A 72,089-nucleotide genomic window follows, 5' to 3' on the forward strand; every position below is an offset into this window, starting at 1 on the left:
TAATAATATTAATAATATTTAATAATATTAATAATATTTAATAATATTAAAAATATTTAATAGAATATTTAATAATATTAATAATATTAATAATATTTAATAGAATATTTAATAATATTTAATAAAATATTTAATAATATTAAAAATATTTAATAATATTGAAAATATTTAATAATATTAAAAATATTTAATAATATTAAAAATATTTAATAATATTAAAAATATTTAATAAAATATTTAATAATATTAAAAATATTTAATAGAATATTTAATAATATTAATAATATTAATAATATTTAATAATATTAAAAATATTAAAAATATTTAATAAAATATTTAATAATATTAAAAATATTTAATAGAATATTTAATAATATTAATAATATTAATAATATTTAATAATATTAAAAATATTAAAAATATTTAATAAAATATTTAATAATATTAAAAATATTTAATAATATCTGAGATATAGAAGCCCACAAATATAGTTACATCAACCCACCATGAGCTCACACTCTCAAAAAAGGACATGCACCGCACTACTAAACAGGATCTTTGCAAGCAAACAAAGGTGCCAAACCAAGTGCCAAAACTCAACACACCTAACCTCTGACATCTTCGACACCTTCCAAGCGCAGCCCAGACCACACACCTTAATCCAACCTTGCCAGATAAGCGAACCCGATGAAACCTGCACAAAACACACCTCTACTACTGGGCAAAATCTTTAGTTAAATAATGCAAAAATAATCAGTCTTTCTAATATCTCATACAACAGTGAGGTTCCAAACACCGATCTGAGTAGGAAAAATTGGCCAATTTTTCTTTTACTGTGACCCAAGACCAAGTCTTCCTTTGTACCACACCTCCACTAAGTCTACCCGCCCATTCTCAAACACAACCATATTCCTGTGATTCCAGATTTCACTAACAATACCTACCCAAATGTCCCCCAGCACCTGATAAATGCGTGATTCAAACCTATAGGATTGAACATCCTAAAATACATTTGTGCATCACGATGTAGGACCGAAGACAATCTCAACCACTCGAGACACATACCCCAAATTCTCCAAAAGATCATACATTCAAAAAGTAAATGTCTTACCGACTCTTCTTCCACACCACACAAAGACACCAATCACTTATCAAAAGTAAATCACGTCACGAAAGAGCATGTGACACAGTGTGTTATCTACACATAGTTATCGAATAAATAATCAATGATTTTTTGTATGTATATGTATGTGTCACAGTGTTGGCTTAAAAAAAACATTATAGAAAGATGAATTCATAGAAGAACAATTATTATTATTTAATAGCGACCATAATTGAGGGATGTAAAAGACAGAAAGCCACAGAGAACACGTATGAATTAATTCATTATGATACTTGAAAGTCAAAACAAAAAAATATTAATTAAAATGTTGTTGCAATTTAAAAATCACAACTAATTAATCATCGATCCAACACATAAATTGAGTGGTATAAATTTGACTAGTACAGTTGAAAGTAAGAGAGTATAAGTTTTGGTGGTTCCATTCCATGGCCATGAGTTGAACAACAAATTAAACTATCCACTTTTATAGACGATGGAGTTCTTATAAGCAAATTAAAACACGCAACAACTTCATCAATTCTGTGTGAATGGAATTTCAATTTCTTAAAGCCAAAATACTTAGTTTCTTTTTATGAAACACCACAGAAAGATTCTTTTAAACTCTCATAAAGACACTATATTATCAATTATTTACTAATAAAAACAATACCATGTACAAAATTATTTCTACATACTATTCATTAAACACGAAAAAACGTCTTGCGTATAAATGAAATTTCAATTTTTTAAACTGAACTACAATTATTTGTATAGAATATTTTACAATTTTTTTTAAGTCCGTCCAACAGTTTGTATAAATTAATCAATAAAAAATTATTATATATTAAAATAACTATTATGCATAATAACAACAAGTTGATAGAACATTATTTATAAGATTTTAAGATGGTTGTGTTATTTTTTAAATAATAATTTAGTCTTTTTCATTAAGTTGACTAAACGTTTCCAGTAATAAGTACATATTTGTTTAAGTATCACCTGATTTGCATAATATATGATGTAGTTAAAGAAAATTTAAAAAATAATAAATTTTTTAGGATTAAAAGGTATTTTAATTTAGTGTGAAGAAAGAGTATTATATAGTATAAAATAGTGTGTGAAAAAAAAAAAGAGAGAATGCAGAGTGATCCAAGGGCTTCGGAGAAGGAACGGTGTTAAAAGGCATAAGAGGGGTTGACTTGACTGGGCGGAAAAGGAGGGGTATATGCGAGTGGAATATTTGGTTTAGAAACTGTATTATGTTTGTTTTATGTCATGTTTTCTTAGCTTCTCTTCCTATAAATTCTTCCCACTCCCTTCATACATTTCCCCACTTCACATCTTTCTCTTCTCTCTACAACTTTTTCCGCTACAGGTAATTCATTTTATAATATTATTATTGCAATTATATTTTCTTTTGGCATTGCCAAAGTCTTTCTAATGTGTCACCCCATGCATGCATCACGGGACCATCACTCAACTACCCCGAGTTCTTAGTTTTTTTCAGATTCATTTCATGTGTTTTCCTTTAATGTACGTACATTCCAGATACTGATTTCATCTTAACCTGTTTCTGCTATTTCTAGTCACTTCTTGTGGACGCATCTTGTGCATGTATGGTTTCATTCGATATTATCTGGGAGTCTAATTATTGTTTGTTATGATAATTTCAAAATTAACCAGTTTTCTTTTCCGGTATTGTTTCAGTTTTGAGAACATTGACTTTTGCGTAAATTTTGCTTTCTAGAGATATTATAGGATCTTCAATCTGTAACCTCTTTTTAAAATAAATAAATGCATAACTGTTTCTTAAAATTTGTTTGCATCTGGGGCGCATTTGAAACTGTTTCTCGCTTCGTATATTTCTGCTCACCCATAGCTTTGTTTCTGTTTCTTTTGTCTTTAGAAACAATTTAAAAACAATAATTTTCGAAGAAATTTACTGGCAAGTTAGTTTACGAGTTCCTTCCAGCTTGACAACTTTTCTAGAGGCTAATTTCTGTACGTGTATTGGTTGATTTCATTTGATAACTTGTTCAAATTGATCAGCTATTATTGAATTCTTAGTTTTTTTTTTGTTTAATCAAAGATCTCACAATTGATAAGTCTGACTCTCGTTTCCACTTCTGCAGAGAAGGGGAGTTTTTGATAAAGAGATACAGACATAGCCTTGTAATTTTGGCTTGAAAAGCCATGGCAAAGGAGCAAATTCAGGTGCTAAATGCGCTTGATGTGGCAAAAACACAATGGTACCATTTCACTGCAATCATCATTGCTGGAATGGGCTTCTTCACCGATGCATATGATCTATTCTGCATATCACTTGTTACAAAGTTGCTCGGCCGCATATACTACCATGTTGATGGTGCACCAAAGCCCGGTACATTGCCTCCCAATGTCGCAGCTGCTGTAAATGGTGTGGCTTTCTGTGGAACACTTTCAGGTCAGCTTTTCTTTGGTTGGCTTGGTGATAAGATGGGAAGGAAAAGAGTCTACGGCATGACTCTGATGATGATGGTATTATGTTCCGTTGCTTCCGGCCTTTCATTCGGTCATAGTGCAAAATCTGTTATGTCAACTCTTTGCTTCTTTCGCTTTTGGCTTGGATTTGGTATTGGTGGAGACTATCCACTTTCTGCTACCATAATGTCTGAGTACTCTAACAAGAAGACTCGCGGTGCCTTCATTGCTGCAGTGTTTGCCATGCAGGGGTTTGGCATTTTGGCAGGTGGTATATTTGCAATTATAATGTCAGCTGCATTCAATAAGTGGTTTGAAGCTCCAGCATATGAGGTTGATCCAGCTGCCTCAACAGTTTTACAAGCAGACTATGTTTGGAGGATAATTGTGATGGTGGGAGCACTCCCAGCAGCACTGACTTACTACTGGCGGATGAAGATGCCGGAAACTGCCCGTTATACTGCTCTAGTAGCCAAGAACACGAAGCAGGCGGCAGCAGACATGTCTAAGGTTCTGCAGGTTGAGATTCAAGCTGAACCACAGATTGAAGAACCACAAGCTAAGCCATATGGCTTGTTCTCAAAGGAGTTCTTAACTCGCCATGGACTGCATCTCCTTGGTACATCAAGCACATGGTTCTTGCTTGATATTGCATTTTATAGTCAAAATCTTTTCCAGAAGGATATCTTCAGTGCAATTGGTTGGATACCTCCGGCCAAAACCATGAATGCTATTGAGGAGGTTTACAAAATTGCAAGGGCTCAAACACTCATTGCTCTGTGCAGTACAGTTCCTGGCTACTGGTTCACGGTGGCTTTCATTGACAAGATAGGAAGATTTGCTATCCAATTGATGGGGTTCTTCTTTATGACTGTCTTCATGTTTGCTCTTGCCATCCCTTATGACCACTGGACTCATAGGGATAACCGGATAGGATTTGTGGTGATGTATTCATTGACCTTTTTCTTTGCAAATTTTGGGCCTAATGCCACCACATTTGTGGTGCCAGCAGAGATTTTCCCTGCTAGATTCCGAAGTACTTGTCATGGAATTTCATCAGCATCTGGGAAGCTTGGAGCTATAGTTGGTTCTTTTGGGTTCTTGTACTTGGCACAAAACAAGGACAAAAGCAAAGCTGATGCAGGGTACCCTGCAGGTATTGGTGTAAAAAATGCACTTATCGTCTTAGGTGTAGTTAACATTTTAGGCTTCTTCTTTACTTTCTTGGTTCCTGAGGCAAAGGGAAGATCGTTGGAGGAGATGTCAGGTGAGAATGAGGAGGATGTTGGGACCGAGGGAGAGTTAGAGAAGTCACATTCTATCAACAACAATAACAACAAAACTGTTCCATATGTTTAGGATATATTCATCTATAATGTTGTTGCTATAATAAAGCAGAGTGGCTTCAATTAGACTTGGAAAGCACAAAAGCTTTCCTTGCCCCTCGCCAATATTTCTGTTAAACTTTGCCTGGACATCATGTAGCAGGACTAGGAACTAGGGCTATTTCTTTTTCTAATATTGGTAAATTTGAGTTACAGTTGATGTATAATCACTATTGGTGTATAGAACTTTTAATAACTAGTTTCACAGACCGGCTCTGTTCTGCATGCTATCTTTATTTTCTTTTTCTCTTTTGACTTAGTTGTTTCAATATTTCAATTTTCTTAAGTCTAAGGAAACTGATGGCATTACACTAGTCATGTGTGTAATTGAAATCTTAAGATAAAAAAGACTACAGTTGAATAAGTTTCCGTGATGGAACAGTACGAATATAAATAGTATAAGAATCTTATCGTCTGAAATTTCTGAACTGTGCCCCTTTTCCTAGGTGCTTACGTGAAAACAGATGAAGATTATTTACTTTTCAATGTGAGTATAGACGTGAAATATGACCATAATTCTAGCAGTTGCAGTTCCAGTCTGTCCACGGCACAAATATTTGACTTGTACACTTCAAATACGTTTGCTAATTGAAATTTGAAAGCAAAAGTTGTAGTGGGGAGTTGCACTGACGTTTTCAGTCTCATTATTAACTTACTATATTCAATTCAATTGTCTACCTCTCGCATCACTTTATGGTCCACACAGATCAAGTTATTCTTCGATGGAAACTGCTTTCAACCAATGATCAATAGACTTTTCTTTGGACATGAGCTACAGGTAACTTTTACATAATTTATTCTTATTTTATATCTCACAAATTCATACTTCACCACAACATCTCACTTTTCACACTTATATTATATTCTCAGTTGAAAACTCCATGCCGGTATAACGACTTCAGTGATGGCATGGATGATAATTATATAATCAATGGGACCCCAAAACTGAATAATTTGATATTTTAGCAGGTATTAGATTAATCACGTAATCATATTTCTATTTCACGAACTGTGCTGGAATTTTGGGTCCTTTTGCTTTGTTAAATTATTCGGTGATGTACTACTAAATGATGAGTACAGTGAGAATACTATTTCCTCTGCAAAAGTTGAAACAGTTTGGGGTCATGTATTTGAATCGAAGCTCGCATATGAAGACTCACTCTGAAAGTCTTAAAAACAAGTTAAAATTAGGAATGTGAGGCTATGGTATTTTGGAATTTGACTAGAAATAAACGCAGCAATTCCAGAACTGATTTCCTTCAGTGATAATCTCCTTCAATATATGTGCTGAGGCCTCTTTCAACCCCCTAAGTTATAAGGGGCTATTACTCCCGACAGCATATGAATATGAATTGTAATCTGCACCCAGTCACGATAAGGAAAAGACGAAATTACCTTCCAGGATTTTAAAATTACAAATACATTTTGGCTTTCCTTCTTCTACATTCATGTGCACTGCTCCTGTGGCTGAGGTTCTCATCTTTTTCTTCCGTCTTGTATTTTTTTCTGGACTCACTGTGTTATTGATTATTTACACTTGTGTGAGATGATTTACGATATTTTTGGTGATTTTTAACACCTATTTCAGACGCATTCTGTAGTTGTAGAAAAATATTTTTTTTTTGAACTTTTTGTATTTAAGAGTTATTATCAAAATATACTTTTTAGATTGAACATCAATTCGTTCGGGAAAAGTTATTCTAAAATTTGTGTTCTCAAATGATTTTTTTTATAACGAATTGATGTCATTTATAATCCCCAGGACACGAATTCATATTCATTTTAAAAGTATAAAATTATTGTACTTAAACCCATCTTGTAATTTAAATTTCAGTAATATATCCCAATATCCTAAATCCAGCCGTTTAAAAAAAATCTTACCTTTTTGCAAGAACCCATCAAATTTCAGTAATACATCCAGAATTTCAAAAAGAGGATGTTACTTTTTTTGCAACAACGACAGTATAGAACGACAAAATACGTCTTAAATGAGTGTAAAAATACCACCAAAAATCACTGTAAACAAATGCAAATAACCAACGAAATTCAGTGGATCTAGAAAACATACCCAAGACAGAAGCAAAAATGAGAACCCCAAACCACAAAGCCAAAATCTATTTTTAATTTTGAAACCTAGAGGGTAATTTTGTCTTTTTCTTACCATGATTGAGTGCAAACCCAATTAATTCGTATGATACAAGAAGCAATAGTCGTTATAAGGTTATCCAAATGGCTCCAAGATCCATTAGCCCATTACTCTGATCACACTACTGATAAAGAACTCTTGAAGTATACAATCTTTGATGTAATAAATTTAAAATTAAATATATACATATATATATATATATAATAAAAAATAAATTTGTAATCAAATTATATAAAAAATATTAAAATAATAATATTAGGTGTTGTAATATGGTTATATAAAAAATAAAGTTATCAATGTATCATTATCATATACTACTTCTTTCAAATAGTCAAAGTTCTAAGGCCCGAAATAACGTGTAAATAATGAGAAATAGTACAATGATTTCTACCTTTTAAAAAACTATTTCTCCTTCTCTTCCATCCCAAAAAATATCACACATTATTTCTTACCTCCGCTTCTTCAAAACCAAAAACAAGCACAAATACAAGGTTAATTTTAAAGCAGGTTGTGAAATTTTCTAGATATTCTTTGCTAACTCTACGAACATATACTTTTATACCCACCACATTTATCTGGATCCATAAAGTCACGCTCTATAACACAGGTTTAGCAAATTGGGATTTACATCAATAACAACTCAGCTTCAAAACCCATCGCCCTTCAGATTCATATTATTGGAAGCATAATTATGTGGCAAGATGGGCTCTGCAGATGATAAAGCATGAAGTAGGTAATTCATTGAAAGTAAAATCCTAGTAGATTCTGAAAAGAAAATGAATTTCAAGTACATAAACATTTCAATGTGCACGATCTCTCAGCACTTCAAGATCCATTTCAGTGGGGTCAGTAGCCTGGATTTCATAATGAACACCATCTAGCTCACGCCTAAACCTCTCTTTTGTTGTGGCGTAGAGCATCTTCGCACGGATCCGAGACGTTGAAGGGGACCTAATCCACATCATGCAATGAAACAACTAAGAATGATACTTCTGGTCAAATCAAATCACATAAAATGTAAATTAAGAAGCATGATGTTGAAGATGGATGTAGGCAGGAATAAAAATAGTCCAATCCAAGTTTGTTCCCCTCAAACAAGAAATGAACAATGATTGATCAGAGACAGAATAGTCTTTCCGTGGACAACCAGCTCCAAAGATGCAATAATTAGAGTGCTAAATCAGCTCAACTAGAAGAGTATTTGATATTTACATTTATACTATTTTTTTCTGAAAAGCTAGGTAAATATGTAAAGGCAGGGTTTGGCATTCTTCTAGCAAATAAAGAAAATAAACCAGTCAACTATACATGATGATGGAAACCTACTCTTGATATGGTTGAAATTAAGCATCAAACATGATAATGTTTGTTATGATAAATTACTTATGTATCATCTTTCGTATAAACATAAGAACTTCTATCCAGTAATGGTCTATCCGCAACTTAAATACTGGTATCTGAGACTGATAATCCAGATTGGAAAAGGAGGGGTTTCAGACATGGACCAAAAATCTCAAAATACCATATTTACTAAGATAGGCTACCTAATCAACAACAAATTCTTATCCCACCAAGGAATGAATCAGACAAGAAATTTAACCCCAAGACAAATAAAACAATGAACATTCAGCTCTATAATATCAGAGAGAACAAGCAAAGAGTGACACTTAGGCAAGGCAATATTAACACGAGCTTACAAGAATAGCATGGCATGGTTATTTAGAAACTGCCAAACATATGATCATAAAAGGTGCGGAATTTACTTTGTTTGCACAAGAAAAACATAACAATTATCATGCCATGGTTAGTGCGACCAAGCTTTTACTTGTGGACAAAATTAGAGATCCTTTTCTTTAACATATAAAACCAAAACATAGAGAGAAACTAAACTAACCATGCAATGAAGAAGATTTTGCTCTTTTGACAGTTCTCAGAAGTGACGAAATCAAAGTCAAAGACAGCATATCTGCAATCATTCTCAGGCAAAGATGCAGCGAAATCATCATAGCTCTCAGCGGGGCCACCGATCTTCTCAACCACAACCTCCCTTTTCTTTTCATCAACCTTAAAGATCACATAGCGATGGACCTTCTTCTGCTTCAGTTCCATGAAGGTGTTTTTGCTGTCATCAGCAACACCCATGCCTGATGAAGCATTTGGCTGGAATTTAAACGCATCTGGGTCAAAAGACTTTCAAACCAAGACGTGATTTTGAAATCAAACACACACACACGAACACTCACATGCCAAAACTTGATGAAACCAATGAAAGAAAAACATGACAGAAAAGAAAAGAGAAGAAAGTGTAAGAGATGTAGATGAGAAGGAAAATGTTACCCTGCTTAGGCCTCTGAAAGACATGATGAGGAGTGGAGTTGAAGAAGGAGAAAGTGAAGTATGGAAGGTTAGGAGTGAAGAGAAATTATTATAAAGAGTTGAAGAAAAGATTGTTGAGTGAATAAAAGAGATCAGAATACGTTATGGTGATAAGGGCGGTGCGTTCTAGCAACGCAAAGTGTAATCGGGAACGTGAATCCGCGAAAAAAACAAGGATTTTCCACCGCACATGGGACCCACTTTTGTTCAATGCTCGCCATATCCCTTCGCCGCGTATATTTTATTTTGGCAACTTCTTCCTGCACCTCTACAAATTTCTTCCTGCACCCCTCATTTTTGAAAAAGACTTTCTTCCCCCTTTAAAAAATGACTCTCCAATTGTTCTTTCCAAAATATTTTCGGAACGTCTTTTCCAGAACATGTTTTACAGATTTATAAATTCAGAAATAAATAAAAAAATGTGTTTCAAAAAGATGTTTTGGAATTATTTTTTTTATGAATTTTCTATTCCGAAAATATCTTTTACTTACGAAACTACTATTTTGAAAACACCTAAAATTATAAAGGATAATTTCGGTATTTTGAAGAATGTAGGGGTGTGGAAGAAACACTTTTTTATTTTACATTTCTTTCACAACCAAAGTGTTACTAAAAGACCTGTTGTTACTTTCTACACCTCTATACCTTCCACTCAACATCATAGTTGACTCAAAAAGTCTATTTTATCTTTTAAAAAAATCATTTTGAATTCTATAATTCATAAATGTAACTTTAAACACTAGCTATATTTTTAGTATTGAATTAATTGAAATGAGTCCTTGAAAGCATATGACATTAATTTTTTTCTGACATAACAAATGGAATTCCAATATAAAATATATTATAATATTATATTGTTTACGTCAATGCTAACTCACTATTCATGTCAGCATGAAATTTTTTATATAATTTTTTTTAATATTTAAAAATATCTTCTTCATTTATTTAAAACATACATTTTGATTATTTCAACTCTATTTTAATATTATTTTTTTCACAAGAGAATATCTAACTTTCAATTTCAAGTGTACAATAGTGTAAAGTCTTAGAATGTGTTCTTTTGACATTCAAACCTTGACAATAACATCTTTTCTGTCTTTTGATTTTTTTTTTGTAAAAAAATATTTGAAATAATAAAAGGGCGACAAATATCAGCATAACATATGAGTATCATTACCTGATAACGATGGGGATGAGGCAAAAATTTTATAGTCATTGGATATATGGATGAGGATAAATTTTTACAAGTATGGTTAAACTCACAACCGTCTCATCTTTTTGTCATCCCTAGTTATAGTGGATTAATGGAAAGGATGAAGAACATGAGGTAAATAATTAATATTTTGTAATTATTTACAATTTTATAAAAGTATGATATTTAATTTATAAAAATATGGTACATTAAAATGAATTTATGATAAAGAAGAATTCTCATTGCAAGTTTTATTTATTTTCTTATTATTTTCTATTATTTTCTAAATTATGAGTTATATAATCATGTGTCACTACAAGAGAATTATTAAATAGATACCAATTTTAGAGACAAAAAATAAATAATTACTATATTTACTAAATTAGATACTATTTTAGAGACTAAAAAAATTATTGGTATATGAAGTAGTTTCTATTATTAATAACATTTATAAACTAGTTTCTAAACTGTTATCTAATTAGTTACCAAAGTTTTAGTTACAAATTTTGGTAGCTAATTAGATAACATTTTATAAACTATTTATTAGTAATAGAAACTACATTAGATACCAAAAATTTTGTTAGTCTCTAAAATAGTATCTAATTTAGTCAATATAGTAACTAATTATTTTTTGTCTCTAAAATTCGTTTTTATTTAATGATTTTTTTGTAGTGTGTGTTATATAATTGTTTGTAATGATTGGTTCATTAAAGGTATAAACTTAGTTTGATAGTCAAGTATTATGTTGCTAAGTTTCTTTGAAATTGTGTAATACATTGCATTAAGTGAACTTTAGTTTCTCATTTGAAATTCAATATAAATATTAAGTACTACCTCTAATTTAAAGTGTTCCTATAATTTTTTTTATATATAAACAAGAGGAGAGATTGATTGTCAATGTATTGAATCTCGAATTGTTTGGTTGAACACTTTAGAGAATTAACAACTTTAACTAGTTCATCAGTTCTTATATTAAAATTAAATTTTATATATTTCATGAAATTTTGGTTTATTGCATCTTGTGTTGGTACTACTGCATATTTGATTGTGGTTGATTTTGTGTCATTAATTCATTTTGTGTCACATTTTTTTTTTGATAATTTAGTACAAGAGACACTACAAAAAAAATCACTTTTAGCGACCACCAAATTCGGTCGCTAAAATCACTATAATCGGTCGTTAATCATATCTACGATCGAAACAGTCACCAAATAAAGATGGAAGCGAAAACCCTGGTCGCAAAGCCGTTAGCGACCGAATTATAAAGTGGTCGCTACTTTGCAACCGAAATTTCGGTGGCTAAATCGGTCGCAGAGAATTTGGTCACCAAAATTTATAAACTAAATTAGCAACCGAAAATTCGGTTGCTAAATTTGTCGCAGATAAATTTAGTCACCAAAATTCGAAAACCAAATTAGCAACCGAAATTTCGGTGACTAAATCGGTCGCAGAAAATTTGGTCACAGAAATTCAAAATCCAAATTAGCTACCCAAATTTCAGTGGCTAAATCGGTAACTGAATTAGAAGGTGATAGCGACCACCATTTTCGGTCGCTAACAAGAAATCTTTTGGTGACTAAATGGAGACTTCTACAGCGACGGATTTGATTTCGGTGGCTAAATAGCCACCAAATCAATTTCGGTGGCTATTTTTATTTGTATTATTAGTACCTATTTAAAATGGTATTTTGACCATTTTATAAAAAAATTTAGACCTGCTTATAAAGATACTCAAAATTCAATCAAGCTCAATTGTAATGAACTTCAAATACATAGTTTAAGAAGAAGTTGTGCTCAAATTAAAGGTAAATCATACTACACAACTAAAACTGTTGAAAACTAGTTAAAAGAGTCAAATCTATGATATAATTCAACATATAACTAATCTTCTTCTGAACTGTCATCTCTACTCTGGTCTCCTTTATGATGTCCACTGGTAGTAGGATCTGAAGAGCCTGATGCGGGATTATTCATTTGAATGTGTTGTAGGATGAGTTGCATCTTCTCATCTTGTTTGCGCATGCGTTCACTTTGCTCTTCATGAGTTTTCATCAATAGCTCCATCTTTTCTTCAAGTGTCCGCTCCTTGACACGTTTTGTCATAAGTTCATCATTTAGCTTTTGAATAATCTCACGCATTTCTTCTATTTGATGGACTACTGGAGCTTGACTTGCAGCAGAGTGAGCACTTGTTGAACTATTAAACCTTTTGCTCAATACACCAAGACCATAGACATTCCCTTTTTTATTTCCACTTCCAACAACATCGATGTATATTTCATTGTCATCAATAGAGGCAACATGAGAGTTTTGCGAAGATGCGCTTTCAAGCATTTGCTGTTGTTGGGCTTCTTCTCGACGTTTCTTATATTTCTCCTGAAAATGAAGTCAAATTGATTATTACGAAGAAAACATATAGTAAAAATTAAACTATAACAAAGTTTAAACATACCGCAAGGTCGCGAGTCTTGTCATTGACCCATTCTCCAGTCTTCAATTTCTTTGTTCTCTCTACAACCTCCCAAGCAGTTGGTTGTCATTCAAGCTCTTTAGTCTACATAAATTCAATAAAAAGATATAATAGATTGTATTTAAATTAAATATAGAAAGAGAAGAAATATTATAATATTACCATTTTCTCAAAGTGAGTTGCGGTAGATATGGAACCACCACAGTAGGCTGAGGCTCCCTTCTCAACAGCCCGATTCGCCTTGGCAATAGCACTCTTGTTCTGGAATTCTGTAGAACTCCAATGCTGGTCCAAGGTTGCTCGAACAAGTTGTGGAATCCAGGTCCCCTTATCTTGACCATGCCTAACTTTACTCATAGCATTTTTAAAGATACGGGAGGCTTTTGTATCAAAAATGGATCTAATGAGTTGGTCTTGTTCCATATCCCACCTATACTCTTTCTGCATGTAAAATAAATTAGAAAAAAAACATTGTAGAAAAATAAAATATCATTTTAAATGTAATCATAACTCAAATTACCTTGAACTCTCCAAACCATCTATCTCTAAGCTCAAGACGAACCTTCTTCCAAGTGGGACTGGGTTCGTCATATTTTTGCTTGATGATTCGTGAGATTACATTGGAAGGTCCATTTGCAGGTGAAAAATTATGTTCAAAACATATTGTCAAAATGATATATGAAAATTAGATCATATTTACGAATTACAATTAGATTAAAATATACTTACTCTCCTCTTTCTGCATGAAGCCAGGGTCTTTGATCAACTACATTGCCAGACTCATTGTCAGGTGTAAGAGAGTCTTGTATCGGTGAAGGTTGATTCATAGTTGGCTCTGTAGAAAAGATAGTAGGATTTGATTCTCCTACATGATGTTCAATATCTTGTCCGTGAAGTGTAGGAAGTGGGGCAGCTCCTTCATAAATAGGATGTGTAGACTCCATAGTTGTTGGAAGAACAAACGAAGGGGGAATGTTGGTATTGGGTAAAGATATATCATCAACACGAACACCTCGACCACCACGATTAGGTGGTCTACGACCACCACCTCTACCCCTTGGTGTCATCTGCAAGTAAAAAATATTACATATATAAGATGTAATTAATACAATAATCAAAGTGGATCAATCAATTTTGAATAAACAAATAAAGTAATCATGATCAAAAGACTCAAACCTGATTGTGTTTTCTACAACCAAATATGTCAACCAAATATGTCAGTTTTCTTCCCTGTTATTCACTACAATTATGGGAAACCACAATAAAATTAATGTTAAACATAATTTGGACAAGGTATATAATCAATTTTAATGCATGAATTACCGAAGAGGTATCTGTGTCACTAAAATCACTCTCAATGTTATCCTCACTTGAAATGTATTCCTCCTCGTATTGTTCATCTATGTTTGTTTCATTTAGTAATTGTATATCTACTTCTTCTCCCCCCCTCCCCCCCCCCCCCCCCCATCAACATCAGCAAGAGAATCATGAATGAATTCTGGATCAACATGTAGCACTACTTCAAGTTGTAGAAGCTCATCATCTTGGTATGGAGTGTCATGCTCAACCTCACTTACTGTGTTATCAATGATTCTAATACGAGCTTTTGTTTTAATTACTCCCAACCAACCTTGGTGTCCCTCTGGATATTTGGTGTAATAAACTTGCTTTGCCTATTGGGCAAATATGAATGGATCATATGCTTTATTATATCTCCGTGATTCTTTTACTTGAACGATCCCATAGTTCTTATCTACTTTGGTTCCTATATTAGGAGTATTATCAAACCATTCACACTGGAAGAGAACTACATTCAATATTGGAAAGCCAGTATACTCCAATTGAATAATATTAGACAATATTCCATAAAAATCTGACTCTGATTGACCATTGGTTCCTCGTACATAAACACCATAGTTAGTGGAATTCATGCCTTCACTCCAAAGAACAGTGTGAAATTTGTATCCATTAATAACATAGATAGACCATGATTGAACCTTTCTCTTAGGACCCCATGCTAAGTTAACCAATAATGGATCTTCAATATTATTTTCTGGATTTAGAACCTAAACAAAAGATTATAAATTACACAATGTCTATCTAAAAGTAAAATTTGTATAAAAGGCAAATTAAAAACATACATATTGTTTGAACCATGTAGCAAAATAGGATGAAATGTATTGGCCAATTTGAGCTTCTGAAGCAGTAGGACTAATCTCTCTTAAATATTCAACATAAATACTGCAACAAAGAAATTGATTATTCAAACCTCATGCAACATAATTAACTTTCTTTTCAAATGAGTGAACATTGTCTTACTCAAAGTATGGTTGAACCTCTTCACAGTTTTGAAGAACATACAATTGGGCAGCATCAAAGTCTTTTTGATTTAGATAATATGTCATGCATTTTCCGATTTCTCTTCCTGGATAATTGAAAATTGAAATAGGAGGAGCACGTGAAGAACCCTCGCCTACTTCAAGATTACGAGGGATCCTAGTCCTTTTTGTTTCAACATGATCAGGATAATAAAATGAGGCAAATGTAGATGTTTCCTCCACCAAGTAAGCTGACATAAGCTGCCCATATATAGATAGACAATTTTCTTGTGTCAAGAATGGGAGGAATGATTCTGACTATCGTCACTGGGAGTGGCAGCCAGAAGATTGCACGTGACAGCCAGAAGATTGCACCTTGCCACGGTAAGTTCCTCACTCCAACTTGCCAATTGTAATTGTAGAACTTGCTTTATGTATATAAACATTTTTATCATATACAAGTATGATTAGTTTATGTAAACTACATTCCAAAATGACTATATTTTGCAGTTTCAACCCAAAGCTAGCCCTCAGAAAGCTTCAAGGGAAAAAACTGCTATTTGTTGGGGATTCACTGCCAAGGTATTGATATATTGATTGAAATGATGGTCAAATATGTTTACTCAACTCAAACAGCTATTAACTAGAACAAAACTTAGATGCAGTTTTACATATGCTTTTGCTGTTGTTTTCCAATCAGAATTGGAGTTTCACTTCAATAGACAGAACTAAGATGAAGCTTTAAGAAAAGAAAAAAGCCAAAAGAATACGACTCTAGGGGTAGCTATTTTCAATCAATCATATAGCCAAAAGACAGGCATACCGTTCGCTCGCACCGCTCGCACTGCTTGCACCGTTCGCCTCCGCACGGCTCCGCTCACACCGTTCGTCTCCGCTCGCCTCCGCTCACACCTTCGTTCGCCTCTGTTCGTACCTCCGTTCGCACCACGACCATCACCTACAACTTCCTCCTCCTCCGACCACCGCTGCAGCTTCCTCCTCCTCCGACCACCGCTGTAGCTTCCTCTGCACCTTTCTTCACTCCTATAAGCAATTTTGGGTATTTCGTGCCCTAACAACACCTGCACTTCCAAATAACTCCAAAGCTTAAAAAAAAAACAAATTTCAAATTAAAAAATATTAAAAAATATAGCATTTGTGTAAAATTAAAAATAAATATTAAATAAATATTTAAATATCCATGATAGTAAATATGGATATTTTAATAATTAAAATTTAATAATTAAAAAACTCTTTACAATTTAATTCTAAAAATTTATTTATTTTTATAAAATTAAAGTTATTTTAAAGATATCATTTTATTTAAATTTAATTATATAGCATAATTTACTTTTTTTTAAAGGATTAATTTTATTAATAATAATATTTTGTTATGTAATTTTATTTAGAATTTTTATTTTAGCTGATATTTTAAAAAGAGTATTTAATAAATTTTGTTTAAATTTAAGAAATTACAAATATATTTGACATATATTTTTTAAATAGAAAAAGAAACCAGTAATACAACTAATTATTTTTTAAACGGACGAGTACTCATTAATATTCAAAAGTTTGTGTGATCCTTGTATAGTTTTTTAAAATAAAAATCAATTTTATTATTATTAATAGTAGTAAAATAAACAATTATATTTAGCGACCAAAAGAAATTCGGTGGCTAAAAAGTGGTAAAAATAAACAATTATATCTAGCGACCGAAACAAAATCGGTGGCTAAAAACTAAATAAATTTGGTGGCTGATTCGGTGGCAAAAATAAACATTTATATTTAGCGACCAAAAGAAAATCGGTGGCTAAGAAGTAAACATAATCGGTGGCTAATTCGGTGGCAGAAAAAAGCAATAAAATTTAGCGACCGAAATAAAATCGGTGGCTAAAAAATAAACATATTCGGTCGCTAATTCGGTTGCAGATATATTTTTCCCAATTTATTCGAAACAGCCACCACTTTAGCGACCAATGGTTTTTTCACTCTCATATTCGGTCGCGGATTCGGTCGCAAAACTAACTAACATGATAAATAATTCAGTCGGTCGCTATTTCGGTCGCAGATCTAACACTACGGGTATTTGGTGGCTATTTCGGTTGCAAATTGCGACCACTAATTTTCGGTCGCTAAATTCGGTGACTAAATTGTTATTTCCTTGTAGTGAGAGTAATATATACAATTTATGCTATATAATGTGAGTGATATTAATGTTTAAGTATAGATTATGTTTTTTTTTAAATTGTTATTGGAGTTTTACATATAAGAATACTTTACTTTAATTAATGATTAAAGATAAGATTAAATTATATTATGTAAGTAGTTGGAAATCTTATTTTATAAATTGATTTTATGAGATTGGGTTAGTTTTAAATTTAGTATTTTTAAAATTTTATTTTATAAAAAAATATTCTTTTTATAAAAAATTAACAATTAGAAAGAAAGTTTAGATTATAGTATATTGGTGAAGTAAAAGATGACTAAAGAATCTGTAAATAGAAATTACAAAAAGTAGTTGAGATACTTTAATTAAAGTTTATATAAGAAATGTTTAAGTAAGAAAGTTAGGACAAAGTAAATATATATATATATATATATAATATGTTTAATATATGTAATTTTCTTACAATATTCATCTTTCATATACTAAAATTAAAAAATATATTTTATATAACATATGAGTTCGATTGGATTCATGAGTTTAATATCAAAACTTAACCCTAAACTATTAAACAATGATTTTAATTTTATTAAAATGAGTTTGATCAAAACACTTAAAATATAATAACCCACAATATTTGGATTCAATTAGATTGAATATTCTTGTTTTGAATATTAATGCCTTTAGAAAATAATAATAATAATAATTGCATTGAGATCTTAGATTTTTCTCAAATTACACACACATACATCCAAATTGTTACTCTTTATTGTTCTCCTTGGAACAAATAAAAAAGTTATTGAGAGATTATGAAAATGTTCAATTATACTAATAAGTATTAATTTTTATGTAATAAAATAATACGTCTTTCAAAAAAGGTTATAGCGTAATAAAGTGTGCACAACACAAAAAAAAAAAAAAATTATGTTTTCACGGTATTTTGATATTTCTCAAACAAAATAAAGTTTTTTACTATATAATTTTCAAATTAAATATGACAATTACTAATAGCATATTAGTCAAGACAAATGCAAATTGGTATGATGTTGCCTTCATTAAGCTTGGTGTCACCAAGCTTTTGGTAGCAAAGTGAATGATATATTTGTAATATCACATATTTATTTATCTTGGTGTAGTGTGTAAGGGATTTGAGTCCGTACATCCATAACATAAATAGGACGAATTAATAGGAACTAATTCTGAAGCTATAAACATCATATGCAACCATATCTACTCAGGTACACTAAAACTCAAAATTGATCCAAAGGAAAAATGAGAAAAAATAAACTTACTCTAACTAAAATTATAATCGATCAATTTTGTTGTATTCACTGCTAAGAGTCTAGTGGTAATCTTTGATCGTTAGTTTAATGAAGGAGGTTGTCAAAACCTTAGAAGGAAGACATTGGAGGAAAATAAAATGGTTTTTATAAAGATAATTATTATATTAAAATAAAACTTAAATGATTGATTCTTCTATTTATATATACTTTTCATTTTAATAATAAATTATTCAAATATCATTTTTATTTTAAAACTATTTTTAAGTACTTGTGAAAACATGTTAACTCTCTATTATTAAACATTGTTACTAGTCTTATTTAGGAATTTGACTTTGTTAAAAATGTGAGTATTAAATAATTAAGATACAAGGTTTTTAAGTAAATATAATTAATTATTAACAAGTCAAATCTGGTTAGACATTAAAAAAATTGTATTTTGATTTAGCAAGTTAATTGAGAGGGATCTATCTCAATTTAATTCATGTAGTACTAAGTTAAGATGATAATGATAAATATTGTTTATTTCGTAAATGTGTCAAATAAATAGTTATAATTCATTTGGATTAGAAGATGAAGTGTCTTCTCGAGGATAACAATATTTTTTAAATGAAATTAGTCCCCAGTTAATTAATTACTATAAAAAAAATGTTAATGTAGAGACCGACAATTTTAATCTCTTAATAAAAAAAAAAATGTGATCGTTAATTATACTAGCGACCAATTAGCCAACAAATTCAAATAAGAAAATGCTAGTTACAACCCATTTCTCAACCAAAAATTTATTAGAATTAATTTAGCAACAAAAATAATATATCTTATTATCTTAAACATTTAATGATTGATTTAATTTGGTGATAGACATTAAAATTCTAAAAAAAGTAGATAATAAAATTTTGATTACTGAATTGTTGGTGTATGAATTTAGTGCTTCAATATTTTAATTGCTAATTCTATTTTAACAACATACTACTGAGTTGTTGACTTCATTTTTGTTTTAGTTATTTGAATAGGTTGATCTACTTAATAATAATAAATACTAAAATCTTCTTAATTTATGCTTATGGATTTATTGTAAATCATAAATCAATGTGTGAATACTATTTAATTAAATTGTTAAAATATGTTTTCAATTATTTCGAAATTTGTTTAGGTATGGGTTGAGATTAGAAAGAGGCGTGTAGATAAAGTCAACAAAATATGCCATAAAGTCGATGGTGAGACAACCTAACCTTGAAATGTGAACTAAGGTCCCAATTTCATGTTAAAAAAGGAAACAACATTCTGTCACTGTGCTATGCATACGTATTATTTTAAAATTTGAGATAAATATTTTCTTTATTTCTTAAGAATTTAATTCCTAATACTATATCTATACTTATACAGGATTCCTTTCTACGACTGTTTTTAATATATATATAAATTTATTTTTATTTTATTATTCTATTTTAGTTATATTGTCATTGAGTAATTATCAAAGCATATTTTTTATATTATTTAAAAAACAATAATTACATAACAGTTGATAGAAATTTTTTTAAATTTAGATAAAATATATTTTATTTTTTTAGGAAACAAATAACAGAGTTGATAGAGAAATTTTGAATTTAGATAAAATATTGTTATTTTTTGGAAAACAAATTACAATGCATTTTTTAAATTTCAATAAAGTATGATGTTATTTTTTTCCCATTTTATAGAATGGTTACTTATTGTCTTTGCGTTTTTCTCTTGTTTCATCTCCAGATACAAGTTCTTTTCACATGGTTTACAGTGGCCTTTCTACACCCACTTCTTCACTCTCATTCTTGTCATTTATTATATCGTTTTGGAGACATTGTATAGAGATTCTTCTGTATAGAGGTTCTTCGTGCGACTTCGAGTTCCAGATAGAGACGATTCTGATCCCGAGAAGCCCCTCCTTATGGCCATCAAGGATTAGATCTATGATGTTTGACAAAGTAGGTATATGGAGGTAAGACCACTTTTTGTGTTTTTATTTTTTATTTTTTTCCTTTTATTTTTATTTTTATTTTTATTTTTTTGTTTCGTGGTATTTTTTGTGTTCTAGTTTTCTCCTTTCTAAGCACCAAATCCAGAAAAAGGAAATTTTTTGGGTTGAAATTTTGAGATTTTGGTCTGAGAAATGATTACACTTTGCCGCACATTAGACACCAATAAAAAATTTAAGAAAGACAAAAAAATTAATCATACATATATTACCTCTAACCGCAAATATAAGTAAAATCACTTAATCTCAACTGATTTAGAATGTTAATTAGATTTTTCATAAAATAAAAATCACTTTCTTCCTCCCAAAATGTATGAATTTATAAAACAAATACTTGAAATGGAATTTTTAATTTTATTTTTCAATAAGTATTAATGTTTTAAATTTTAATTTGTCTATAATTAATTATCCTCGTTGACACGAATGTGTTTATTGAAAAATTAGGTTATTTTAGTGAAATTATTTTTAAAAGTTGTATATTTATCATTTTTTAAATCTTTGTATAAAACCTTTAAATTACAGTAGTTATTATAAGATATAATAAAATAGTATATTTTCTAAATATTTATAAGTTCTTCCTAATTAACTGGATTAGCGACTAATCCTTTTTTGGGTATAATGATTGTTGCTGATATGAAAAGTTTTCAAGAGTTTTCATATATATATATATATACACGATGGAAAGCTGTTATGGAGAAAGTTAGCGAAAGAATATCAAATTCAGAATTTTGAAACTAGAACAGCAAAGTGAATTCTCACAAAATATTTTTGATTCCTTTCCTATATAAAAAAAGGGGTCTCATTCTCACTTTTACATACAATTTTAAGCTCTTTTTTTTTTCACTTTCTCTCATCCCCTTCACTTTGTATTCATTTCTTCTATATAAAGGTCTCATTCTCACTTTCACATACAATTTTAAGCTTTCTTTCTTTCTCACTTTCTCTCTTCCTTCACTCTTTATTCATTTTTTTATTATAAATATTTAGATATGAAGAGTTTTCATATATATATATATATGATGGAAAGCAAATCCAAGTTTTTTTATATGTATATTTTTTTGTGATGATATTTAACACTCACCAAATAAATAAATAAAAACTAAATAAGAATGACATATAACTAAGAATGACATTTTTGGCCAAATAGTGTAAAAGGTAAATTAAGTTGAGTGGTATAAATTTGACTTATAGTTGAAACTAGGAGAGTATAAAGTGATCTCATCCCACAACAAATTTTCTGGTACCTAATTGTGTAACAAAAAAGTGGGTAGCTTTCACAACTTTAAAAAAATATGTTAAGTACATATTTTGTTTAGGTATCACATGATTTGTATAACACATCACTAACATATCATGGTATTGAAAAGAGAAGAAAATTTGAGAAATAGTAAATTTTGGTAGGCTTAAAAGGTATTTTAATTTGGTGTTAAGAAAGAGTATTTGTTTTATGTCATGTTTTGGTATCTTCTCTTCCTATAAATTCTCCCCCTCCCTTCATACATTTCCCACATCTTGCACTTCACATCTTTCTCTTCTCTCTACAACCTTTCTCCACTACAGGTAATTAATTTTGTAATTTTGTAGTTCAGATTCATTTCATGTGTCTCCTTTAATGTACATTTCAGATACTGATTTCATCCTAATCTGTTTCTGCTATTTCTCATCACTTCTAATATTACAAAGGACGCACCTTGTGCATGTATGGTTTCATTCGGTATGAAAATTTCTCAAATGAGATTCAACTATATTTCTGTTTATCCAAAGATTTGTTTCTGTTTTCTTTTCTCTTTAGAAACAATTTAAAAACATAATAATTTTCGAAGAAATTTACTGCCAAGTTATTTTAGATTGCACTTTTTTAATAAAAAGAAGTGAGGAGAGAATCTAGAAAGTCCTTATTTACTACTTTTTGTTTTTATTTTGAGATGGTACGAGTTCCTTCCAGTTTCCTAATTTCTGCGGTAGCTTGACAACTTTAATAACTTTTGTATTGAGAGCTCTCTATCTTCCTTATATTTGGTCACTATATAGAGGCTAATTTCTTAGCCTTAATTATGAATTATTGGATGGTTCAATACTTCAACTAGTGGTGTAATCTATAGTTATTGTATAGGTAAACAACTTTTTCATAGTGGACTAACAGGTGATGTAACTGTACGTGTATTGGTTGATTTCATTTGATAACTTCTTCAGATTGATCAGCTATTATTGAATTCTCACAATTGATCAAGTCTGACTCTCGTTTACACTTCTGCAGAAAAGGAAAGCTTTTGATAAAGAGATACAGACATAACCTTGTAATTTTCGCTTGAAAAGTAATGTAGTACAAACACTTATATGATACTGATATGAAAAAATACGTATAATCTCTAAAATGTAGGACACGGGGATACATATTTATATTATATAATTATGAATTATATAAATTAACAATAAAGATTTATATACAAAGTATATTTTCGATAGTGTGTCCGGATACGCTATTTAAGAGGAATGTCTGAGTTTTATAAGACAAATGAGCAAATTCAGGTGCTAATGGGCTTCTGCCTCAACAGTTTTACAAGCAGACTATGTTTGAAGGATAATTGTGATGGTGGGAGCACTCCCAGCGGCATTGACTTACTACTGGCGGATGAAGATGTCGGAAACTGCCCGTTACTGCTCTAGTATCTTAGAACACGAAGTAGGCAGCAGCAGACATGTCTAAGGTTCTGCAGGTTGAGATTCAAGCTGAACCACAGATTGAAGAACCACAAGCTAAGCCATATGGCTTGTTCTCAAAGGAGTTCTTAACTCGCCATGGACTGCATCTCCTTGGTACATCAAGCACATGGTTCTTGCTTGATATTGCATTTTATAGTCAAAATCTTTTCCAGAAGGATCATGAAGCAGGCGGCAACAATGTCTAAGGTTCTTCAGGTTGAGATTCAAGCTGAACCACATATTGAAGAACCGGAACAGGCTAAGCTAATGGCTTGTTTCAAAGGAGTTAAGAACTCCTTTGAGAACAAGCCATATGGCTTAGCTTGTGGTTCTTCAATCTGTGGTTCAGCTTGAATCTCAACTTGCTGAACCTTACACATTGCTGCCCCGTTCATGTTTTTTTTTTAATACTTTTTTATTTTTATAAATTTTAGAGTTGTTTTGATGATAGTATTTTGTTATATGTAATGAGTATGTATTATATTGATTAGGTTACAAAATTAAACTTTTTGAATTTCTCACAATAATCTAGGAGAAACTTATAAAGAATGTTTATTAATATTGTAAAAAAAAATAAGAATGTATATGGTTAATAAAAGAAATTATTAAATTTTACTATATTAATAATATAAATAAGTTTATAACTTTTATGTTTAAGGTTTAAAATTTCAAATTATTTTAAAGAGATATTAGGTATACAATTTTTTTTAATGCTTGAGTATAAGATTATGAATTTCATAAATTATAAATCAATAAATTTGTTGGATTATAAAATATATTATTCATAATAACCTATAACTTTTATTATTTAAATTTTTATTTAATTTTGAGAAAAATAGATTTTTATATGCTTAATATAAATTTGGGAATCATAACATAAATTTGTTTGAGAAGGTTAGTTTTTGAAATAATGTAACACAAATATGAGAATTTTTTTAATTTTAATTAATTTTTTGAATATTTTTATCAAACTTTTATCTTGGATAGACTTTAATATTTTAAAAAATTAATTACTTAATAATTAATAATATCAAAAAATTTAATTATTTTTTAAAATTTTTTAAATTTAAATATAATATATTTTATTATATTATTAAAAGAAAATTATTGAATAATTTTTTTAAAACGTAAAAAAATAAACTTTTAACTTTTCAATTTTATTTTTATCATATTAATTATCTTAATTATCTGTTACGTTATGATTTTCAATTTTCTCTTTCACTTGACAAAATTACCTCTGTCATCTAAGAATCTTTCTTTCAATTTTTTTCTTCACTTGACAAAAGCAGTCCTACCACCTAAGAATATTTTTCCACCTCATTAGTTGTATTTTGGCACAAGCTAAACTTGGGTTGTCTAAGAATATTTTTCTTTTCTAATATTGGCAAATTTGGGTTCTGCAATTTCTTTTTCCCTTTTGACTTAGTTGTTTCAATATTTCAATTTAAGGAAAGTGATGGCATTACACGAGGCATGTGTATTTTAAAAAAACTATGATAGCCATTTTGAAATTCAAAATTGAGTAATACCCGGAATCCTAATCCAGAAGTTTCAAAAACTATTTCTCCTTCTCTTCCATCCCAGAAAACATCACACATTATTTCTTACCTCCCCTTCCTCAAAACCAAACACAAGCACAAATACAAAATTAATTTTAAAAATATAATATTGATAAAAGCGGGTTGTGAAATTTTCTAGAGATTCTTTGAAAACATCTTGTGGCAGAATCAAGACAAGAGTGGTGAATATTAGGGTTTGCTTTTTAGTCATCACTGATAGAGTAGATAAGCATGCATCATTTCTAATAACTAAACTTGGCCCTTACCTGGGACCATTCAATATTTTAGTAGCTACCTCGTTTTCATTAGTAGCTATCTTGGGGTTGCATTGGTGAAGTTAGATTCACAGTGGAAGATATTAAGAACTACAACTTCTTCCATCATAGGTCAGAATTTTGGGCTGCCCCAAACATTGCTTTCACCTTTTTTTTATCTTTTGGTAAGTTGTACTTTTATCATACATATTTTTTTTTCAAATCAGCAACTATAATAATACACTCCATACCTCAGCAAGTTAAGGGATATAAAAAGAAGTCTGTAGTTTTCTCCTCTTTGGTTCTATGCCTTTTGCAAGTTGTATCTGTGCTGGTTTTTATTATGAGGAGGCACGTGGTGGCACTTTCTAGGCCATTATTCCTCTTAAGCTTTTAATGTCTAGCGGTGCAAATGAGCCTCTGCGGTCACAATCTCTGTTACTTCAATTGGCTCTGAAGAATGTGGTCTAATGGGTGCTGGCTGCGTACAGGAAATGGGTTTTTAGATCCTTAAGAATTTGTTTGAGCTGGTTGTAGGGTTTTTCTTTTAGAAACCAATATCTTTAGTTGTTTTGGATTTTATGGATTTTGTGTACGAGGTTGAGATATCCTAAAGTAGATCTTATACTATTCTTTGTTGATAAAAACACTCCATACCTAAGCAGTTTTAGAGTATACATGTACACTTCATGATCTTTATCCCGCTTGAAAGATTAAGAAACATTATGGTTGGTCATAATCTCATTAAAGTGGTGATGAAGAGGTTGGTCATGCACAGTGTTTTATGGAGCTTTCTTGTCATACATATATAATTCATTTTTCTCCTATTTCTTTACCCACCATCAATTACATTATAGTTATCAGGAATACATTTATTAGCAAGAATAAAGTTTCTTTCACATTGCAAATAATAAAAATAAATATTCTATAAAATATTATATTATAATAAAATAATAATTTATTTAACTGTTATGAATGTAAGAGAGGTACCCTTAATAAAAATAAATATTCTATAAAATATTATATTATAATAAAATAATAATTTATTTAACTGTTATGAATGTAAGAGAGGTACCCTTGTTCTTTGTTGAATGGGAGAATTGCATCTCTTTCTAGCCCAAACTTTATTTCATTTCCATACTACAAGAAAATTATGAAATACAAATCAATTTTTAGAAATCAAAATAATTAGTTGCGTAACTAAATTAGAAACTATTTTAGAAACTAAAAAAAAATAGTTTATATTATTTTTAAATAGTTTTTAAATTGGTATCTAATTAGCAACTAAGATTTTTGCTATCAAATTTAGAAACTAAATAATTGGTAGTTAAAACATTGGTTGTTAATTAGATACCAATTTAGAAACTATCTAAATAATAGAAACTAATTTAGAAACCATTTTTTTAGTTTCTAAAATGATCTCTAATTTAATTACTATTGTAACTAATTATTTTGGTCTCTAGAAATTGGTTTCTATCATGATTTTCTTGTAGTGATATAATCACATTTATATAAACACTCCATATTTTAATACCTAAATAGGTAATAAGAGATCTAATATCTTCAATTTCAATTTATATTAAAATTTCTAAATTTAATTACAATAACATTATAGATTTATGCATTCTCTTGATTTATTGTTCATAGCATTTTTAGTTGTATTCCTCTGAATTTATTGTACCATAGATGTGGTTGAAAAATAATTTATTTTTTCTTCTTTAGTTTTAATTGAATTGCGATAAAAATATTTTTTTAAATTTTATTATTTGATTATTACTATAGTTATCGTCTGAAGGGTTATGGATGGTTACAATATAGTGACATTTATATTACTAAGAAAAATAAAGTTTTAACATGTCAAATAGTAAAAACAATATTATAGAACCGTTTTTTTATAATAAAATATTATGCTATAATAAAACAAGAATTTATTTAAGTGTGAAATGATGGTTTAAAATATCATTTACACAATGTGATCTCATTTCAATAACCAATGATAATGAATGTATGCATACAATATAATAACGATTATGAACCATACTGGTGTGAAATGATTATGTGATTTCCATGTCCTTTGGATATGCTCCCATGTAGACTATGTAAATCTGTAGTGTATGAACAAGATGAATTAAATTTTATTTTTTTTAAATAATAGTCCCACTACGTGAATTTCATGTGGATGTTTCAACATTTTAAAATAATATGTTCAACCTTATTTAAAGTCATTTTTAAGTTAATTTGTTTATTTTGAATATAATCCAAACTCCTCTTAACTTGAAAGCAATCCAATATTTTCTTTTATATATATATATATATATATATAATTAGAATTATTTTAAAAAATCATAAAAAAATAAAAACCTAAGAGCAATTTTTGGAAAGATATAACTTCTCACAGATAGAGCATATAGAAGGAATGTGAAAATTAGTCTAGAAAAAAAAAATACAAAGTGAAGTATTGTACAATAGAGATACCTCGAGTATATGTTTTTAAAAGTATATTTTTGTAATAACAAACAATTTCAATAGCTAGGTCAAAATATATAGAATTTATATTATTTACCTTTCGATCTTCTTTAGAAAATGAGAGAGTCAATAGCAGAATGCATGAAAGAATTTGAAGGAGATGCGACAATCCTAAAGATTTCATCATTTAGTGATAGTAATCTTGATTGAATGATGAATGTGTTTTCAAGCTCTTTCAAGTAAATTCAATTTATTATATTAAGTATATATTTGAAATACATAGCACAATGCTCATACACTAAAATTCTATATTAAAAATTGTAAATAGAAGTTTATATACATAAGTTGATAATGAAAACAGTAACAAAGTAGATTAGCAAGAAAAACATCATATTAATATGCACAACAAATTAATTTTAATATATATTAGTAATGCATAACAAAGTGGATTGGGTAGCTATGCAATGTACTAAAAAGTTGGTTTTGTGATTTTCTTATTTATTTTTAGATTACTGTTGTTGTATCAATTATGATGTTGAAGTTGAATTGGATATGTTGGTGTTGAGTGTGTCCAATGTATTATTTTCTTGAAAATTTGTTTTTTTTATGCATTTTAGGCATAAAATTTTAAATTACTGTAAATTTTGTCATTTAATTACATGTATGTTAAATTTCAAATGACATTAACATTTCATTATGATTTATGCTTACTAAATCTACTTCCTACTATATACTGTGTTTTTTTTTAATCTGTCCAATTTTGTTCATCACATGCAGGCAAATAAATATTAATAGTGTCAACTATGATAATTAAATCTACTTACAATATGTACACATACATATTGTATGTGTTGTATTAATTTGTTCAATTATGTTCATGATATAGGGAGAAAAATAAACAGTAATAATGTTATATATGAGTCTTCTTCATACTATATACTATATATTCTATTAATTTTGTTTAATTTTAAATTTTGAGAATATATTCAGGTTGGAAGAGAGACTTTAAAAGTAAGATTTTCGAGGTTGTATTCAATTACTAAAGATAAAGGTGTTGTTGTGTCACAAGTGGAGAATTGAAACAACAACAAGTGGTCTTGGAAGGTGGTGGAGTGGAGGCACTCTCTGTTTGCGTGGGAAGTGGATGAGGAAGCCCGTTTAATGTTTCTTCTTGAGGACAAGGCTTTGTCCGTAGGGGTTTTGGATAAATGAGTATGGAAGTTGGATGAAAGTTCAAACTATTTTGTTAGTTCGGCGTATAGTAGGTTAAGGTTGGTTGAGGAGGGTACATATATGATTCTATATATGAGGTTTTCTGGAACCTTAAGGCTTTACCATTTTTCAATGACTACTATTTGGAGAGTTTTGACTGATAGGTTATCAACACGTGAGAACTTGGTTAAAAGAGAGCTTATTTTAGAAAGTAATTTGTGTGTTCAGTGCGAGGATGAAGAGGAATATGAGAGTCATGTTTTCTTTAAATGCAAGGTAGCTTGGAAGGTTTGGAGTTTGTGTAGTAAGTGGATTGGGGGAGACCTCAGTATATCATTCGGATGCTTGCTCCCATTTCAATCAGTTTATCTTGAGTTGGACCTCACACAAGATTAACAATTATTGTGAAAAGTTAAATAACTTTATTTTAATTAATTTAAATACTGAATAAAAAAAAGTATGATACATTTTACTGTTTTTAGGTCACCTTTTCATGCCAAAGCACTGACCGTACCTAATTGCATGGCTTGAAAAAAAAATCAAATACAATTTGATAAAGTTTGGTTCATAATTCAGTAGATTTTCAATTTTTAAATTGAAGTATAAATGAAACAATAGAAATAGAGCATTGTTATAAACATAGAACCAAAGAACAGAAGCAATAGAAAATTATTAGGAGAAAGAGCTATAAATTAATAATGTAATAAAAATAGAAATAGATGAGAGACATACTCAACTTAGTAGTCTACCACACATGTTGATCTATCTTGAGCAAAGGATGTGAATACACACTCTATCTCACCTTTTATAGCCACTATTCGAAGGCTTCATGGTCCACATTTAATTTTCAATGAGAAAAATTAATTTGCTGGAACTTTTAAAAGAAAACTATACACTCCAATAGAAATTTTGGAGTTTCATCACTGTAATATAACTATACTTCACACACTTGTAAGAGGACTTTAGGGATAAGATTTTGAAGTCCCCAAAGTATTGGTTGAGAAGAAATTAAAGAGTTTAAATTAATTTCTATTGTTAGAAAAGAGAAAAGGTTAAAATAATTTTCAAATTTTTTTAACTGTACTATTCTTTCTTATTTTTATTTTTCTTCAATCAAATTCCTTTAATTTTTTATTTTTTTCACTCTTATTTCTACACTTTTCTTTATTTTTATTCATTTTATTTAATCTCTTTTCTAGCAAAGAGCGTATAAAAAATTATCTTATGCTCGTCATTATAAAAAAAACATCAAATTTGATTATAAATGTTAGTGTTAGTCAAATAAATTGAGTTGCTATTAGAATTAGCTAAACTAACTATTATGTTTTTTTTTTTAAGTTTAAAATAATAATATTGAATAAATATTTGTATTAGTATAAGATTAGTTTAGTTTAAGATATGTTAATAGAGAGTACTTAATGTGGATGCTAATAATCTACTTAATGTGATATATAATATTATTTTTTAAAGAAAATAGAAAACATAAAATTAGTTTTATTTTTTTAATAAATAAATATTTGTGTTAATGTCATATTAGCGTTTTCTTAATTAATACTAATAGAATTTGCTTAATGTGGATACTACTAGAGTGATTTTAGTCAATTTCATTAGGATGTTAACTATTTTTAATTTCTGTTAATAAAATTGTTTATGTTAATATTAAATTACCATTGAACTGTTAATAAGTAAAATTGTTTATGTTAGTATTAAACTAGCATTGAAGCTAACTTAAATAAACAAGGTTACTGTTAGTGTAGTTGATACTAATTTTATTTTATTTTTATATTTATCTAAGTTTTTTTTTTTGTAAAATGCTTCTTTGGATTCTGTTTTTTTTTTAAGGATTGTAGGTGCAGTATTTTGTTCTGCTGTAATATAGGTGTTGTCATGCCAGCAACTCTTTTGGTTTTTTTTGGAGTTTTTATTCTGTGGGAATCATTTTTCTATACATGGTGAAAGTATTTTTTTTTTTTTTTATATGGGTTGGGACATCTTTCAACTGTTTTTCATTTTAATTAATTTCATTCTTTATTAAAAAAAATATAAGTTAGTGTCAACTTAATTGCTATGTTAAGAATTTATGTATTTTTAGATCATGAATAGGAACCATAAATTATTTTTAATATAAAAATTGAAATTTAAAAGATGATAAATCTCCTCACTCAAAAAATTTCAATCTCACTTTCTCCTTCATCTATTTTATCTCCTTATCAATATTTATCTCCTTCATAAAAAAATCTTTTTTCTTATACTTTAAAATAGGGACATTTTACAAAAAACTTTTTTTTAAAATACTGTTATTGTTGACCAATGCAATTTAAATTGATATATAAATTTTAAGATAAACAAATATTAGTGTTGATTTGATTAATTTTAAATTATTTTAACTAAAAAAATAATTTAAACTAATTCCAAGTTAAATACATTTTTATTTTATTTTTTCTAAATTTTGTACATTTTTCATTATTTTTGAAAAAAAAAGTAAAAAACTTTATCCAACCAAATTTCAAGCAGATTTTGCATGTTTGACAAAAGGGTTCGCAATTAGGAATTCAATTTGTCTAAATTAAATGCTAAATAATTTCTAACATCCCACAACACTATTGCTAATTAGAAATTGAGTTTTCTGTAGATCGAATTTGAATCAATTTTTCAACATAAAGTAATTCCCAAGAATTGAATTCCTAGAAATAAAATTCTCAGAACCAATCATAAACATGTATACAGTGATAAATGATGTTGTGACATGTATATGAGATTGTTTTTTCAGAAATGAAATGAGTTAGTTTATTGGAATAAAAAAAGTCAGTGAACATAACTATTCTTTTTGTTTTTGTTTGAATCTGCAGTGAGTTTCCCATATAAATAAAGACATATTGTAAGGTATGCCCGTGACTGACTTTATCTGTCTTAATGAATGTTGAGTCCTTGAGAATCGTGAATGCTTAAACCGTAGGAGTAGTAAGGAATATCTCCACGCCATCAGTTCCTTAGGATAAGAGGATACTTCGATTATGATATCATACTTAAGAACCGGCGTCACATGTTTTTTCGTTTGCACTATCATGTCTTCCCTCCCATTGTTTTATTTGGTTTGAGTTGGCAGCGCGTCACATGTTTGTTGTTCTCTTCTTCACATCATTTAATTTTTACTTCTCTCTTAAGAGCACATGTTTCGTGTTCTCTTATTCACATCATTTCATTTTTACTTATCCACATGTTTGTTGTTCTCTTATTCACATGGTTTCATTTTTACTTTGTCTCAGAGGTTGTGGTGGTGTATTCTAATGGTATGTTTGGATTAGGAAGAAGAAAGGTGATCATTTGAGAGAGTGAATTTGAAATTATTTAAGATAAATATATGAAGAAAGTTAGGTTGTTTGAATTAAGGTATGTAAAGTAGTGAATTTTTGAGTGATGCGATGAGTGTGATAAAATATTAAAATATAAGTTTATAAATTTATCCTAATCATTTTCTTTAAATAATAATATTATTTATAATTTTATTATTATTTTGGAAATTAATTTTAAACATTATTTTTATTTTATTAATAAAAAATTAATTATTATAAATATATATAATATTATTATTATATTATATAATTATATTAATATTTATAATCGATTATATATATATATATATATATATATATATTTTAAGGTTAATCCATTATCTTATAAAATCTATATACAAAGATTATATATTATATGCATAAATATAAATTTTATAATATAATTATTTTTTATTTCATTCTTATTAATATATATAATATTTTTTATTTTATTATAATTATATATAATAATTTTATTTTTATTATAAGTATATATTTAATATTTTTATTTTATAATTAATATGTTTTGGAATTTTTTTAAATGATTTTAATTATATATAATTGTTAACCAAATATATAAATAAAACATAATTAAATATTTATATTTTTATATTTCTAAATTTCTAAATTTATTTTTAGAATTGAAATTTATATAAAATTATTTATCTTTAAAAAAAAAAATTTAAAACTTATAAAATGAATTCATTGAAAAGGATATACATGCTGACTTTCACTTGCTTTAACTTTTTTATAAGGATAAAACCGAAAATTGACGGATGTCTAACAAAATCCGTAGGGAAATCAACATTACCTAAAAAATAAATCCGTATATAATTAATGTTAGAACTCAACTGCGGCAGAGTCATTGAGATATGTCCATAGAAGCTTTAACCATTACACCAGTCAAGTTTTGTTGTCATGTTATGATTATTAATATATTTATAAGTATAATTATCAATATTAATATAATTAATAAAATAAAAATTAATAACATTTTTCATATATTTAATATCATTATTATTATTAATATTATTTAATATTATTAAATATTATTAAATATTATTAAGATTATTAAATATTATTAATATTATTAATATTACTAAATATTATTAATATTATTAAATATTATTAAATATTATTAATATTATTAAATATTATTAATATTATTAATATTATTAATATTATTAAATATTTTAAATTTTATTAAATATTATTAATATTATTAAATATTATTAATATTATTAAATAATATTAATATTATTAAATAATATTAATATTATTAATATTATTTAATATGATTAATATTATAAATATTTATTAATATTATTAAATACTTATTAATATTATAAATAATGTTAATATTATTAATATTATAAAAATGTTAATTTTATATATATTTTTATTAATACTATTTATATTATTAATGTTATTATTACTGATATTATTAATTTTGTTATATTACTAATATCATTAATATTATTATTATTAATATAATACTATTTATATTATTTAAATTATTATATTAATATTAATAATATGTATAATAGTTGGTATGTAATAGAGATCCGTAGGTAAAAGTTGGTAGGTAATAATATCCGTAGGTAATAGTTGGTAGGTAATGCTGAATTTACCTACGGATTCAGAATTCGTGGGTAATAGTTGGTAGGTAATGCTGAATTTACCTATGGATTCATAATCTGTAGATAATGTCGTTCGTAAGTAATATCCGTAGGTAATGCTGAATTTACCTACGGATTCAGATTCGTGGGTAAAAATCCGTAGATAATACTGATTTTTTTGTAGTGAGTATTTTTAAGTTGATGAATGAGAAAAATTTATTAAAAATTGTAATTTTTATAAGAAGATATTTTAAAAAAAATTAAAGATGTAAATATAAGTTTACAAATTTATTCTTATAATTAGAAATTTATAAATAATAAAATATGATGTATTTTTTTTTATATCTGAGTTAATTTCAATTTTGAAAATTATTTTTAAGACCATTAAAATAATACTTTTAAAAAAAATATGGATTACATAACATTGTCGGATAACATTGTTGGAAAATGTAAAGTTGTTATAAAAATAATAAAAAAAAATCATATTTATATAAATATAATTTAAAAAATATGATTTATTTATTTGTAAATTTTAGTTGTTTGTTATTAAAATATTATTTTTAAAACTATATTAAACAATGCAGATTATTGGAATTTGTGAGAAAATAAATTTATTAGAAAATAATTATTTTGAATTAATATTTCATTTTCTAAATATTATTTTATTTTTATTAAATTAAATTATATTACTTTTTATTTTAAATAAATTATATTATATTTGATTATTTCAACTCCATTTTAATATTTTATTTTATTTTCATATGAAAATATCTAACTTTCAATTTCAAGTGTACAATAGTGTAAAGTATAATGTGTCCTTTTGACATTGAAATCTTTATAATAATATATTTCTTTTGTTGTGATATTTTTTTAAAGAATTATTTGATTAATATTTGAAATAATAAAGGGGCGGCAAATATGAGCGTATTTTTCTATTTATAAATCTCGAATTGTAAAATTTAAAAGGTCTTTTTGGATCTAAAAATATCTTTCAGATTCTATAATTTAATTTTTTTTAAAAAAAATTGGATTAAAATCCATAATGTATTCTCATATCGAGAAATATATTTTAGATTGTACAATTCGTAACACTTCTTACTATAATATGTCTGTTGGATTGTACAATTTGAAAGGTAAACCTAAATTCATAATTGTCTTTTAGATTGAAAGTTCAAAATTTGTTACATATTGGACGATTTAGAAGGCAAGTTCAGATTCTGGTTTATCTTCTGAATTGTACAATCCAAACTATATAATACACTAAGTGGTATTACAAATTGTACAATCTGATAAAAAAATAAGTAAAAAGAACTCAAAAAATACAATAAAACTTATTATAACCACCAACTACCACCAATCACTACAAACAACCACAATCAACTATCACAAATATCCAAAACCATTTGATGAAAAATAAACCATCACAGTCTTCTTCAATACAAAAATTATAACATAAGAATGGTATAGTTAGAATTTTATAAAAAAATATGGAGGTGGAGGAAGAAGCGATGAAGGTCTGATGGAATTTGCCCAAAAAAAAATCTTCATTCTTTTGTTAATGGTGTGAAAATAAGTTGAATGGTACTAAGTTTTATGGGGTTATACATGCTATGGAGGAAACTCAAAAGATGGGGCTTACTAATGTCTGGCTGAAATGTGATTCTGCTTTGGTTTGTGCTGCGTTTACTACTAGGACAAATGTTCCTTGGATGTTTCGTAATCGATGGAATGCTTGTCTTAATTACTGTGGGAAAATTAGGTTTACGGTTACTCATATTTTTCGTGAAGGAAATGCGTGTGCTGATAAGTTGGCTAATTTAGGATTTTTTCATAGAGAACCTTTTCTTTGGTATAATAAGCTTTCACCTTGTCTGTTCTTAGAATTCTTTATGAATAGGTATAGTCTACCTATGTATCGTTTTTGTTAACATATGAGTTTTGGTCTAGTCCCCCGTATTTTTGTATTTTTTTTTTTTTTTGTTTAATAATAATTTTTTCATGTGATGATAAATGATTGTTGTTACTTGAGGTGTTAGCCTAGCTGAGATTTTAAGTTGCATAGTGATGCCTAAAGAAAAGCTTTTATTTAAAAAATTATTAATAAAATGAAGATTAAGGATGTTTGGTTTAAAAGTATAAAAGAAGACATAAGAAAAGAGAGAAAGACTTGAATAAAGATTAATGAAAATAATACATATAACAACATTTTTAACGATAGCTTTTTTCTCTTTTATCAAATACCTTGTATAAGTTTATCTATATTTTTCATCTCCTATTCTCTTAAGCAAACTTATCCTTAAGAGATTAATCTTTACTTGATGTGATAATGCTAGTGTTAAACTTTAAAAAAATAATTTATGTTTTCAAAATTTAATGAAACGTTAACTTTTGTACTTTAAATTAATTACTTTTTTATCTCTATAAAAATAATACAATTGCTAAGAAAATGATATTATTTTAATAGAATTTTCAAAATATAGTATATTTATTATTGTTCTTAATTATGTGAAAAAACTTTAAAATTGTAATTATTGTGAGATGAATGTAATATTCGTTAATAAATTTTCAAACCCAGATTGAATTATAATTTGGATCATTTCAAGGCAACATTCTATAATATCTCTTTTATATAATTCAAATAACTATGTACTCTATATAATTTGCTTTTACTTAATTAACAACCTATGGTATAAAATAATTATTTTAGGAGAAACTGAAAGTATTAGCACAACTACTAATCCGATGTTAGTGTTGTTGAATATATATAGTTTATAAAAACTATCCTTAAATTTGGCGAGTCTTCTTCAAACTAAGATTTTCTTTTATGAGTATTTCTATCACATATCACTAAAAAAATTAACTTTAACATATTAAGAGAGGTTACAACGACATCCAATTATTTAAGGTTTTTTAATCCGGTTAAGTGTTAACGGATTTTCTAATAAATCTCCGTAAATGTATTATTTTAGTTTTATTATTTTTAATTGATTTTATCCTCTCTTCTCAGCATTCTAAAAAACTTAACGCAACACTCACTCTTCTTCAATAACCCTAATTGAAAAAAATTTCTCTATTCTCAAGTAAACTATACTAATCCCGATTCTCCTTCGTTGTTGCTTTATCTCAATCACTCATCCTCGGAGATCACACTTTACCCGTCCATGGATTATAATGACCTCATTCAAAATCTCTTCCTCGATGATGCATCCTCCTCCGCATCCTCGGAGTGATCCTCAACTTCGTTGATAAGGAATACAATGTGGAGCTTGCATGCGGTGAATTTTTTGTCATCCGCCTCAGCAGGGCGACAACACAATCGTCGTGTATGCGCGCATCACGGATGAGATCCAATGGTTGCTGACGAAGGACGAGACTACCGTGAAAGTATGTTACAATTGTAGGCCTTAAACAAGGGAGAGAATTAATTGTTTATAAAAGATTTTCGCAGACTTTGAAGGTATAGAGAAAGCCAATAAAGAATTAAAGAGAAAGGAATCAAGTTAGCCAAGAAACAAATATGTTTTATTATGTTTCCATAAATTCAACCTCATAAAACAAAATCCTAACTTAAGAGTGGATTTACAAATTCCCAGAACCCAAGTCTTTCTAGTGACTAGATAAACATTAACACTAGACGAGAGACAGGTTCTTTGGTCATATTATGATTTTTATTATACTTATTATTATTAATAAGTATAATAAAAATCATAATAATACTAAAAAATTTGTTTGGTATAGTGATTAAAGTTTCTTTAGTAACGGAAGAAATTTGGTTTCGAATCCCATTTAGATATAGATTTGAATTCTAAAGATACAAAAGAGTCTTATTCTACTCTTAACAAACCCTAAAATATGTAAATATTTGAGCTTAAATTTTCTTAAAAAATATTCCAAGGAGAAGTTACCGTAATATTTAGCAAAACTTATATCACACTCAAAATAGATTTGCATGATGTGTTTTTTTTTTTTTTTACTTTTGAGATTTTCAAAAGATAATCAATGCTAGAAATTAAAAAGTCTTTAAGTTATATTAATTACATTTTAATGAAGATAAATAAAACTATATATCAAAATATACCTTCTTATAGTGTTTGATTCATTATTTTGTTTGTATTTTCATAAAGAATCTCTTTCGTCATAAGATAATATTAAATAAAAATACTTATCTTTATTTTAGATACGTTATTTCATTTTACAAACTTTAAAGAATGTATCATGTAACTAAATTCTTAAAGAATATTTTAGTGTTAAATTATTAATATTTTATCTATATTTTAAAATATGTTTATTGTATGTTATTATTTAAAATATAATCATTAACTATTTTTTTACACTTTCTTAAGTTGGAATTGCAATTCAAATTATAACTTTTAATACCGACTTACTTCGATCAAAGAGTTACTTTAAGTTATGATTAAAAATAAAGTTTCGTAATTGTTATTTTGAAGATATTTGTTTGCGGTGAGTATAGAAGTTTTAAAAGATTCAGTGATACATATTTATTTTTGTAAAAGCCCTTTATAATGAGAAACTATAAATTAAATACATTTTTAGTAATAATTTTGAATGTAATAGTTGCGTGATTATTGTAGTAAAGCCTTTTAAATTAAAAGGTTACATAATAAAAATTTGTTGATGTACTGGCACAAACCGAACAAGTCACATTATTAGGTATTGACATGATACCGACAAATTGGTACAAACAGATCAAGTGATTGACTGTATTGAAAAATAAATAAAAAATATGTGAAAAGTATGGTAATATTCTATAAATTAGTAACACTCCTCACTCTACAAATTAGAGGACTATTTCGAAACTATATATTAATATTATTTTATTAAAGATATGAATCAGATATAACTTATGAATAAAATAATTTATTATTAAACATTATAATTAAGCATTCTACGGAAGAGTAAAATACTTTTTTTCTTAAGTTGTCATTTAAAAATAATATTTTTTAAAAGTAATAATTTCTATATTGAAATTGAAATTTTGATTTTAAATCTAAAATAAAATTATATAATTAAAATATTTTATTCACTGTTTTAATTTTATAGAAATAAACATTCTATGTAAAACGAAAAAAAAAAAACTAAATTATCAGTCAATTAGAAGTTATGAGATGATATAATTTAAAGAATAATAAATTTGTGCTGATTGATAATGTAGTTAAACATGACCCTTTCCTCTCTCGAAAACACACCACTTATTAACCTAGTCTGATAAAAAAAATGAAGAATGAGACAAAAAGGATAAAAATTTAAGCGCTGTAATAGCGTAGCGGAGGTTTTTGGGGGTTGCCGGCGAAACAATTCCTTAATTCTCCATGGATATGGTGCTCTGTTCTGCACCCATTATCTCTCTTTTCGTTCTTTATTATTTGGGTTATTTACGTGGGTTTTCAAACTTTCAAATTGATTATTGAAAACACAGGAGAAGAAAGAGGGTGAAGCCTCCCTGTTGTGGTTCGAAACCTCGGACTCTGTTTGTAGCCGACACAAGTTTGAACCCGATGGTCGACTCTCCGTATGTCTCTCTTCAATGTCTCTTTTTTCGACTCTCCGTTTGTAACAAACATGTTATTTTCTAAACCCTCATAACTTGTATGCTTGGAATGTGGTCAACGTCAACTCACTTCAGATGTTGAAATTTATAATTTGATGTTAACACAAGTGGAAATGGTGTTGATTTCTTCCTGTTGTGTCAGCTCTTTGACTCTCAAATCTGTGATATGATATCTTATGTTTATGTAAGGAAGCAACGTATGTGTCGTGTTCTAAAATTGTTTGTGTTTGAATTTCAAAGTGTTTGTGTGACTTTCTTCACCCTAACGAGGGTTTTAGTTTCTTTGTAGGTTGTGATTGTTGATGATTCCAGGCCTTTCTACCAAAGGGTGGTGGGATCTTTCATGAATAAATTTTTCCCCTCGGGATATCCATACAGGTTTATTTATTTTTCCTGAAAATATGTTATGGTTTATGGTGTAGAAACTAGGAAAGCTTGTTCAGTGATAGAGCTTTTCTGTGTTTCTCTTGCAGTGTGAATGAAGGCTATCTTAGATACACACAGTTTCGAGCTCTGCAACATGTTACCAGTGCAGCGCTATCGGTGCTATCAACTCAGGTCTTCTTCCGGTAACACGAAAATTCAGTAAAGGATGTAATGGAAAATGTTATTTTCTTTGACATTGGAAAATCAAACTTGCTTTCTTGACAACTGAAATATAGAGTACTCTTTATTCATTCTTAGTAATTTTAGTTAATTTAATTGTAATTATGTATTATGTAATCTTTTTCATGAATTGATTATCATGAAATAATTGAGTGGGTGTCCTTGGTCTCTATGCTTATTCTTCTGCAGTCCTTACTATTTGCTGCAGGGTTGCGGCCCACACCTGCACAAGCGACAGCTGTTAGTTGGGTAATTTGATATTAATTTCAAATTGATAATTTCTCAAATCAGCAATAACCGTGGAATGTGCTTGATATATGAACTGGATGTTTTGTGCGGGTTATGACCAGATTTTGAAGGATGGAATGCAACATGTAGGAAAGTTGATCTGTAGCAATTGGGGTGCTAGAATGGATTCTGAACCTAAACGTTGGAGACTGCTAGGTTTGCATGTGGGCTGGTGCTTTTCTTCACCGCCTTCTCTCCTTGATATATTATGTTAGCTCTTAATTGCTAAGTTCTCAAGTTGTCTGACAACTAGCTTTACATTTTTTGCAGCTGATGTTCTCTATGATATAGGCATTGGCTTGGAAGTGCTTTCTCCATTATGCCCACATCTTTTTCTTGAAGTGGCAGGCTTAGGAAATTTTGCAAAGGTTTAAGTTTTTAAAAAATAATTACACATTTTGGTAGTGTTTGCAATATAAAGTTGGTTCACAGCTAATGGTTCATTCAACCCTATGTTTGTCATGTTTGGGGTCTTTAGCATCCTATTCTAGATTATGAGTAAAAGTATCATTTGTTTTAGGCAACTTACTTCTCTTTCTGTTATTGTGGAGTCAACAGGGGATGGCAGTTGTGGCAGCAAGAGCAACAAGATTGCCTATATATTCTTCATTTGCTAAAGAAGGAAATCTCAGCGACCTATTTGCTAAAGGAGAGGCTTTTTCAACTCTCTTTAATGTTATAGGAATTGGAGTTGGAATTCAATTAGCATCTACTATCTGTGCATCAATGCAGGGAAAGGTATAGAGCTTTTATTTTTTGTTCTTGGGCCTCGGTGTTCATTTAAATGTGGTTTCTTACTCTTGCAATTAATTTGTGCTAACAATATATGTAATGATGTTCTTGGACGTGGTTATTACTGAAAGGCTTTAGAATTGAAATATTTATGCATTTTGTGAATTTTTTTGAAGTTGGTTACAATATTACATGCGATTTCAACACCTCTCGCCCGCATAAAATGTATGTCAATTTATATAGAAATGGGTAAGAGGGGACATAATTCACTTTTAGGAGAGATCTTCCATGAAGTTGGACTATTGATGAGCTTTCAAAAGAACTCACGATTTAAGCTTCATGATTATATTCCAGCTAGCACCAACGTAAGGCTAAGTCTCCCTGTAATCTTCATGACAGTGCAAGTTTGTACTACTACTCGGTTTATTAATTCTTAGGCTCTGTAAAAAATATTAGGATAAATTATGCTTAATTGCAGTTTATTTTTTATCAAACCCCAAGGTTTCATTTTCCTTTTTTGGGATAACCTGTAAAATAAACTGAAACTTCAATTCGAGGGGCTAGATTGAAAATTGTTGTTAAACTGCTCTGGTTAATATGTAATTTTTAACCAGAACTTATCGAATAAATAGTAATAGCCAGTGTTAAAGTTAACTGAAAATTTAATGTATGCAATTTAAACCAAAAGTTATAGCTGATGGCAAGATATGAATTAAATGTTAATGGAGTCAAGGGCATGTAGGTCGTATACATTCTTTACTTGCAATTAGAACCATTACTCAAAATATGAAAGGAAACACTTTCTAGACATAAGTATTCATTTAGTTTATAGTTCCCAACAGATGGAATATGAAACTTTTTTGGTCAGTTGGTTGTGGTTTCACTATCCTTTCCATCTTGGTCGTATTTATTGCACTCAGAATCATTACTCGGAATGTAAAAGGAAACAAGTATTGTTTCCTAGTTTACTTTATAGAGATATAATTGATCATGTTACATGTCTTAATGATAATATACTTGTGATGTCTTACGATTCAAACTGATGAATTATGAGACAATTTTTGTCAGTTAGTTGCGGGTCCTCTCCTTTCAATTATACATTTATACAGTGTGTCTGAAGAAATGAGAGCAACTCCTATCAATACCTTGAATCCACGAAGAACGGCAATGGTGGTGGATGATTTTCTCAAGGTCTAGTTTGAACTACTGAAGTAAATGAAAACTTTTCCTGTCCATTATTTGTAACAAGAAAAAAGACTGAAATACTGTTCGCCTGTTTGATGAATTCCAATGCAGGCAGGAGTTGTTTCAAGCCCTTCTGATCTAAGATATAGGGAAAATCTGCTGTTTAATCTGCAACTGAAAGAAGACACGGGAAATGTAAGAGTAGGGAAGGCTGTGCACAAGGCCATTAAGCCTTCCAGGCTTCTTGAATTAAAACAAGTGTTCCATGATGAGAAGTTTCTTTTAAACTTAGGGAATAAATGCATTGACATGGTATTGGAGCAAGATGCTAGTGGTGAAGATGCACTGAGAGGGTGGCTAGTTGCTGCATATGCTGCACAACTTGTGAGTTCCTCTCGTCATGAGCTCAGTGCTAGTGTTCTGCATGAGGCTTATGAGAAAATGAATGGTGTGTTTCCTATATTCTTGAAAGAATTACAGAACAAAGGGTGGTACACTGATCGGTTTTTGGATGGAACTGGGAGCCGTTTTGCATTATAGTGCTCCTAAAAGTTCCATTTTGCACACCATCAAGTCACAAATTCATATTATAATTGTGCCAAATGTTTTATCTGGTCTATTTGATTTCAAACTTAGTAACACCTTATTTACTTGTTCATATTCTTTTTCAAACGGGAGAAATACTAAAGTTGTTCAAATGAGTATTGTTATATTTGTTAGTCAGTAAGGAAAAATGATAGAACTTGAGAATTTTAATAGCTAGAAAGTAGTTTTTATTGCTCTTCGTACCTTTTCACCCATGTTATTATTAGTTCAACAATTAATTTGATGAAATACTTTTAATTTAATAAATTTGCTTGACACCTTTTAAATAGTTAGTGGAAACAGACTGTTATGCTTGTGAAAACAACATTTTTGACCAATAACTCCATTAAAAGTGATCTAACTAATCACTTTTATTTCGCTAAACACAGACTTAATAATTGCTAACTGATTGGAGATTCTCATCGTTACTACTAGTTTGATATTTCAATTTTATTAACGAATTTAAACATTGTTGTTGGGAAATCCCGTGTTTGTTTTTCTCTAGTTTGCACTGACTAATATTCTCAGATATTTTTTCAAGAGATTCTTCTCAAATGCTAATTAATAATCAGGTTTAGGGAAAACTTAGCATAAGGTTAGAAGATGCACACGCAAGATGGGGTAAAACTAAAGTAGTGACTACAATGACAAAAATTATTTAATTCCTACACATTCTAGCAAAATATATTTACAGTATTTTATTAATTATGACTTATAATTATGTTTTATTTTAATATTATATTTGGATATTGTTATGCTTTGTTTTTTTTTGTTATATTCGAGGGTTTTAATAATAAAATTTAAATTTATTTTACTGTTTAATCTCTACAAATAAAAAAATGATTATAAATAATTTTTAATCATCAAATAATCTATAAATAATTTTTTATAAATTATAAATAATTTATTAAAAATGATTTATAAAAAAATTTATTGTCTGACATTTCTATATGGTCTACTAAATCATCAAAAGGCTCCACCTAAACATGAACTTCTCATTTTCTTTCTCTAAATCTCTACACATCATAGTCATTTTAGTCTTATCAAATGCGATGTCCCTTATAATAAAGCATCTAGCCTTCCCAGGCTCCAATCCTCACAACTTATACCTCTTCACACCTTCCATGTTTCAATGAAGATACATCTTTTAGTCCATGCTTCAAGTTTATCCTTTCTAACATGTGCAAATGTCAAGGTGTCAAACACCTTCAGATTCTCATATCTGCTAGCCTTCCATTCCAACTTCCATAAGAGTCTTGTAATTTGGAGTAGACGACGAACTCCTATTTATTGGGTAGATAACAGTATTTGCAATTTCTCCTCAAAAGGACTTAGTCAATCTAGCTCCCAGCAACATACTTCTATTTTGTTCATCCTCTTAACCATCCATTTTGTCGTGGTGTACCTGCAACCGTCTTATGTCTCTTTATATCTTCTACCCTGCAAAACTCATTAAACTTCCCCTGAAACAAACTTCAATTCACTCTTTAAACACTTTTAGTTTGGTCTTCTATTGATTACTCACCATGTGCTACTCCTTAAACCTGTAAAAAGTCCCAGTCTTACTTTTCAAGATATAGATTCACACTCTCCTTGAGTAATAGTCTATGATGGTGGTGAGAAAATAAGACCATCCACCATGAGTTTGAGCTCGTGTTGGATACCATAGGTCTACCTAGGCATACTCAAAGGGTTTATTAAACATATACTTATCAATCTCAAACTTCAATTTATGAGACTTTCTCAATACTTAGTGATCACAAAACTCCAATCCCTCCATCTTATCACCTCATAATAAGTTATGCTTCTCCAACTCCACCAAACCCTTGATGTGTCTCAATCTCAGATGCAACAACTTCGCCTTATCCTACATTGTTTGACTGTGCATAAACGTATGCCCAATCACTGTTGAATCATATAAGATACACATACCATTCTTTTTCTCCCTTCTAGCAATTATAGACACTCCTATTATAATCTTTGTCACACCTTGTTCAATCTTGTTTGTTAAACTAATCTGATCAAACATATTGGTTGACAAAAGATTCATTTTGAGATCTATTGAACATACCTCATGTTGTGCAACATCTCTTGATTATCAAACATATTTAATCTGATAGACTTCATCCTTACACCATACATGTTTTGTTGTTCCCAAGAAGGACTACTCCATTTTCTTTCAATTCCAAGATCTCAAAGAATTTTTTCACTGGATACATATGATAAGTGTTTCCTAAGTCAATTGACCTAGCTCCTTTGTGTATCAGACGTAGACACCATCAACAACTTGGTAGGCTCGTAGCTATTAAACGTTACAACAACATTAGCAAATTCCTTCTTGAAATGAGATTTTTTGCCTTTTTCATTTCTCTTCTTTTTGTGGATTACTCAACTTGGAGTAACATTCTTGTGGCAATTGTAGCACTCAACTTCTACCAGAGTGTCTGACGAGTATTGTTTTAACTTCTTTCCTTTAAACTTTTTTTCTTTCTTTTTCTTCAACTTTGACACATTCAGACTCAACTCATTATCCTCTCTCTTAGACTCTTGAAATTTCTAAAGCTCTTTAGTCCTTATTGAGGTTTGAACTTCCTCAAGAATAATGGTCTACTCCTTGTTGAACAACAAAGCATTTTTAAAATGTTTATACGTCTTAGACAAGGTGTTAAGAATAAGTAAAACATTATCCTCATCCTCAAGCTTCTCCTCAATGTTCTCCGGGCCGTCCAAAATCTTGTTGAAATCCATTAGCTGCTCCACCATCGTTCTTAACTCAATCATCCTTAATGAATAAAATTGTTCCTTCAAACATAGTATGTATGCCAAAGACTTAGTCATTATCCTCTCTCTTAGACTCTTGAAATTTCTAAAGCTCTTTAGTCCTTTTGAGGTTTGAACTTCCTCAAGAATAATGGTCTACTCCTTCCTGAACAACAAAGCATTTTTAAAATGTTTATACGTCTTAGACAAGGTGTTAAGAATAAGTAAAACATTATCCTCATCCTCAAGCTTCACCTCAATGTTCTCCGGGTCCAAAATCTTGTTGAAATCCATTAGCTGCTCCACCATCGTTCTTAACTCAATCATCCTGAATGAATAAAATTGTTCCTTCAAACATAGTATGTATGTCAAAGACTTAGTCATATACAATGACTCAAGTTTCACCCACATTAACACAATGATTTTCTCTTTAGTAACCACCTTCAGTGTTATCACCTATACCGCTCCTGACTTTGTTGATCATGTCAGTTTGCTTCTTTTGAGACATAGACATTGACATGTTCGCCTCAACCTTCAGAGCCTCAACACAACCTTCCTGTATAAAGATGACCCCTATCTTAATTCTTCACAATCCAAAGTTATTCTTCCTGAAAAACTTCTCGATGTCAAATTTAGTGGTCATGTCTTCAACTTCTTAACTTTCTTTTTCTTGTTCCCATAGACGACACTAATTGTTGAGTTCTCAACAATAATAAACAAGAAACACACAAAAAAGATTGAAAGAAAATACTTTATTAACACTAAAAACTTCTATACATAGAGAGTTTATCACAATATCGTGTAAGCCTATAACGACCTCTATATATAAAGTTTAAGTTAAAGGAACAACAGAAAAATCGTTAAAAAAAAACATTAACAAGATGCACTATATAATCTAACTAGTCTTAATACTACTACCAAATGATTTATAATAAATAATCTAATTATTCGACTGAGCTTTCTAAGTTTCTTATACAAAATTTAGAGTCATCAAACACTATATAAACCAAAATTCACGTTATTTATGTAATGAGATATAAAAGAGATGTACAACCCAAGAGAGTTCAAGATTTTGTAGACATTCATTAATGATACAACAAATAATGATTGAGATAATTCACAAAAGTAAAATCACTATATCATACCCTTCACTTTTTAATTTAAATAATTACAAGTTTCTTCTTTAGATTAAATTTTCTGTATTATTTTATATTTTAAAGTCGACATAAATTTTGCTACTTTAAAGCAATCCATTCCACTTTTTTGCAGCTTTGTATAAAATATAAGAGGCAGGTTTACCCAAACGAAGAAAAGTAGGAATACTGAATCAAAATTTGGTCCAAGTACATTTAACTAGCAAGGAAAAAGGTTTTTTCAAACATCATATTAACATAATTGTTAGTTGAACAATATTAGAATTATCGAAATTCGTACTTTGCTTAGAAGTCAAGTTAAAAGTTTTTCCTTTAAAAGAAAAAGTTTAAAAACTCACTTTTCAATAATCAAAACAGTCAAAAGTAGGGTTCAAATAATTTGATTGTGAGACGTCTTCATCTTCTCATAGAGTAATTAGGTATACATGTTTATTTAACTTATAAGATGTCATCGTAGTGGAGTTGGACTTGTTATGCATACTAAACATATTGAAATCATTTTATCATATTTTTCATGGATATCACGAAATCATTATCCACAGCTTTAAAGATATCATGTGGGATATCATCCTTTTGTTTTATATTAATTTATATTGGGAAATGAACATTTAAAATAATAAAAATATAGAAAGTGTATTAACTGAAACTTATTTTTATCGTGAGAAATAATTTTTTAGAAATATAGACAGTTATTTGTAGCCTCCATAATTGTTAAATAATTTAAAATTACGTACTCAGATTGCATATAAGTAAGAACATTACAAAACTAATATGTTGCGAGATTTTTAAAAACCCTAAGCAGTCATCACATCTCTTAATTATATGTCAGTTTATGTTTTGGACCCTCTGTATTCACAATTTGAATATAATAAATGCATTTCATTCAAAATATTTTTCTTTTATCTTAGATGTAAATCAACATTTAACTTTATTGGACACGAAATCAAACCACATATTATATTTATGTTAGAAATAAGAAATTTATAAACATTATTAATGGTTACGGCTAAAATTTAAGTGTGTATGTAAATGAAAATAAAGTTATGTATTGTGTAATTCTTGATATGAAAATGTATTGAAAAACTTAGAAATGAGAACATATCAACTACTTGTACTTAATATATATTACACAACAATAAAACTTCAAACTTCAAGTTCCTTAACAAATATATACATAGAATATAAAGCAAAAATAAATATTTAATTAACTTTGTATATTTCTACTTCAATCACCTGCAATATTATTTATTTTTATATTATATATTTACAAATATACATATAATATATATATATACATATATAAAAGTGAACTAATTAAAGAAAAAATAAATTATGATATGCATAGCAAATATATATATCAATCTTATTATTCTATCAGCACATCACATGCCATAAATTACGAATGAATTATTGTCAATAAGATGTAGAAATTTTCAATCACATTTTAATGAAGTAATGTAAGTTGTCACAATTAATTTTTGGCAGAAAACTTATATTAAACATGTCTAACAAAAAATACACATAATTTTCATAACCTGACACATCAATTTCTTTTATCTAATCACCACTTGATGTCTTAATCTACTTGATAAGATAATCACTTAAATATAAGATATTTTGAGTTAGCTGTTTTCTAGTTTGTTTCAACAAATTATTAGATCCTATTTATTGTGTCTGATGGAATATAATAAATGCAACCTAAAATCTTGATTGAAATTTTTTTTAATAAATATGATTTTAAAATAAGTTATTTCATAATGAATTTTCTTTCCTAGGTTATTACTGACGATGACGAAGAGAACATACAATGAAAATAGGAAAAGAAGAAAGGACACATCAATTTAAAATAGTTTGTTTATCACAAAAAACTACATCCAGTTCTCAATCAATAGATTGAGTTTCACTGGGCAAACAAATGTTGTGAAATACATTTGGAGTATTCTTTAGCTCATAGTCATTCTTGGTTAATCCCTTGAATAATTTTTACATAAGTCACTCTTGGCTTAATTAAGTATTATTATTTTTTATCCTAGTCACTCTTGGTTGATCACATTATAGAGTATTCTTTCCCAAGTCACTCTTGGCTCGTGACTAAATTGGGTATTTTTTTTATTGAGTCACTCTTGACTAATTTGAGTATTCTTTACCAAGTCACTCCTAGCTAAACCGAATATTCTTTGGATACTTAACCACTTCTGGATACTCCCTTGAGTATCTTTTAGTAACTCACTCTTGACGTAACGAGTATTGTTTACCAAACAACCACTCCCACTACTAGCTAAGGTATGAAGGTCAAGTATTTACATGATCATTAGATTATAGAGTTTGTCTACTAGGGAGTGTTTATATCTCTAGACAAATACAAGGTTCATATAATTGAATAAGCTTACTAAGGATAAATTGTGTCTTTCAACGTATACAAGGATAAACACTCACTCCTAAGTAGTTATTTGAACACTCGCAATGTTCTCCATTAAGCTTTTATGGATCTAAGGATATGACAAATTCTCTATTTTTAGCATGAAGATCTCTATTTGAACCTTTGTAAAGGTACAAGAGATTTTAACATCATTTTGACACAATGCAACATTTACTCTCTTATTCTTAATCTTGATGAAAGACTTTATATGGTATTAATTATACATCTAATCAATATCTTTTGATTATAAAATTCAAGGTGTTCAAATGGTTATCATATAATTTTTAATTATCATTATTGTTAATAAAAGATTAAAAATATATTTAAATTTTAAAGGGACAATTTACCCACAAAATTAATTATGAAAATGATTTGGTAATTAGTTTTGATCAATTAGAAGATTTATAGGATTTTTAGAAATAGTAGATAAGTCAATTAACAAATGGATAACTTTAGTTAGATTATTTTCTTTCTGTAAATAGATAATAAATTTTGTTTATTAATAGAGTAGATTAATGAATGATAAATGAATTGTTTTGAAAAAGTTCTTGTGTATGAACACAAAAATTTGGTCTTTAAAGATGGCCAAAACTTGGTAATAGGAGTTTTAAGCTAAATAGTGATGGTAATAAAGTAGAGGTTAGGTAATTAAGGAGGTGAATGGTGAAGGGATTTGTAGTTATATGTGGAATGTCCTTGTCGACATTCTTCTTCAAGGTTGATTCTTCAATAATAATGTTGTTCAACTAATATTGTACAAATGAGCATGAAGAGGTTGACTCTATGCTCCTATTGACCAATTCCTCAAATTATGACGCTTACTTTTCTGTCACTTATCAAAGTGTGGACAAACTTGCTAAACAAGGTTTAAACATTATCCATGCTAAATGAATGTGATGGTTTCGTTATATATAATAAAAATTCAGTTATGCTATATTTCTCCCCTTTTTGGCTAAGATTAATAATAATAATAATATTAAATAATTTGTAAGAAAAGTGTTACAAAATGTCCAACATCTTAAAAACAGAAAAATAAATTTATTTAAAAAATTAGAGAAATTTTTAGAAAATAAAAATGCAAATTTTTTGAATTGTTTTTACCTAACTAGTTGATATATCAATGGTTTCTTTGACGAAACTAATTGATGGTTGATAAATTAACTCTCATAAATTAACTACTAGTTTATAGGTTTTAAGGTGAAAAGTTAAATTATTGGATTAAAAATATTTAACTAATAAAATAATTGGTAAATGTAAAATAACGTAAAATAATATAACTACGTAAATTTATTATATATATATATATATATTTGGGGTGAAATTTGTGTTTTTAGATAAAAAAAATATTATTATATAATTATAATTTTTGTTTTTAAAAAATAATTATTTTTTATTAAATTTTTTATTGCTTTTATTTAATCTTTAAAATTTTATAGTTTTTCTGTATTAGGAGAAGTTATTTTATTTAAAATGAGTCGATTTGTTGGGTATTAATAATTTTTTTAAAAAAATAAAATTTAAATTCTTAATTTCTTAATTTAAACTACTATTACACTAAATTTTATTTTATTTTTTAATTTTCAGATAATATCGTATAATAAAAAAATAGTTACTTTGACTTATAATTTTTTTTTTTAATTTGAACTACATAAAAAATTAAGAAATATACACTACAAGAGAATTATGAAATAAAAATCAATTTTTAGAGACCAAAATAATTAGTTACAATAGTAACTAAATTAGAGATCATTTTAGAAACTAAAAAAAATTGGTTTCTAAATTAGCTTGTATTATTGTTAAATAGTTTCTAAATTGGTATCTAATTAGCAACCAAAGTTTTTGTTAGCAAATTTAGAAACTAAATAATTGGTAGTTAAAAATTTGATTGCTAATTAGATACTAATTTAGAAACTATTTAACAATAATAGAAACCAATTTTTTTTTAGTTTATAAAATAGTATCTAATTTAGTCAATATTGCAACTAATTATTTTGGTCTTTAAAATTTGGTTTTTATTTTATGATCTTTTTGTAGTGATAAGTGAGCAAATACTAAAAAATAGTGTCATATATAATCTTCTCTATAAAATTGAAATATATACTAATAAATAAATAAAAACATATTAAAGATAATAAAAAATATTAAAATATAAAATATAGAAATAAAAAAAATTATAAACTAGCTTATAGTTTATAACTAAGTTAAAAACTCATAATTTAATTTTAAAATACGTATTAAATGATTTTATATTGTTTTAATAATAAATAAGTTAATTTAATAGAGTAGTAGCTACCTTATTGATTCGAGTATATAATAGTCAAGATTACTTATAGTTTTAAACCGGTTTAATAATTTTTTATAATATGAATAAGAAATATTATTAAAAATCATTATATGTATATATATATATATAATATTAATGGTATGTAGCTATAAATTTAAGTTCAACACTAACATCAGCAATTCAATATTAAAGTCAATTGAATATAAAATGTTTGAATAACATTATAAAATTAAGATAAATAACTTACTTAAAAATCTAGAGAATCATATTAATTATTCCCCCTTTCAAATAATTGCCACTTAAGATTTTGTACAAAAGTTACGAAATTTATTAAATAATATTTATTTTGAAAAAAAATATTTAATTATGTTTTAACGCTTACTCCATGGAAAAGAAAGATTACTATTATTCTTAATTCTCTAAAATGATAAATAATTTAAAATAAATAAATTATTTTTGTTTCAGAAAACACTTTCTATTTTTTTATATAATATATTAACAAAATAGCTCATTATCTCATTTTATAATTTAGTTTAAACATTTATATGGAAATGTTAAAAAAAATCATTTTTACTGTTATATATATATATATTTTTAAATAAAAGCTTCTATGTTAGGTATCACTATGCAACTTAAGATCTCAGCTAGGCTGACACCTCAAGTTACAACAATCATTTACCATCACATGAAAAAAATATTATTGAACAAAAGAAAAATAAAAAAAAACACAAAAATACGGGGGACTATACCAAAACCCATATGTTAACAAAAACGATACATAGGTAGACTATACCTATTCATAAAGAATTCTAAGAATAGACAAGGTGGAAGCCTATTATACCAAAGAAAAGGCTATCTATGAAAAAAATCATAAATTAGCCAACTTATCAGCACACGCATTTCCTTCACGAAAAATATGAGTAACCGTAAACTTAATTTTCCCACAGTAAGTAAGACAAGCATTCCATCGATTACGAAGCATCCAAGGAACAGTTGTCCTAGCAGTAAACGCAGCACAAACCAAAGCAGAATCACATTCCAACCAGACATTAGTAAGCCCCATCTTTTGAGCTTCCTCCATAGCATGTATAACCCCATAAAACTCAGCAACCAGAGTAGTTTGAACTTCAAGAAATGCAGAAAAAGCTCCAATAAATTCCCCCATACTCCCACGAAAAATACCTCCGCAAGTAGCAAGACCAGGATACCCCTAGCAGCCCCATCAGTGTTAATTTTAACCCAGCCTGGTGAAGGAAACTCCCATCTAACAGGAAGAGGATGTAAAACTTTACCAGTACGAGTGTTAATACCAAAAAACTTGAGCACATTGAAATCGAACATATCATTCTTCATTGAAGCTTTAGACTAATTACCCACTAGACAAGTTAAATCTTTAATAACCAAAATAGCCCTAGAAACCTCAATCTTATCCTGAAAACGAGCATAATTCCTCATACGCCATATCATCCAAATAGAAAAAGTTATCACAGCTAGCTTAATCAATTTAACCAACGAACTACCATCACTCTTAATAAAAGAAAGAAGATCATCTTTATTAGAGAAATGATAAGTAGGAAAAATGTGTTGAACCCAACTCCAAATACGCAAAGCATTAGCACATTCAAAAAATAAATGTTGAATAGATTCCTCGAGCTTTTCACAAAGCGTACACATAGAACAAATATGCAAACCTTTATTTTGAATATGCTGATCTGTAGGAAGCCGCCCATGAAAAACTTTCCAAAGGACAAGAGTTTTGGAAGGCGGAATATATGAAGACCAAATAAATTTACCCCAACCACAGGAAACCCCTGGATCCAAGAAAAAAGTCCTAGCTGATTTAAGAGTGAGACGATCAAACTCATCTAGAATCCAATTAGGAATATCCTGTACTGCCCTAACCATGATATGACTAAAAAGATGAGGCATATGCTGTAAAGACAATGGAATATTCCAATCAGCACCTGTCCAAAACTGAGAGACTGTATCCGAACTACTAGCACCATCAGATAATCCTGCAATATTTGCTAAAGAAATAGTAGCACACCATTTATCATTCCAGAAATTAATAAGAGAACCTGTACCAACAGTCCAAGAAGTATAATCAAGTATAGTAGAATAAAACTGCTTAATTCCAGGCCAAAGAGATGACGATCTATAAACCATTCGAAACTCGTATTTTGATTTAAGGACCCTGACTTTCAAGAGCAAAGACCAAGGCTTGTTGCTATAAGCAAAGATCCAAGCAAGCTTAAGAAGATATGCATTATTTTCATGGTGAAGGTTAATAATTTTCAAACCTCCATTCTCAAGGGGAGAACAAATCGTATCCCAATTAACAGTAGCTATACCTTTTTTCAAAATATCACCAGTCCAAATAAAATTTCGACACCACTGCTCAACTTGCTTAAGAAGAGAAACAAGCCATTTATACAAATTAAAACTATAAGCTAGAAGACCCGTAATCACCGTATTGACCAACTGAACACGACCCATCATGCTAAGAGATTTACCTTTCCAAGAAGCTAACTTCAATTTGACTTTATCAGCCAAAGGTTGAAGAAAACGACCCCTTGGAGCACCAACAAAGATAGGCACTCCTAAATAAGTGAAAGGCAAACAACCAGGACTACATGAAAGAATACGCTGAATTTTGGTGATAAACCTTGTAGAATTATCCATGGTGAAAAAACTACTCTTAGAATTATTAACATATTGGCCAGAGAAATCACCATATGTTTTAAGAAAATTACTCAAATTTCTAAGAGATTTATTATCCGCCCTACAAAAAATGAAAATGTCATCCGCATATAAAATATGAGAGGGAGTGAGAAAACCTTGTGGACTAGCCATATGTAGAATCTTCTTATCATTCACAAGCTTTGAGAGACCTCTACTAAGAACTTCCTCTGCAAGACAAAAAAGTATAGGAGACAAAGGATCACCTTGTCTAACACCTCTACTACAAGGAAAAAAACCCACCAAACTACCATTTATTCTGATAGAAAGCATAGCTGAACGGAGAATAGTACTAATCCAACCGACAAACGAGGAGTGAAAACCAAAGCGTGACAAAACTAATAGTAAAAACTTCCAACTTAGAGTGTCAAAGGCTTTGTGAATATCAACTTTGTAAGCCACATTGCCTCCGTGAACCTTTTTAGAAAGCAAGTTAATAGCTTCAGAGGCAATACTAATACAATCTTGAATCTGTCTGCCCTGTACAAACCCATACTGATTAGGAGAAATAATTCTGGCAGCCACAAGAGCAAGCTGATCTGCCAAAATCTTGGAAATAATCTTAAATTTAAAATTAGCAACAACAATCGGCCTGAAATCTTTAATAGATTCAGCACCCTGAATCTTAGGAATAAGAGATACCACATTACTGTTCATTCTAGGGAGAACCCAGTTTTGTTTAAAAAACTGTTGGACTGCCTTACAAACATCTGTCCCAATAATATCCCAACAAGAATGATAAAAAACACCACCAAAGCCATCAGGACCAGGAGCACTATTGCCATTAAGGTTAAAAACAGCATTCCTGATTTCTAAAAAATCAGGACACTTAATCAACATCATATTCTCCTCAGAGGAAACCAACTCAGGAATATAAGTACCAATAAAATCTTCCATATTGTCTATATTCAGGTCATGAGAAATAGACTCAGCATAAAGAGTTTTATAAAAATCCAAAATATGTTCCTCAATGAGTGTAGGATCCTCAGTAACAACATTATCAATTCGTAGACGATGAATTCCACTAGAATTATTCCTCCTCTTGACCACAGCATGGAAAAAAGCAATATTTCTATCCCCATCTTTAAACCAAAGCATTTTAGCCCTTTCTTTCCAAAACAAATATTGACAGTGAAGAGCATGATCAAGCTCCTCCTTAACGATCCTTTCTTGATAGAGAAGCCCATCAATATCAGACATACTAGCAGTCTCTAAGGTTTGTTGAATACCAAGGAGAAGACCCTGTTTAAGAAGAACTGCATTGTGAACATTGCCAAAAGAAAATTTATTCCAGTCACGTAGCTCAACTTTCAACCTTTTTAACTTATGATGTAAAATAAACATAGGACAACCAACAACCTTATTAGCCCAAGAATCATGAATAAGCTTCATACATGAAGCGTCTTGAAGCCACATAGAAAAGAAACGAAAATTGTTAACCTTCCTCAAAGAATTACTAGCAAGACTAGTAAGAATAGGGGAATGATCTGAACAATTTTTAACAAGAACCTGATAAGTACAAGAATCCCATTCATCCAAACACACTCCGTTACATAACGCCCTATCCAATCTTCTATGAATTCTATGGAGCCCTCTCCTTCCATTACACCAAGTATAGCAAGTTCCAGTAAAAGGCATACAAGAAAGGTCATTAGTATTAATCCAATCAAGGAATTCATTACAAGAAACTTGATTAGGAGCCACCCCTCCTTTACAGTCATCCGTCGAGAGCACAACATTAAAATCACCCATAATACACCAAGGCCCTATGAAGGAACTAAGATCCCTCCACAAAACCCGTCTAGCCACGTATGTGGTAGCACCATAAACACCTGCAAAACTAAAACATTTATCATGCAAATGACAAGTTACAGAAATAAATTGTTCATTTACCAAGAAATTCCGGACCAAATTAGGAACCGACAAACACCAAAGCTTAGCGGCTTTATTAACAATAGGAGACGTAGCCACCAAATGCATATTAACAGATTTGAAAATAACTTCAAAAGCATTAGTGTACGGCACCATAGGTTCAGCAAGAAAAACCAAAAGAGGTTTATGTAGTTTGAGTAAACTAATCAACATCTCCACAGTTTTGTGGTTTCCCAATCCTCTAACATTCCAGAAAAATGAAGAGACTTTCATTGCGACGTTGTGGAGAGAACTGCCTTAGCAGTTTTTTTGGATTTACCATTCTTCTTAGGTGGTCTCCCTGGTTTTCTTTTAGTGCAAACTATTTCCTCTCCAGTATCACTGTCATCCTCCTCCATCTCGTTGGGATCAACCCAAAATTTTGAAAGAACATTTGTATTTTCCAAACCATCAAGAGAGGAAAAGTGATTTTGCAGGTCCAACGATAGTGCTTTAACATCCGCAAAAGATTTAGCCTTCTGAGGTTCAACAATGGCAGTAGACGTACCAATATAAGGATCACCTCCCACATCTGTAGTGTCTAAACCATCAAGAAAGGAGAAGTGATTTTTTAGCACCAACGACGGGGATGGTACAGTCACAATAGCAGAGACCTCCTGATGACAACCAATTGGAGTATTGGGTAGGTTTGTAGTATGAACAGGTAATTTTTCCCGCTGAGGAGAGATGGGACGTAATTGAGGTGATACCACCACTGGATTCAAGACCTCCACATGATGAGCATCAAAAGGAGCATGAGACTCGGAGCCCTTGGCTTGCATAAGGCCAGGTGAATTCCTTAGCGTCCCCGTTTCTGGGAAATCCAAAGTGTGAGTGGGCAATCCCTGCCTGGATTCATGATCCGAAGCATCTTCAAGAGAAGGCATATTAGCAAAATCATCCTCCACTCCACCTGATTTATCAAGAGCAGTATGACCCAAGAGTGACCCTGCTTTAGCTCCGCTAGAAGCATTAATGGTCAATTTATCAGTGCAACCTTCCACGTGCGTCGGCTGCGGATCTTTTTTACGATACTCTTTACGTTGTTTTGGGACCTCAGTCCTGATCTCGTTCATCAAAAATTATCTTATGAGAAGATTTATGTTGAGACACAGGAGCACGACCCTGATCATGAAGCACTCGGCACTGAGCAAGCTCATGGCCTATCACCTTACAGTGAGAACAAAAAGGTGGGAGCCATTCATATTCCACACCAGCTACAAAGGTAAAGTCTGAGCGTTCAACCCAGAGATGATCAGGAAGAGGAGACAACATATCAATATCCACCAGCACTCTAGCAAACATACCCCTTTTCTTTCTCATAGTATTCTCATCCAAAACCAAAGGAGTACCAAGACATTTTATGATTGAAAAAATCACATGTGGCCTCCAATACTCCAAAGGCAAACTATAGATTCTAACCCAGGCCTGAGTTTTTGTACTCTTCATGGTAGTTGGAACAAAATCTTTTGGCCAGGCAAAAAGTCTCAAGAAACCCGGAGATAGCTTCAAGGAACCCATCCTGAGGACCCACCGCATGTCTTCTAAAGAAGCAAACTCAAACTCATAAAAACCCTTCCCGAGAGGAATTGCTTTCCACGGTCCAAGAGCCTTCCACACCGGCTGCAATTTTTTAGTTAAGTCCAGGTGTGTGAGAGGTTTATCTCCCTTAGAAAGAATAACCCGCCCATGTAAATGAGTCTTGCATTCCTCAAGGCCAGCCAAGTATTCTGTCTCATCAATCCGGAAGTGGGTAACTCGGACAAAGGAATATCGCATGTAGTTCCCAAAGCCTGAGCAAAAGTTTTCTTTTGTCCAGACTTAGCATATACCGTCTTCGCAGGAGATACTTCCCTATTCTTCAAACAATTCCATGGGATGATGAAACTATTAGAACCCTCCGCCATTCCAAAAGCCACTACTCACCGCATCACCGCCACGTACAACCGCCCCCACACCACCACTGCGCACAGGCCCGGTCGTTGCCGCCGCCGCACCACGCTATGCCCCTGGTCGACGTCACCCGCTGCACCTGGTGGAAAGATTCGCGCAAAACGCGATCGGAGCTGCCGCGCTGGTGAAAAACGGGATCGCACGAGATGCACACCGTCGTCGCCGCCCCTGATCGCCGCTTCGCACTGGTCAAGCGAGCACTGTCGCGCCTCCGCAAAACCCTAATCGCGCCTCCGCAGCTTATTTTATCTCTCTGCACGTTCTCCAGTGACGTTATTATTAATTACATCACTGTTACATATATATATATCATAAACATAAAGTAAAAAAATTATGTTTTAAAATTTATTTTAAAAAATTAAAAATAGAAAGGATTATTTTTCAAGTTAAAGAAGTCCTAAAATCTTTAAAACAATAACATGTACTTTAAAATGAGAAAATGCAATTCAAAATAATAATTGGAAATTCCTGGAAAATAAATGAATGTAAAAGCAAGATAATTGCTACACTTTGTATTATATATATGCAATTATTAAATTAATATTTCACTTGGAAATTGAAGATAGTGTTTGAGATGAAAAAAAATAATAATAATGAGAAAAAACTTTTTTCATAAGTTAAAAATAGGTTAAGAAATAATAATTTATAAAAAATGTTATGAATAATTTATCTAATTTTTTTTTTTGTGTTTGTGATTTTTTTTTCTTCTAGGTAAGTATTTTTGAAAAAAAAAAACTTTCAATACCTTAAATATGGATTATTTTCTTAGTCACAATTTTTATATGCACTTAAAAAAATAATTAAATAAAAAATAAATTTAAAAATAAAAAATAATTAATTATTATATTGTAGAGATTAAAATAATTATTAGTATTTAAAGTAATTTTTATTATTAATAAAATTTATAAATTGATATCAAACTAGCTATTAAGTTTTAATTATCAATTAATTTGGATTTAAAGTTGGTAACTAAAATCATGATAACTAATTATATATCAATTTAAAAACTAAATTTATAGATTTTATTAATAATAGAAACAACTTTAGCACTACAAAAAATATGTTTATTAGCATGGGTCAAAAAGGGACACTAGCTATCATTCAAATTTGGAAACTAATATCCTCGACATAGAAATAGTGGCGGGTGTGTAGGACACGTTTTTTGCGTAGGCCTAACCTACATGCTCCCCACACAAAATTATATTTTATATTGTTTATTTAAAGAAGCGTGGGCTTAGCTTACTTGGCTACATAATTTTTAAACAAGGGTGGGTTTAGCCTACATGTTGCCCATACAAAATTATATTTTATATTGTTTATTCAAAGAAGCGTGAACTTAGTCAACGGATTGGACACACAATTTTTAAACAAGCGTGGACTTAACCTTCATAATTTTATTACATATTTAAATTTAATTTAAATATATATATATATATATATATATTATGTTTGCGTGGGCTTAACCTACAAAATTTTAAATTTTTATTATTATTTATTATTTATAGTTTCAGTTGTGACCATTTGACCCACACATTTTTTTTTCTTTTTTTTAGTTTATGTCCATATAACTCATGCTTACCCACACTTTATTTTTTTTATTTTTTAATAATGAAGGCTTAGTGGACATTATTTAGAGTTTCTAGCATCACCTTCACTTTCTTTTGCAGCTAATTTTACTTTTTTGTGTAGTGTAGATACCAGTAATTTTTTAGTCTCTAAAATAATATCTAATTTAACTAATATAGAGACTAATTATTTTTAGTCTCTAAAATTAATTTTTATTTAATAATTTTTTTATAGTGATAAACTTTTATTTCAAAAATAGAAAAATAAAAAGAGAAAAAGTTAAAAAGGAGAATAAAAGTAAAGGTTTTTATACTGATAAAAGAAAAGAAAAATAAATTAAAAGCATTTATTATTATAAAAAGTAAGATTGACAAAAAAAAACCATAATCAATAATTATAACATAATTAACTTTTTCAATGTTCAAACATAATTAATTATGTAGCTAGTACACTTTTATTTTCTATTGTATATGAAAAGTGTTTCATGTATCTCTATTTTTAATTTTATGAACTTAGATTTTCTTTTCTTCCAAGCAAAAAGCAAGACAATATTTTTTCTATCCTTTTTTTTTAATTTTCTTTTCTTCTAATATGAAAATTTTTATTTAAAAAAACAAAGATCTAGATTCACATTCTAATAACTTGTTTAAGAAAGTATAGTTCATTACTATTTAATAAACTATTGTGTTTTTTCTTAAAAATCTTCTTAGAATATAGCATTATAAATATAAGTTTGAAGATAATTATGAAAGAAGTAATGCAATGAATAAGGTCAGAAATTGGAAATTGGAAATTGGATAAGTGTAGTTTTGAAGATTGTAAGGTTAGTCAACATTGGTTGCCCAAAGTCTATTGCCTTTGACCACTTTTTTCATACTTCACTCATTCTCTCAGCATTCCTCCAAATTATTTCAAGAAAACAAATAAAACAAAATGTCTCAAAGTCTTTTATTCATTTATTTAAACAAATAATTTATCTACCGACTTCATTGCCACTAGCCTCCTTCTTTGACTCTTTTTACATTCTCTCATATCATGCATACCCTACACTGCTAATTTGTCTTCTACTTAAGGCACAGTTATGTATATCTACGTTATGTCGACAAAATATAATACATAATTTTAGAATTATTTTAATTTAATTAGTTATTGAATTAAAATTTTAAATATATAGTTGTGTTATGTTGAATATTTAAATCAAAATATAAAAAAATATAAAAGAGGGTGAGAATACTTATTTGTGACATTCTAATCAATAATTATTGTTCTCACTACACTAAAATCAATAATTAAAAATTAATTTTAGAGACTAAAATAGTTAATTATTATTTGATTAAATTAAAAAATATTTTATAAATTAAAAAATTATTGATATTTAAATTTTTTTTATTATTAATAACAAATTATAAATAATTTTTAAATTGGTATTTAATTTTTTACATTACAAAAAATTCATTAAATAACGCAATTAAATTTAAAGGTAAAAAATAATTAGTCACTCTATTAACTAAATTAGGTACTATTTTAGAGACTAAAAAAATTATTAGTGTTTAAAGTGGTTTCTATTATTAATAAAAAATTATAAAATGATTTTTAAATTGGTGTCTAAATTATCTACCAAGTTTTAGTTACTAATATTTTAAATTCTAAATTGGTCTCAATTAGTTTATAATCTAAGATATTAGTAGATAAAGTCTTAGTTAGGGATGGCAAAGTGGGACGGGCCGTCCCGCGACCTGCTAGTAAAAAATGCGGGACGGGCTCAGTTTTTTAACTCGCTAACCCGCTTTAGCTCACCCCACATAACCTACAGCCCGCGTGATCCAACAGCAGGACGGGTTGCCCGCTAGCCACAAAGAAAAAATTGTGTGTTGACTTAGCAATGGCAAGACAAATTTGAACTGAAAAAAAAAAATCTAATTAGCTAAAACAAATCTAATCAACTACCAATTATTTAGATTCTAAATTTGGTACCAAAAATCTTGGTAGGTAATTAAATACCAATTTAAAAACCATTTAACAATAATAGAAACTAATTTAAAAATAAATAAAAAAATTAGTTTTTAAAATGGTCTCTAATTTAGTCACTATAACAACTAATTATTTTTTTTTATCTAAAATTAGTTTTTATTTCCTGATTTTCTTGTAGTGATGGCAAAAAGTGTGTAAAATATTTTTACACTTCATATGCACACACAAAACCATATTATTTTGGTTGAAAATTAAATTAAAAGACGATTAAATATTATATATATTTATCATATTAAACAAACAAGATAATAAACATATAAAAGTAGAACTAAACAAATCATTTGCTCTGGTTTAAGTGAGCATGCTGTCGCACTTAAGCAATCATATCAATAGAGATGACTTTGAGTAAAGGATTTGTCACTTTATTAATCAACACATTCAACCTCACTTTAAACGTTTATTCGCAATAAAGACAAACACCCTCTCTCTTTCTTTCGAACCATGTAATATTTTGCCTAAATAAAATGCTCTCAAGATTGCTTAAAGTATACCTTCCACTCTTTAATTCGCTAAAAATGTTAAATCATATATGTTCTTACGAACAATATTTTTTTTTAAACAACTATATTTTTTTAAATGAATGGTTCTATCATAATTTGTGATAGAAAAATATTTTTAAAAACTATATTTTTATGTATAAGTTTTTGTATGAAATGAAAGGATTTATGACCCTATACTTTCTCTTATAATAACAATAGAAATTTCTATTTACTAATATTTTTTGAAATCGTGGAATTGATTATCATTTTTTTTCCATAAAATAATACCATTTTAGAAATGAATAGAGGTAAGAGATCTAACGACTTTACCTCATAGAGTATAGTCTATTTTTATTCTTTCTACATATACAATTGGTTAAAACACTATAGTAAATAAATAAATTATTAAATAATAGTCAAATTTTAAAAAAATAATTAATTATTATATTAACTAAATTAGATATTAATTTGAAAACTAAAAAAATTATTAATATATAAAGTGTTTTTTATTTTTAATAAAAATTTATAATATAATTTTAAATTAATATTTAAATTAAATTATCAAGATTTTAACGATTGATATTATAGATTTTTTTCTTAAAAGACTAATAAAAGTTAATTTAAAATATAAAGTAATTAATAGTTAAAATTTATGTAACTAATGATTAAATATCAATTTAAAAATTATTTTATAAATTTATATTAATAATAGAAACTATTTTATATATTAATAATTTTTTAGTTTATAAAATGATTTATAATTTATTTAATATAGTAATTAATTATTTTTTTTCTGCTAAATTAATTTATATTTAATGTTTTTTTAGTGAAAAATATATTTTTGAAACTATATTTGTTTCTTTTTAAGATTTGTTATAGAACATTTATCCAATTTCAACATGACTAGTTAGGGTGTCATGCCATGCCATGTCGTTCTAAAAATTTATAGTCCCATTCTAATATATTAAGCTCATTTTCACGCGTTTGAGTTTTGAAATTTTTGTTCGATGATTTAAAACATGTTTAATTCCACGCCTTTTTTTAGTGTAGTTCATGTGCTACTTAATTTGTAACAATTGCTTAACAGAAATAAGTAAACTTCAGGTTGACTTTTTTTAATTTATATTATTACCTTTAAAAAGTATACTGCATTTTTAAAAATCAATATTTTTTATCTGAAAAAATATATAAATATGGGAGTAGTTGAGTGCTCCAACATATATAAAATACAATCAAAATTATACACAGTAAAAAAAAACACAATTCAATAGGAGTAGTGTGATTCTTAGTCTCTTTTTCTCACTAAAAACTTCTCCTTAACTTTATGCTGCTTTATGAAGCGTTGGGTTGAAGAAATTTATGATGTGTTTGGATTATGGAGTGAAAATATGAGGATTTGATAAAATACAAATGTGAGAATTTAAAAAGAAAGTGTAAAGAAAGTTTGTAAGGTTGGATTGTAGTATATTAGTATGAATGTGTGAGAAAAATTTATTGAAGTATGTCAGTGATATGATGATTGATAGAGTATTTTTGAATTATGTTTAATGGTGTAAAATGTAAAGTGTAAAATGTAAAATGTAAAATTTACTCTCTTGTATAAAAAATGGAAAAATAAAATATGAGTTATTTGTGTGTAGATTTTAATTAATTAAAATAATGTATATTAAAATTATAAATAAAAAATAAAATAATGTAAAATGAAAATGAATAAATTAAATTAAATATTTTTGTGGTATATTAAAATTTTATTTTATTATTCATTTTATTAATTTTTTAAATAAAAGCTTTCATGTTAGGTATCATTATGCAACTTGACATCTCAGCTATGAAGCTCGAACACTCTCTTAAATGATATATCGGTGTCTGATACTCGTACCGGACACCGACACTTGTATGACACCTGTAGGACACGTATACGTGAAGTGCAAAATTCAAAAAGTATTTGTTAGATTTCTGACAATTCTAGTACGGTTCTAACACAATTTTAAAAAGGAAAAATACATTAATTTTCTCAAAATTAAAACTTTATTGTATAAATTGTTATTATGATTATAAAAGTAAGAAACAAATTCTTGTGAACCACTCATAAAAAACATCTTTCTGCTCCAAAAAATAATCTGGAACATATGTAACATCCCTAATTTTACTCATATTTGCTAATATATTATGCATGCAATATCTAATTAACAAATAAACATATATTGTTTTCTCATATTTGTATCGCAAAATATATCCCTCTTCATAGGGATTTAATATATACATCCAAATAGTTCAAAAGCAAAACAAAGCAAAGCATTCAATTTAAAACTATCTAATCCTTCTGCTGCTCACTGAGGAGCTCTATTACCTGCAATCTCATCTGCTCCCGTGGAAATACACGATCATCACAGTTAGAGAAACAACACAACCAAATAACAGGGTAAGCTAGCCATATAAGACAAAATTTTATAAAGTTTCACTTTGAAATAAAAAAAAAACATAAATCATAAGTCTCATACAAATTCTCAAATCATCAAGTGTCATACAAATTCTATATTCATCTTTCACATGTCAGAATTCCACTGACTCATATAACATAGACACTTGACTCTACTTCCGGAAGACTCGTGCGTTGACTTAGACTCAGAGATCGCCACCTGTCATACTATATCACTGTGAAATCCACACAGCTATGCGCATATATAATCTCAATATCATCTCTCTCCTAGTATGACAGGGTTAACTCATATAACAGGTCAAGTTAGTTATCTTTCAAACAACTTACACATTCATATGAGCCTCCTTCGACTCTCACCACCTGAATAACTTCATCTATATGATTCCATTATCTCAGTAGAGTCAGGATATCTCCTTCTAGACGAATCCCTAGTCAATGCACATCCTAAACAATCTTAACACGATATTTTCTTTCCTGAAAATACTATGTCTTGATCTTACTTTCACATCATTGCACACTTCTTTTAACACATCAATACACCATACAATCATAACATATAATTTAACTTTCTAATAATCCAAATATATCCAAAAAGTTATTTAACAATAGTAATCTAAAATAAACTATGCTAAAATAATAAAAATAGCAATATTCATATTTGTATACAAAATTTTGGTTTGAACGAAAATATTTTAGGTTGATCGAAATCACACCAGAGAGCACCCAGAAATTTTGGTTTGAACGAAAATATTTTAGGTTGATCGAAAACACACCAGAAAGCACCCAGAAATTTTGGTTTGAACGAAAATAATTTAGGTTGATCGAAATCACACCAGAGAGCACCCAGAAATTTTGGTTTGAACGAAAATATTTTAGGTTGATCGAAAACACACCAGAAAGCACCCAGAAATTTTGGTTTGAACGAAAATAATTTAGGTTGATCGAAATCACACCAGAGAGCACCCAGAAATTTTGGTTTGAACGAAAATAATTTAGGTTGATCGAAATCACACCAGAGAGCACCCAAATTAACAAAGTCGCTGCTATAGCTAAAAAATTACTCTAATCAACATCAACAACCAATACTCAACAACATTATAATTGTATAACAGCAACCATATATCCAATTTCACCTTCAAATCTTCTAACCTAGTGTTTTATTGGAAATTAAGGCTAGCTTCCCTTACCTGAAAATTAGAAGATATTCACTAAGAGCTCCAAAACCACCAAGAACCCAAAGGTAACTTAACCTGTAACACAAAGTCCTAATAAAAAATCTAACTATATCACTAAGACCCTGAGCTAACAGAGATTAACCCTAAAGCTAAAAGGGTCACATGCAAGCAAGGAAGAAAACAACCTAACAAGTTCCAAATTTGACTCAAAGAGAAGAGCAAAAATGAACTTACTCTATCAGAGATTCTGATCGGGCAGTCTTGTAGTACTCACTGCCAGGAGTCTGATGATAGACTCTGATCGTCGAACAGATGAACGAGGAAGTCAGAATTGTAGAGAGAAGGGAGAGGAAAGGAAAAGAACTTTATAGAGAGATGGTGGTTCTTTTTAAAATGAAACCTGAATAACTGAATTTCTATTTATATGCCATTTTCATTTAAAATTATTCAAGAGTCATTTAAAATATACCACTTCTACTCTAAAGTAATTTTTCTAGATCCTTACAACATACTTGTGCACATAAATCTTTATTGTCAATTTATATAATATATAGATTTGTGTCCCCGTGTCCTACATTTTAGAGATCTTACGTATATCTGTATCTATGTCTGTGTCGTATCAGTGTCCGCGTCAATGTCTATGCAACATAGCATCTCAGCTATGCTGACACCTCAAGTAACAATAATCATTTGTCAACATATGAAAAAAAGTATTATTAAAAAAGAAAAAAAAATACAAAAATATGGGGGACTAGACTAAAACTCATATGTTAACAAAAACGATACACAAATAGACTATACCTATTCATAAAAAATTCTAAGAACAGACTAGATGGTAGCCTATTATACCAATGAAAATATTTTCTATGAAGAAATCATAAATTAGCCAACTTATTCCTTTTATTAATTAATATTATTTAACTTTATTAATAATATAATTAAATATCTTGTGTTATATTAAAATTGTATTTTATTATTAATTTTATTAATTAATATTATTCAATTTTATTATTAATTTTATTAATTAATATTATTTAATTTTATTAATAATATAATTAAAATATTTTTTTTAGTTTAATTTATGTATTTAGATAATTTTAATATTCAAAATGATTATTTCATTTGTATTGTATTATCTTATTTATATTATATATATATATTTTATTTATATAAGAATATTAATATTATTGATGATTTTCTTTATTATTATGAATTTTTTTAATATATTTTAAAATTAAATGAGTATTTAAATTTAAATTTTGATATTCTTAATTGTAAGATATTTATTACGAAGTGGACTTTAAGCCCAACTCAACCCCATAAAACCGGCTCAATAAGGTGAGGTTTGCACCCACTTATATATTATGAAAGGCTCTCATCTCTAGTCGATGTGGGATCTCCAACACACCCCCTCACGCTGAGAGTGATAGATAGAAGCTCGTGCGTGGGACTATATATTATGGGTGGTCCGATAAATGTCCTCATCTCTAGTCGATGTGGGATCTCCAACACACCCCCCTCACGCCGAGAGTGATAGATAGAAGCTCGTGCGTGAGACTATATATTTTGGGTGGTCCGATAGCGGCCCGATAGCGGGTGGCACGATAGGCTCGAAATGGCTCTGATACCATATTACGAAGTGGACTTTAAGTCTAACTCAACCCCATAAAACCGGCTCAATAAGGTGAGGTTTGCACCCACTTATATATTATGAAAGGCTCTCATCTCTAGTCGATGTGGGATCTCCAACAATATTCATAATTGTAAAAAAAATTAGATGAAAAAATATCAATATATGTAAAAAATTAAAATTGTTAGATAAAAATAAGTAACTCAAATATTCACAGTTTTATAAAATATAATTATAAAATATTTTTTATTAAATTTAAATAATATTATTAATTTATAATAGTAATGAATTCAAGAGAACAAATCTTATCTCAATTAACTATAACTATGCCTTTTTTTAATATATCACACATCTAAAGAATTTTTTTACACCACTCCTCGACTTGCTTAAGAATTGAATTAGGTCATTTATACATATTAAAACTATAAGCTAGAAATCCAGTAATGATCGTATTAACCAACTGAGTACAACCCATCATGCTAAGAGATTTTCCTTTCCAAGATATTAGCTTCAATTTGACTTTATCAGTTAGAGGTTGCAGAAAAACGACACTTTGGAGCACCAACAAAGATAGACATCTCTAAATAATTAAAAGTTAAACAACTATGACTAAAAAAAAAGGTGTTGAATTTTGGTAACAAACCTTGCAGAACTATCCATGATGAAAAAAGCTACTCTTAGAATTATTAACATATTGACCCAAAAACGTACTTAATTTAGATAAATTTTTCTATCAAGACTTGTATAAGAAAAAAATTACATTATTCTTTTTTATATAAGTTACACTACAAAAAAAAATCATTAAATAGAAACCAATTTTAGAGACAAAAAACAATCAATTACTATATTGACTAAATTAGAGACCATTTTAGAGACTAAAAAAAATTATTAGTTTCTATTATTGATAAATAGTTTTTAAATTGATATCTAATTAGCTACTAAGGTTTTAACTATCAATTATTTAAATTCTAAATTCGGTAACAAAAGTCTTAGTAGCTAATTAGATACTAATTTAGAAACTATTTATCAATAATAGAAACTAATAATTTTTTTAGTCTCTAAAATGGTTTCTAATTTAGTCAATATAGCAACTAATTATTTTTTTATCTCTAAGATTAGTTTTTATTTAATGATTTTATTTAGTGCTAAATTAAGTTATAACAAGTTGATTTGTAAAAAGGGTTTCATATAATTTTCTCTATATTTTTATTTTTAATTTATGTCTAAGTTAATTTTAATTATGAAAAAAATCTTCTTAGTTATTCTTTTATAAAAAAATCTTATGGAAAAGGTTGTACCAACGGACATAGGCGTGAATTATGTTCTAAGGGCATATTTTGTTGTTGCAGGGGATAATGCATTACGAATTTATTAGTATGGCCCTTTATGTAGGGTACCTAAAATAGAGTTATATTTATTTATTCTTTATTTTACCGATAAAAAAATTGTATTCGAGTACTTCTGTTAATCCACACTTCAATTTTTTTTTTGCTGATCAAAAGGAAAATTGTCAACACTATAATATATGTCAGTTCTAAGGTGCAATAAACTCTTTGTGGCATAATTCAAACCACATTCATATTTGAATTTGAATAGTCAGCTGTATTAAGATATTGCAGATATATTAGTTTTTTTTTCACTCGTATTTTCTTCAAAAAACAATTTTAATGGAGCACTTGTATATAGATATTAAAGTATTGGGTGGGTAGCCCAAAAACTGTATGAATATATCATAAAAAGAAAGCTAAAAATATTATAATAGAATGTATAAAATAATAGTCTATCTAAATTGCTCAGATAGTGATGTGTTCAATTGTCTTTTCATTCGTGTGAATAAGTTTTTTCAGCAACTTACCACGTTGAAAACTGAACTAGTTAAGACTAAAGGACAGTCAGACAAAGTAGGAATACATGGTGAAATGATGAAAGGATATTGAGAGAAGATCAAAATAAGTGCACTCTAGTTAATGTCATGCTGTTGTTCAGCCAAATATATTAGGCAAAACCCATGTTTTATTTGACTATAAAATAATAGTGTGAAAGAGACCTTACAGATTAATAAAAAAAATGATGGTGAGTAGCATGATTATAATAATAATATGGAGTTTTGTACTGTTATGTACAATACAACTGAGTTCCCCCATTCGTGCTAATATCTTGTATATATATATATATATTAAAGCACATATAGCTGGAGTGAGATTTGTCTGTACTTTAATCTGGTGTGTGGATATATATAAAAACAAGAGACTTCGCACTTGAAGCGTTGAACAATAGTTTGAGTTTTGAAGCAAAGAAGCAGTGATCAAAATGGGGAGAGCTCCATGCTGCGAGAAAATGGGGTTGAAGAGAGGGCCATGGACTCAAGAAGAAGATCAAATTCTCATCACTTACATCAACACTTATGGCCATGCTAATTGGCGTTCACTGCCCAAACTAGCTGGTACGTATCAAATCTAGATTACAGATTAATCCAATTCTTATTCAAATTCCTTAACTTTCTCATGAGTGATTAATCTACCATTAACCAAGTTTCTCTTTCTCTGTTTTTGATGAATAGGGCTGTTAAGGTGTGGAAAGAGCTGTAGACTCCGGTGGATAAATTATCTGAGACCAGACATCAAACGAGGCAACTTCACCCGAGAAGAAGAGGATGCTATAATCACTTTGCATGAAATGTTGGGAAACAGGTAAAACTAATAATATAACATTGCATCTCACATTATAATTTCTAGTGAGGTAGTTTAATTCATGTTAACTTCTCCTTATATGGAAACAAGATTCCTTTTTACCCAAAACCAAGAACAAAATAGGTTGAATGACTCCACAAACGATTCCATTAAGGGTCAAACAGTGAAGCAAAGATTCCCGAATATCTTCATTTTTTCTATATGTTTGGTCGTTTTCTTAACTGATGGATGGACATTGCAGATGCATGTGACTTCATAAACTTGAGTCTTGGAAGAATACAAACGCATATTAAATTCTTTCTCGCCAGCCTCGTTTTATTTTTCTTTATTCTTGTTTTCTGAAGAGAGGAATAGTTTAGTTACTGTTCTTTTTTTCAAATAATGAATGATTTGGGCCCATTTGCACTTTGATTTTTTCTTAGTTTTTAAGGCAAGCAAAATCATACCCTGTTGGATATATGTCGGTCTGCAAAGATTCTCCTTTTGCTGCAACATTTTCACGTGCTTAAATTTTTAGAAAATAACACAGTATTTAAACACACATCACATAACATTATTATTACTACTGTATATTGTGACTTTGGAGCAGCCAGCTATATGAAGCCTATTTCCTTTATTTAATGAATTTTTCCTCCAACATCGATTTTGTTCACTAATCTTGTGATAAAAATCGCGTGCAGATGGTCGGCTATAGCAGCGAGATTACCTGGTAGAACAGACAACGAGATAAAAAACGTGTGGCACACCCACTTGAAGAAGAGGTTGCCACAAAATTACCGACAAAGCCACGACCAAAAACGAAGCAAAAAACAAGCAAAGTTGGATGGGGACGCTTCCAAAACCAATTACCAAGACGCCAAACTAGAACAACAAGATGAGCCCGTGAACAACATGCACAGTCATGCATCAACCAAAGAAGATAATGGCACAGAGGATATGCCACTTTCTCCTCCCCAATGTTCTAGCGACATGTCTTCCCTCACCACTAGTGACAACAATAGCAGCATTAATAATAATACTAATAACTGTGACATGTCCTTGCACGTTAATGATATCGACACACCGGAGAACAATCTTGCATTGGACGAGGATTTCTGGTCTGAAGTTTTGTCTTCTGATGATAATTCCGGTGAGACAAGTGGATTTCCGAGCATTGATTATGGTCGGTTTGAACCGATGTCTAGCAAAGAAGGGGTGCTTATAGATGGTAGTTCGTCAAGTATGTGCGATGGCATGGACTTTTGGTGCAACGTTTACGCTAGAGCTGAGGAATTCAACCAGTTATTGGAATTATGATGTTAGCTACTACTACCAAATCCTTTCGATCAATGCAAAACAAACGTTTGTTTTTGTTTTGTTCTGTTGTTTGGATTTGGATTAATTGATCTCAGTCCTAAGTTAATTCGTAGTTTACTAGAAAGAAACTACTAATAAATTGTGTATACATTGATGATTGTTAGGGCACCTTAATACGCTTGTACCATTTGTAGCAAATAACAAATTTTATTAAATTATTAATATATGGGTCAGAGATCTCAAGTTAATGAAATATTAGACTAAATTATATTATATAAATATGGTATAAATCTTATCTTATAAATGGCTAATATTATAAGATTCAGTTTTTTTAAGCCAGGGGGCACTACTATGCAGAGTTTTGCTCCTCTGTCACAGCAGAATTGGTAGGAATAAAATTAAATTGAACACAGCTTGTAAGTTGGTCTCATATTTACACAATATATGAACCAATATTGATTAGGTAATAGCACTGTGATTTATTAGAACTGTTCTGCTCCATTGCAAATTAGAATTATGCAGCGTTGCTGCACTAGAAATTTGATGAA

The 72,089-nt window shown here is 29.2% G+C and overlaps 4 protein-coding genes, 2 long non-coding RNA genes and 1 pseudogene across 35 annotated transcripts; 4 read left to right on the forward strand and 3 right to left on the reverse strand.

Moving 5' to 3' along the window:
• Positions 1-2,307: 2,307 nt before the first annotated feature.
• On the forward strand, positions 2,308-5,172 carry LOC137814287 (inorganic phosphate transporter 1-4). 4 transcript variants are annotated; one of them, XM_068616924.2, is made up of 2 exons: positions 2,308-2,477; positions 3,235-5,172. In XM_068616924.2, exon 2 carries the CDS (start codon positions 3,296-3,298, stop codon positions 4,919-4,921), a length of 1,626 nt encoding a protein of 541 aa, XP_068473025.1. In that variant the 5' UTR covers positions 2,308-2,477; positions 3,235-3,295; the 3' UTR covers positions 4,922-5,172. The 4 variants fall into 4 exon arrangements, with proteins under 4 accessions (XP_068473025.1, XP_068473028.1, XP_068473026.1 ...); XM_068616927.2 differs by lacking the exon at positions 2,308-2,477 and adding an exon at positions 2,480-2,635; XM_068616925.2 differs by lacking the exon at positions 2,308-2,477 and adding an exon at positions 2,545-2,716.
• A 2,497-nt stretch (positions 5,173-7,669) lies between these two features.
• Positions 7,670-9,681, reverse strand: LOC137814288 (actin-depolymerizing factor). The gene is made up of 3 exons (XM_068616928.2): positions 9,431-9,681; positions 8,988-9,253; positions 7,670-8,044 (listed from the first exon to the last, which is right to left on the reverse strand). Exons 1-3 carry the CDS (start codon positions 9,452-9,454, stop codon positions 7,894-7,896), a joined length of 441 nt encoding a protein of 146 aa, XP_068473029.1. The 5' UTR covers positions 9,455-9,681; the 3' UTR covers positions 7,670-7,893.
• Positions 9,682-12,380: 2,699 nt separating this feature from the next.
• On the reverse strand, positions 12,381-13,735 carry LOC137814289 (uncharacterized; annotated as a pseudogene). The gene is made up of 4 exons (XR_011081630.2): positions 13,652-13,735; positions 13,294-13,572; positions 13,114-13,215; positions 12,381-13,037 (listed from the first exon to the last, which is right to left on the reverse strand). The product of XR_011081630.2 is annotated as an uncharacterized LOC137814289 (transcript).
• Positions 13,736-15,132: 1,397 nt separating this feature from the next.
• On the reverse strand, positions 15,133-15,625 carry LOC137816194 (uncharacterized). The gene is made up of 3 exons (XR_011081778.2): positions 15,451-15,625; positions 15,273-15,372; positions 15,133-15,197 (listed from the first exon to the last, which is right to left on the reverse strand). It is a non-coding gene; the product is annotated as an uncharacterized LOC137816194 (long non-coding RNA).
• Positions 15,626-22,409: 6,784 nt separating this feature from the next.
• Positions 22,410-24,227, forward strand: LOC137816195 (uncharacterized). 2 transcript variants are annotated; one of them, XR_016518796.1, is made up of 2 exons: positions 22,410-22,464; positions 23,460-24,227. It is a non-coding gene; the product is annotated as an uncharacterized LOC137816195 (long non-coding RNA). The 2 variants fall into 2 exon arrangements; XR_011081779.2 differs by having other exon boundaries at positions 22,423-22,464; positions 23,162-24,227.
• Positions 24,228-39,208: 14,981 nt separating this feature from the next.
• Positions 39,209-43,139, forward strand: LOC137814290 (protein root UVB sensitive 2, chloroplastic). 25 transcript variants are annotated; one of them, XM_068616930.2, is made up of 10 exons: positions 39,209-39,388; positions 39,487-39,579; positions 39,908-39,996; positions 40,092-40,176; positions 40,414-40,473; positions 40,575-40,668; positions 40,783-40,880; positions 41,071-41,250; positions 42,313-42,435; positions 42,541-43,139. In XM_068616930.2, exons 1-10 carry the CDS (start codon positions 39,380-39,382, stop codon positions 42,967-42,969), a joined length of 1,260 nt encoding a protein of 419 aa, XP_068473031.1. In that variant the 5' UTR covers positions 39,209-39,379; the 3' UTR covers positions 42,970-43,139. The 25 variants fall into 25 exon arrangements, 23 of the variants coding, with proteins under 23 accessions (XP_068473031.1, XP_090159614.1, XP_068473030.1 ...); XM_090303488.1 differs by having other exon boundaries at positions 39,225-39,388; positions 40,092-40,187; positions 40,575-40,684; XR_016521544.1 differs by having other exon boundaries at positions 39,247-39,388; positions 40,575-40,684; positions 40,766-40,880; positions 42,317-42,435.
• Positions 43,140-69,709: 26,570 nt separating this feature from the next.
• LOC137814294 (transcription factor MYB14) lies at positions 69,710-71,794 on the forward strand. The gene is made up of 3 exons (XM_068616938.1): positions 69,710-69,998; positions 70,116-70,245; positions 70,926-71,794. The coding sequence occupies exons 1-3, from the start codon at positions 69,866-69,868 to the stop codon at positions 71,539-71,541; spliced, it is 879 nt and encodes a 292-aa protein (XP_068473039.1). The 5' UTR covers positions 69,710-69,865; the 3' UTR covers positions 71,542-71,794.
• The last annotated feature ends 295 nt before the right edge of the window (positions 71,795-72,089 follow it).

The sequence above is a fragment of the Phaseolus vulgaris genome, chromosome 1 (assembly GCF_051622355.1).
Source record: "Phaseolus vulgaris cultivar YP4 chromosome 1, ASM5162235v1, whole genome shotgun sequence".
NCBI lineage: Eukaryota > Viridiplantae > Streptophyta > Magnoliopsida > Fabales > Fabaceae > Phaseolus > Phaseolus vulgaris.

Coding starts and splice junctions, on each gene's coding strand:
- LOC137814287 (XM_068616924.2), top strand. CDS start 3,296: ATGGCAAAGGAGCAAATTCAGGTGCTAAATGCGCTTGATGTGGCAAAA.
- LOC137814288 (XM_068616928.2), bottom strand. CDS start 9,454: ATGTCTTTCAGAGGCCTAAGCAGG. Junction 9,254..9,430: donor CTTTCAGAGGCCTAAGCAGG/GTAACATTTTCC, acceptor TTTAAATTCCAG/CCAAATGCTTCATCAGGCAT. Junction 8,045..8,987: donor AAAATCTTCTTCATTGCATG/GTTAGTTTAGTT, acceptor GATGTGGATTAG/GTCCCCTTCAACGTCTCGGA.
- LOC137814290 (XM_068616929.1), top strand. Junction 39,580..39,907: donor AACCCGATGGTCGACTCTCC/GTATGTCTCTCT, acceptor GTTTCTTTGTAG/GTTGTGATTGTTGATGATTC. Junction 42,436..42,540: donor TGGTGGATGATTTTCTCAAG/GTCTAGTTTGAA, acceptor ATTCCAATGCAG/GCAGGAGTTGTTTCAAGCCC.
- LOC137814294 (XM_068616938.1), top strand. CDS start 69,866: ATGGGGAGAGCTCCATGCTGCGAGAAAATGGGGTTGAAGAGAGGGCCA. Junction 69,999..70,115: donor TTCACTGCCCAAACTAGCTG/GTACGTATCAAA, acceptor TTTGATGAATAG/GGCTGTTAAGGTGTGGAAAG. Junction 70,246..70,925: donor CATGAAATGTTGGGAAACAG/GTAAAACTAATA, acceptor AATCGCGTGCAG/ATGGTCGGCTATAGCAGCGA.